Consider the following 72,089-nt stretch of genomic DNA (forward strand, 5'->3'; position numbering starts at 1 on the left):
TGACTCCAAAATACTGTCTTTCCCATAAACTTTGAACTTTTTAGAAACTAGAAGCAAATCATAGCCCTTCATGAATTTATTTCCCGAGTTTTCAAAGGGCGACCTTCACTTGTGAAGTATAAGCAAAACTATAAATAAATTTTAAAGGACTTCCCAAGACTTGCCAAAAGCATTTAATTTCAGCAAGAAAAGTATTGCTAAAATTATTTGACTTAAAATGTGTTTCCTGTTTACTAAATAGCAATGATTTAGATTCATAAATTGTCTGACCGTGCAGTTGTTTCTCAACCACTTTCTGATAACGGAGCAGCCGCTGGTGCCTGCTTATGTGATTTTTGTGTGCATCCAGTGGTTATAAATCAGCCAACTTAGACAACAGAACTGAAATAAATCAATCTCAAACCAACATATCCGTAATAAAATTAAAACACACAACACGTCTGAATTTTAGACAACTCACAGTCTGTTACTCTGGGGACTTTTAAAAGACGCGGCTACTGCTCAGGGTCTGGCTGGGGCCGACTGCAGAAAGGCCGGTCCAGTTTTCCTGTAACAAAGCACATCGTTAGTAACCTTGGATTTCTATAAGAAGCAACCATAGTACTACTGTCTTCAGTTTGGTTGGCTGAGAAGCAGATCCTGAGACAAACATTTGAGTAAAAATATTCATTTGGGAGCTCACCGTAGGAAGCACAGGTGGGAAGATGGCGACGTGAGAGAGAGACAGGAAGGGGTGTGCACACCTGGGACTCATCAGGCTGGGCCTAAGCCTAATGATCAAAGGAATCACTTTCTCAATGGAAGATCACCAGGGGTCTTCGTGTGGTGCAAAGGTCGTCCTGGCCAGCTTTATCAGAAGAATAAGTGAGCAGTGGTCCTTTATGGCATATGGGATTATATATAAAAATTATATAGAGATTATATATATGCTACTTAATTTATTTTTAATTTAACACAAGAAAAAAACTGGCCGAAACCGGTTTGGCTCAGTGGATAGAGCGTCGGCTTGCGGACTGAGGGGTCCCAGGTTCGATTCCGGACAAGGGCATGTACCTGGGTTGCGGGCACATCCCCAGTAGGAGATGTGCAGGAGGCAGCTGATCGATGTTTCTCTCTCATCGATGTTTCTAACTCTCTATCTCTCTCCCTTCCTCTCTGTAAAAAATCAATAAAATATATTAAAAAAAAAAAAGAAAGAAAAAAACTGAATCTAAGTAACAAAATAAAATGATGAACAGAGCAGATCCAGAGACATGGAAGCATGGAACAGAGTGTGGAATCTCGGAGGGAAGGCTAGGAAGGAGGTAATCAACCAAAGACCTTGTATGCATATATGCAGAACCCATGGACACAGACAATAGGGGTGAAGGCCTGGGGCGGGGGTGGGGGCAAGCTGGAGGGCGTCAATAGGGGGGAAAGAAGGTATATGTAATACTTTGAACAATAAAGAATTATTTTTTAAAAAGAAAGAAGATTTTTTAAAAGAAAGCTCCCGAAGATGGCAGCATAGGCAAATTTCTGTACTCGCTGCCTCCCACAACCACATCAAAATTACAACTAAAATACAGAAAAACCATCATCCAGAACCACCTGAAAGCTGGCTGAATGGAAGTCCTACAAATAGGGAAATAAAGAAGAAAGCACATTGAGACTGGTAGGAGGTGCAGAGGCTCACAACGGGCTGGGCTGGCACCCACGTGGGCCGCTTTTTTAATTGGGAGGGAGATTGTTTCTGCAGAGGCTGCCTGGAGGAGCAAGGGGCCCCAGCCCCACACTAGACTCCCAGCCCAGGGTCCCAGAGCTGGGAAAAGAAGTTGCTATGGGCAGTAGGAACTATGGGCTGTGAAAATCAGTGCAGATTGGGGCTCAGTGATACAGAGGCTGCTGGAGACCCAGCTGTTCCTCTTAAAAGGCCGGCACCATGAACTGATTTTACAAGCTGCCACTTCCTCTGAGCTCCAGTGCCAGGCAAAGCTCTGGGGGACATAGACACATACGAGGAGGAACTGGATTGTCTGGCATCAGGGTAGGAACTTGGGAGCAACTTTCTCCCAGGCAGAGATCATTGCTCCTATGCTGGGACCTCCCGGTTGCAGGGCTGACTGGCAGCCATTTCTGTTTGTTCCGCCATGGTGATTCCCTAAGACCCTGCCTCATCCAATTTACAACCCCACCCAAGCTGTGTGCAGCAGCTTTTGCATATGAATGGCCCATCCTTCCTTGCTCAGGCTAAAATCTCAACAAGCGCAGCTGGGTCAGGAAGCCCCAAACCTATCAATAAAAGGCTAAAGACCCAGCACCAGCACCAACCTGCCTTGCTTCATAGCAGGGCCTCATCTAGGGACTTCTAAACCCCATAAAAAGAGGAAGAATCTGCAGAGCTCTCTGGAGCTCCTGCTGGGTGGCCCCAGGCAATCGCTGACTTTGCACCTCCCTGGAGACCCAAGAGCCAGTGGACCCAGTGGCCAGTGTCAGACCATACCAGATTTCAACTCTACACATCCATAAGCAACACACTGAAGGGCAGACTCAGTGAGCATCAAAGCCCCACTGAAGCAAGTCCTGCTCCATAGGGGTGTCTCCTGCACAGCAGTTCTACTACTGTAGTCGCAGCTGGTCCTCACAGCCAATTGGCCTGGTGGTCAATTCCTCCCAGTGACACTAACAGCAATCAAGTCTCAACTACACCAAGACTGGGCTCACAGCCCACAAAGGGGTGCACCCAGAGTGCCCAGCTCAGGTGACTGGGGAGGCTGAGCCACTGGGCCCTACAGAACACCTACTACACAAGGCCATTCTACCAACTCAAGGAGACATAGCAGCTCTACCCAATACAAAGAAACAAACACAGGGAAGCAGCCAAAATGCAGAGACAAAGAAACATGTCACAAATGAAAGAACTGGAAGAAAGCAAACTACTGGATATAGAGTTCAAAACCACGGTTATAAGGTTACTCAAGAATCTTCTAGAAACCTCCAAAAAAATGGAAAAGGACCAGTCAGAAATTAAATATACACTGACTGAAATAAAGAATAATATATAGGGATTCAACAATAGAGGAGATGATTCTGAGAATCAAATCAACTATTTGAAATATGAGGAAGCAAAAAATACCCAATCAGAAGAGTAAGAAGAAAAAAGAATCCAAAAATATGAAGATAGTGTAAGGAGCCTCTGGGACAACTTCAAGTATACCAACATTCTCTTTTCTCTAACAGATGAAATCATTTGCATGTTATTTCCCTTACCCCACCTCCTGATTTTTGTTAGTTGTGTTTTTATATTGTCAAAATATAACAATTTACATTTTTTTACATTAGCCTAGTTTTCACACTTATGTAATATTCACTTTATATTTAAGTGAAGGCAGTGCTCCTCACCAGTCATTTTATTGGAGCTCCCACATTCATACGTTCTTTATTTATGTTTAAATGGTCAAGCAGTTTTTTTTTTAAGAAAGTCTGTTAAGTACTGCTAACCTTTGAGAAATTTTTTTTAATGCTTGCCTTTATTCTTGAGTGATATCTTGGCTGGAAATAATACATTTACTTCACACTTTCCTTCCTTCAGAGCTACTTTGCAGCCTTTTCTTTCCTACGTTACAGTGTTGAATGTTGCCATGAAGTAGTCTGATGTCAGCCTGAAGTTTCACCTTGTAAATGACTCACTCTCAGCCTAGAAATTTCAAAATTTTTTATTTTATTCTGGAAATATTGCTGTTGAACATTTTGTGTCCATTTTCCTAGAATACAACGAGGGGATTTTTTTAAAGATGTACTTCCTTTCCTTTCACTCTCTTGGTTTTCTTTTCTTATTTCTGTAAGATGAGCTTATTACTTCTGAGAGAAATTTCTTTCCTATTTCACTTATTTCTTCCCAAAAGCCATTTCCATTACACTGTAGCCAGAAGACAAATGATAAAGTCACCCCCTCGTTCGTCTCTCTTGATACCTTTGTCAGGATTCAGTGGACTTACCTCCATGGCTTCTGAGGAGAAGAAAGACAAGTGGCTACCTGCTCTGTGGTCTTCCATTTCATTCCCTTTGGAGTTTCCTGTTTTTCCTTTGCACTCACTTTTTTCAGGTAATGGATTAAGCCTTTTCTATTGATAATTATTTTTGAGGGGGCTCTTTAATGCTTTTTTTACCTCTCTTACACACAAAGATATTCTGTAAGGCAGTTTTATTCTTCCATCTAAACATAGATATTCCTATAATTTATAATCTCAAGCTCCCCTGATAATTCATATACTCACAAAGTTCAAGATCAGTGATTCATGGCTTCTTGTGCCCAACAGTACTCACTTCTCACTACCTAGGATCTACAGGGTGGGACAACAGTTGGTTTACAGTTGTGAGTATATGAAACAGTTTATTCTTGTATTATTATTCATTATATTATTTTTCATACGAACAACTGTAAACCTCCTTTTGTCACACCCTATACTTATTCTCTCTCTGACTCAATGTAACTTCATCTGCAACAAGAGAATAAGATCTTCCTGGCTGCACTATTGTAAGGTGGTAGCCATGAGACAAATGAGGTAATCTATATATATAAAAGCCTAAGTAACTGAACAACTGAACGACCGAAAGACCGGTCGGCTGGTTGCTATGATGCGCACTGACCACCAGGGGGCAGACGCTCAATGCAGGAGCTGCCCCTTGGTGGTCAGTGCACTCCCGCAGCCAACCTCCAAGGCAGGCCAACCGTCCACAGCCCCTCCCTCTGGCCGGCCAGTTCCCCCCCGCACCCCATCGGCCCCAATCGCTGGCCAGGCCGAGAGACCCTACCTGTGCATGAATTCGTGCACCAGGCCTCTAGTGTATCTATAATAATAAACGTGTAATATGCTAATTAGACTGGACAGCCAAATGACCTTCCAGACGTCCTTCTGGATGTCCTTCTGGACAACCTTCCAGATGAAGCTGGGGCTGCGAGGGCCAAGGCAAGCCACCATAGCTGCAAGGGCTGAGCCCCTTGCATGAATTTCATGCATCAGACCTCTAGTAGTAATATATTTCAGAAAACATTTTCACTCTTGAGAGAGAGGTTATCGTAGCTTCCACTTTCTCCTTAACATGAACTGAGTCATGTACTCAAGTATTTATTCTTTACTGTTTGGGTAACATAATGGCAAAACTAGTTACCAGATTTTTCAGATTTCATTCTCTAGGATTGTATATTACAAGAATACCTATTACAGTGGATAAATTAAAAATTCCTTCTTTTTTTTGGTGTTGTTTCTGCATAGAGACCTAAACTGTTCAAAATACCCTGAATGACATATATTCAATGATTTTTTTAAAATGGTTGATTGATTCACTTGTAACCTGAAATCCCACCATAAGGGAAGACTAAGTAGCTTAAAAACAAACAAACAAAATAAAACACTGAAGCCCAGAAAGCAATAAGTTCCTTTGTATATATTTATAATACTGTTCACATGTTTACAGAAAAGCAAAGTAACAGAAAAGATTTCTTTCTTCAGTTCTACCCCAGCTGCGCGGAAAGTGAAAAGTGAACAGCAACACACAGCAGAGGCCATATGTGCTTTACCATGTAATCAGGAAGATAAAGGACATGAATAAGTGTTACCTCTAATTCTTAAAACCAAAGGCTCTATGCTGGTTTATGATAATAATCAGAGAAGCCCACCTTAATCCTATGTCAAGTGACATTCTGCCAGCCCCTTCAGGGTCCAATAACTTTATACTTATATACAAGTAAACCTTTAACATATGTATTGATTTTTATGACTGAGCTCCTTAAGATTCTGCCAATATGGCACCTTCCTCTGGAGTCCAGGGGTTGCTTAACTTTCTTCTTCCAAGAACTTGCCCACATCTCTGTTTCTTGCTGTAGATTTTCCATCTCAGAAAGACCATGAAAGACATGCAAGTTTGCAGATACACTTACCTTCACTTTCTGAGATCAAAGGCCACTTCTTAGCAAATGTCCTTTTTCTGTTCACACCCCAGGAAGCATAGTCGCCCCACTCTCCTCAGACAGTCACAGTGAAGGCCCATTGAAAAAGCACTTTTCCAGGTCATGATATTTAGGAACTTGGAAACAGTGTTGTGACACCTCATGGTGCCATGTGAATGTAAGATCCATGTGCAGAATGAACCATAACAGTAGGACATAGGAAACTTTTGTTTAAAATGACAACATATTTGAAAGTTGGGTGTATTTTATTTACAAGTAACATTTAGATACAGAGGTTAATCAGATGTTTCCAAAGATCCCCACTATATTAGCAAAGACACATCAGAGAGGGAATATAGCGAGTTCATGTGTTTCCGCCATGTGACAGCAAGATCCAAGGCTGGTTATATCCAGAAGGCTTAGTAGACATAGTGCCAGATTACTTGCAAACTACAAGCATTGGGGTTTATACTTGATTTATGAATACTCCTAAATAATGTTCCTTAGTACCTTCATTCCTACCATCTACACTGTAGTGCTATCACATCAATGATATGCCTTCAGCTCAACTTAAACTCATTATTTGATTGTCATGAGTTCTGCTGAAAAAAGTTTATGCATAAACCTTATTTAAATTGTAACCCCTCTGCTTTCTCCCACAGCCATTCTCCTGTGAATTTATTCCAGGTGTGCATTGTGTGAGACAGTCTAGCAGAGCTTCTAAGAGATTGCTGTCATTCATGTACACTATCAATAGTATCCATTATGAAAAATGTTACACTGGAATTTTATAAATATATCTTAATATCAGTCATACTTTATATGTAAATACTTGGCTTTTTTAAAAAATCACTACCAAATATAGCCATTGATACTCTGAAACCAAAAGGTTTTTTACACAGGTAAAATTCTTCCTCTTTTCCCAGGAAATAGGATTCTAAAACTCCAGGAAGATCTGAATTATCCACTTGGGGATGAAGCAGCAGTCATACTGTTGCAATAGAGAGCTTTATTCATATACACACGTGTTACTCATTCCTGATGTGCATGGTTTTCATTATCTCAAGAAAATGATTCTAATTTATGGATGGGACAAGGGAAGTTCTTATTAGTAAGGAACTAGTGCAAATGCATAGCCTAATGGCAATGCCGCATTTATAGGCCCCAGAGATCCTTTCAAGAGCACTGCACCCAGAGTCAGACCCTAGGGTATGTCCAGGATGAAATCTACAATTCTAGTTGCTATTCATGGGGCTACTAAAGAACTGAGTCAACGACAACTTATGCATATAGATGTAATTGTCTTAATTTTGAAATGAAAAGAAGAGAAATCCATATTTCCAAAGGATTTCTGCACAGAGAATAAACACCAACTATCAAACAACTGAAACCAAAAGACTGAGATCTTAAAAAGTTTACCTGCTCCTTTTATTATATATATATATATATATATATATATATATATATATATATATATATATATATATCTTCATAAGATCCTGAGAGACTCAGTCTTAGAATTTGCCTTTGCTCAATTTGACCTTCAGTTCCATATTGAAGATTGAAACTCCAATCTTTCCCCTTTCCAGCAAGTCTTTTTAAACTATAATGAACACAGAAATTACTCAATATTACAGCAAAAAGGACTATTGGTTAAATTCACAGAAAGAATGCATAAAAGGCAGAAATCAATAGACATAATTATGTTTTTAAAAATAAATTGTGCTGCAAAACTACTTTTGCAATTACAATATCGGGTTTGGCCCCACAATGTTTAAGAGGCACTGCATTAATATAAACAGAATCATCTAACACACTTTTTCAAAACAGTGCTTCTCAGCCAGGGCTCGTATGAATTCATTCTGCCGCTGGGTGCCAATGGCACTTTTGGTTTGCTTTACTGGCAACATGTTGGCGACGCATCCTATACTAAGAGAAAGGCTAAAAGAGGAGCATATGAGAAGAGCCAAATCCACCGTGTTACTTCTTTTCATGCTTCTTGGTTAACTGCCCCACGCCCAGCTGGAAGCTGCCCCGGTTGTCACCGTCTCTCTCTTCCCTCTGCCGACTCTCCTGGGAGACTTGTCGCACAGCCTGCAGGATGGCATTCTGCACAATCTGTTTGCTGGCATTCTGCAGCCTCACCTCTTCAGGCTCGTTTCCAGTTTTCTCGCCTAGACAAAAATATGAAAGGGAGGTGAAAACAACAAAATCAATTTCAGGAACTGTGACAGGAAGGAGCAGGTAGAAAAGGTGAAAGCAGAGGGGAGACTATAAGAACATACTAGGGTGGCCCAGCTAATTGTGAGGAGCTCTCTGTAGCACATACCACTCTTGCCTCCCTTTCCAATAGAATCTGCATTTGTTTGCCCCAGCAATGCGCCCAATTTATATTCTCACCATCCCAGAATCCTCTGCTGCTAGCAGGGTAATGAGTCATAGTCTTGGCCAAGGAAACTCCTGGGAAAGTTTTTGGAAAGCGAGAGGTTCATAGGCCCTTTGGCCTTTGGCACCTCCCCTGGATGCAGACATACTGCTTGTAGGTGCTACAACCATCTAACAATAAGCATGGAGAGGAAAGCCAACATTCTGGGCATCGTTGGGAGACAAAAGGAGCCAGTTCTGAAGGCATCATTGAGCATCTGCACCAGCCCCGGATCATGTACTTTAGGATGTGTTTACGTGTGAGATCAATAAACCCCTTTTTGTTAAGTCCGCCACTATTCAGGTTTTATGTTGCTAGCACCCAAAAATATGCCTAATAGATGTGAGCTCACTGGGGCTGAAAAATAGCTTGTGATTGAATTCATATTGAATGCAACCCTGCTCCTGTAATAGCATCCCAAAGAATGAAGCTATTCATTCATCAGAATCTGTTCTCCAAGATCTAGAACAGGAGTGGGCAAACTTTTTCTATAGAGGACCAGATAGGGAATATTTGGGGCTGCTGGCCATACCACCTCTCTAAAAACCATTCAACTCTACTACTGTATCATGAGATCAGCTATAGACAATACAACAGTGAATGCATATGGCTTTGTTCCAGTAACTCTTTATTGACAAGAAAAGTAAAAAACTACGTTGCAGATTTGGCCCATGGACCAGGTTGCCAACTCATGACTTAGAATGGTGGGAATTTTCTAATTAGAAAGGCAAGGCAATATACCCAATATTGACTCTTCCCCTTCTTCCTTAGTTAAAAACACGTCAAAACCTTAATTTTATTTGACCAGCTATATAACTAGGTACAGGTAAGTTCCAATGAGTGGGAGTTTGTTTAGTGAAAATTCTGTAAAAGGTCTTTAAAAGGGAAGAGGCAGATAAAGGCCCTTTACCCTCTGCTGCCTGCAGCTCAGACACATGGTTGTCTTTCCAGGGGCTCTGGCTGACCATGAGGGAACCTTTAGAATGGAAGCCATTTTCATGGATTTGGAAGGAAAAAGTTAGAAAGTGCCTAAGATTCTAATGACCATATAAGACTATATTAGTCCTTAATTGCTAATCTCTAGGCCTCTTTTATATTAGAATAAATATATATAATTTAAGGCAGTGTTATTTTGGATTTTATTTTACAGTGCATCAAACTTATTACCAATTCATATATAGCAGAATGATCATGAATCTAACATTTGACTAAAATGCAATCGTGAAAATGTTAAAGCCCACCTGTTTATATTTATAGTGACAAATAAAATGGGCATCATTCCTTGTTCGAAATCATCTTTTCAGATGTTCCTTCTATTTAAATGCTCTGCTACCATGCAAATGTATTTTAAATTGGCAAAGGATGGTTTTCACCAGAATTGATTCATGAACAACAGAATTTATGCACCCATAAGAACATCACATAAGAGAATATTGAGTCATTCTAGAAGGCCAGACAGCTCTTATCCCTTTAGACGTATAACTGTCATTTATTCAGCATTTGCATCACTAGCACCCCCTCCTGAGGGATTTACAGACCAATAAACAAGGCAAGATGAATCTATCCAAAACTAGAAAACAATACTCATTCTCCACCCCCTTCCAAAAAAGAAAACAAAAACAGGATAAAATCAGCAATCTACACCAAACCAAACAAAGGAGTCCAGTGCTACGATATATGACAGATTAAAACTCTAAAAGCAGCAGAGAAGAATTATTTAAATATTCTCTGTAGAAAAAGAATGAATAGTAATATTAAGAGACATGAGGGCACAGCAACTAAGAATGTGCATTTTAAATACTTTAGAGTTAAGTTCAAGTTATTTTTTGTATATAGAGATTTTTATTGATTTTAGGAAGGGAGAGAGAGAGAGAGAGAGAGAGAGAGAGAGAGAGAGAGAAACATCAATGATGAGAGAGAATCATTGATCGGCTGCCTCCTACATGCCCCACACTGGGAATTGAGCCCACAACCCAGGCACGTACCCTGACCGGAAATTCAACCATGACCTCCTGGTTCATAGGTCGACACTCAACCACTGAGCAACACTGTCTGAGCAAGAGTTCAAGCCCTGACCAGTTTGGCTCAGTGGATAGAGCGTCAGTCTGCGGACTGAGGGGTCCCAGGTTCGATTCCGTCAAGGGCATGTACCTTGGTTGCGGGCACATCCCCAGTAGGGGGTGTGCAGGAGGCAGCTGATTGATGTTTCTCACTCATCGATGTTTCTAACTCTCTGTCCCTCTCCCTTCCTCTCTGTAAACAATCAATAAAATATATACATATTTAAAAAGAGTTCAAGTTCCTTCTGTCACTTATAGCCATGTGATCTCTCGCTCTCTAAGCCTGTTTGCACACCTGTAAAAAGGGCAAGCAGTACCTATTAGGATGGTTGCTAGAGAATTAAGTGACATAACAACTGTTCAGCACTTAGTGCAGTTCCTGAGCACTTAGTATCCACCATTGTGTATTGGTTGGGTTACAGATTAGGCTGTTGTAACAGAGAAACAGAACTAGAGCAGCTCACTCCAGGGAGAGATATTTATTGCTCTCTGCATAACAGCTCAGAGGTGCCCCAGTGTGTAGGGGGCTGTGCTCCACCAGGTTATCTAAGGGCTCGACTCCCTTCCATCTTCCTGCTCTGCCATTTCCTACTCCACTGGCCTTAACTGTGTGAGTAGAGCTGGTTAACTAATATGCCATTTGGGGCTGGAAGGGAGCCAAAGAGAAAATGGAGGGCAAGCAATTTCCCTCTAAAGAGTTGTCATAGAAGTTACAAGCATCACTCTGCTCATTTGCTACTGGGGGAAACTGAGTCATGTGGTGGTCACATCTAGCCACAGGGGAGGCTAGCCACAGACTGCAATGCCTGTGGCTCAGTGTGGGCCAGTCACCTGGGGCCTGAGAGGCTGGATCAAGGCGTAAGAGCTCAGCCATTTAGGAGGAGGAGACCGCCCCGGCCCCTGTCCTGGGAAGGCACTGCGGGCAGACCACGCATCGTCAGGATTGACGGTGTCCACCATAATAACCGACTGGTGCTCCTATGGCATTCATTTTAAAGGAAAAGGCATTTGCGAACGCCCTGGTGGAGACCCTTAATATAAGTACAGTGTGCAAAAGTGCATTACAGCCAACAGAAGGCAGAGCCAGCCACAGAAATCCTGCGTTTTGCCATTTACTTACATGCACTACATTTATTTGAAATTAATAAATCTAGGCCAATTGCCTGGTTTTAAATGATGCAAATGTCCTCCAGCCTAATTAGCATTTACAAGATCGTACTGGTATTTCACAAAAGATGATGAATTGATGTAATTAGCTTTAAACTCTAAATGCCCAATATAAATGCATTGAAGTCAAGATTGTGAAGTAACTAAATTTGCCTTCTGTGTCTTTCCACCTCAAATCATTACCCTCCTTCCCCCTCCCAACACCACACATGCAGGCCGCCCTGGGGTCATGCTTCCCTGTGACACCCAGCCCACCCATGGGGCCAGCCTGCCACAGACTCCCCTGAGCTCCGTGCCCTCTCCCTGCCCTTCCCAGCCTGCTCTTTCAGGTGCCATCCTCACCAGCCCAGTGGAAAGGGTCTGGGGAACTCAATTGCAATGTGGTTAATAATTGGTCTTAAGTCCTTATTTATATCATTAAAATTGTGCTGCTATCTACCATAGGAAGATCCTCCTGATAAAAATTTACATTGTTTTTCCCCTAAGAATCTAAGTGCCACTTGCCTCTATTACATTAACCCTATTACATTCCAGTGAGGTGGGTTTTAGAAAAAGTTAGCGTTCCCACTGTGAGGCAGAATCCAATTAGTGATTTTTTTCCTGGATCACACAGAGAATGCGGCAGAGGTTTTGTCATACGCACTGTCTCTCCCCATTGGGTCACTAACTATGCAAGTGCCTCTTAGGGCTCCGCCACCACTGACTGTCCACACTCTCCAACACATGGTGCTGCTGATGGGGACCACGGAGCATATTTTTATCTTCCCCGCTGATTGCTTGAAACTATAAAGACATATTATCATTCATCAATGACTAGCCTATGGAACGCAGAGAACAAGAACTAATTCTGGTCCCTTAATTAATGGAATGATAGTCTATTTTCCAGCTCTGTAACTACAGGAATTTTTCATGAAGGACCAGATGTTAGATCTCATTCATCTACGCCGATAGCTAATAAAACCATCCTGCTTGCCCTGCTGTGTCACTGAGCAAGCTCAAGTGATGTGACTTCCCAGCAACAGAGAGTCACAGCTCTGAGTCCCAATAAAACTTGAAAAGGAAAAGACAATTATAATCTAGAAATCAAGTTTTGAGTATTTTGGCCAAGAAGAGCAGAGGTAATTTTGAAAGAGAACAAATAGGGAGGACCTAACTTAGCAGCTTTCGATACCAGCCATAAAGCTGTAGTGCAGTCACGCACCACTTAACGATGGGAATGCGGTCTGAGAAAAGCACCCTCAGGGAATTTCGTCCTTGTGCAAACATTGTGGAGTGACTGACACAAACCTAGACGGCATGTCCTACTACACACATGACTATATGGCATAGCCGAGTGCTACAAGTCTGCACCTGCGGGACAGGCTCAATCAAGCACAGGAGAAAACGATGCAACAGCCATTGCGAAAAATTTGATAAATCAGGCTACATTAAACTAAGTGTGTATTGTCATGGAAACACACCACACACACACACACACACACACACACACACACACACACAGTTAAAAGGCTTATCATTTGAGGAAATTGAGGCAGGAGAAATGCTATCTTGGGAATGTTTTAAGAATTTCTTTTCTGAACACTCGGATTACAACTCCATCAAGACTGGGTTAAGAGTTCAGAGACACCCAAAAGAATGTTTTGATGACCTCGCAGGTTTCTGCAAAATTTAGCTGCAGGTTTTTCTCCTTTCATCCTGAAAGACTCGGGAAATCTAACTCCTCCCAGGTCCTAGTTTCTTGCTTCAGAATTTCCATGAAGAAGGATTTAGGAATGGCAATCAGAGAAAAGGGAAACCAAGAATTTGTTCTGAAACTGGGGTGTGCATGACACTTTACGCAGGGCTGATAAAATGCCTATTTTTCATATCCAACGGGGTGGGATGGGGATGAGGCCATTGCCCGCCTTCTGACCTTCTCTAACCGCTCACTTCTTCACAGTGGCCGTGTCACCCAGTGTCCACCCTCCCCTCCCAAAACCACCAAGCAAACCTAGCTGGCCCAAACTGTGGGCTCCTGCGTTCCTGCCCTAGGGATATGCCAGAAAGGAGTCCGGAAATCGGAAGTCAGGTATTTAAGCGACAGAAAATGTAGGCACCGTGTGAGCCTGTGTATTAAAGAGGCCATACTAGACCTGAAGAGAACACAGAACAAACCCTGGGACCCTGAGGGTGACGTACTCTTCCCACTCTCGGAGCCAGGTCTTTACCGGGACACCACCTCCCCCTCAGAGCTCTGCGGCCAGACCACCACCGCCCAGGCTGCGCCCCTGCCCGGTTCTGCAGCCCCTGCTGCCCCTTGGTGGCCACTCCTAGGGTTGCCACAGACTCAGGGACAGGACGTCCTTTGGCAGAAAGAGGGCAGCCCTGATTCCTGGAATGGGTAGTGTGTCTGTGTGTGTGTTTTTTCTGTGTGTGTGCGTGTGTGTGTGTGTGTGTGTGTGTGTGAATGTGTGAGTGTATGAGTGTGTGTGAATGTGTGGCTGTGTCAGTGTGTAAATATGTGTGTTACTATAGGGGAAATCCTTGAAATCTCCATGAGACAAAGGTGCGGTTTTATCAAACACACTTAGCACAACTAGCTCACCATGGTACTTGCTGTCTGACCACAAAACCTCACGCAGACCTTTATAGCTATGTCCTCCCAAGAGTTCAGGGGCAGCTGGGAATATAGTCCAGTGGCTTCCTGTCTCAATTCAGATGAAAATTGCTTGACCAAAATATTTAATATCTCTTAAATGTTTAACGAAATATTCTGAGTTCCTGGACAAAACTAGCCACGTGCTCTCCCTTCCTATCCACTATGGTGAGGGAGGGAGAGAGGGAGGAATTAATATTAGCTTTTTGAGTGATTTTAAATAAATGCTATAAAAAATCCTCTCACATGTCCTCCCTACAATGAAGAGCACAGCCTTCACCATCATCATCTTTCGGCTAAAGACGAATCAAATCCCAGCTGCGACAAGTCAGCAGAGAGTACACATCTATATCTGAACTACGTGATGCCTCAAAGCGCAGCCATCATCCATGGAGGATGTGAGTACAAAGCAAAACTCTCAGGAGGAGATTATGCTCTGACATAAAGTAAAACCTTTCCTACTCTCCTTGAAGAGCAGCTCCCCACCTTTTGAAAACGACTCCTCTGTAATGTCAAAATATTTCACCTATCCCCTCATGACACAATGACAAAAAGAGGCTATGAATTCAGTGATGCTTTTAGATAAATCTGAATGGTATTCATCACGACAGCCTCCACCTACATTTGAAAATTGCAGGAGTTAGAGAGATGGCATTTCCAACCACCACAGTGTGGTGCAACCCGGCGTCCCTGTCCCTTAAAACAACTCCATGGCTCCCAGGGTCTTTCTTGCTCCCACACCAGACTGCAGGTGTAGAAGCAATGAAAACCAGGTAGATGTTTTCAACTAATGCCTGACGATGGAACGCAGGCAGCAGCCAGGTGCGGTGTGGAGCAAGAACTTTTCCACCAGCTAGCCTCAAATTCTACCCCTACTCCTAGTCACCCACGAAGCATTTACTAAATGCCTCAGTGTGACGGGTTTGCACAAGATAGCCAAATCAAACTGTCACCTTCCGGAAGGATATAATGCCTAAGATTTCACACAGTTTTAAGTACGATAAACTATTTTAAGGCTTTAAAAGTTTAGCAGAGAAGATAAAGTATCAGCCCTCTCAATTTTTCAAAAGGCTCAAATATTGCAGGAAGTCACTCCCATGGGAGCCTCCTACTCAGTAAGTCCAGAGCTGGGGTAGAACTGCATGCTCAGGAGTCCTTCCCTGGACCCCCTCCTGCTGATGCCTGGTGTTCGGGCAGGCGAGGAGCTGGCAGCTAGTAACAGAGCCCAGAGATGATTTCCTTCTCTGCCCCAAATGGGAAATAAGTAAATGAATGCCATGCCCTCACTTGCTTCCTAACTGATTTTCATATTAAATCGCTGTCTTGTTATTACATCTTCTATTTGTCCTTCCACTTGCTGCCCTGACAGCAGCCCGAGTAACGTTTTTCCAATGGAAATCCAATATGTCATCCGATGGTTCAAAACCTTCCTTGGCGAGAATCATAGAAAGGCTGCTCCAATCTCTAGGCCACATAACTAGGCCAATTACCAGTTTTTAAATTTACACTATTTATATCTCTCATTTCCTATCTTCCTGGTTTTCTCCATTCTCTCCTTTTGCATCCCTGTCAGTCCCTCTGATGATCAGTTGTTAGCTCTCTCCCATAGGTTTCAAATACTTTTCAGAACAGGGTGATGTGAAAACAAGCCCCTTCACTTAGATCCAGTGACGTCCCCTGGTGGTTTGTTCCATTGGCCAACCGTTTGCCATGAACACACTCCCCAGGCATTTATAAACTCTCTGAACCCACAACTCTCAGGGGCTGAGAAGGCCCCTGTCCCAGAGGCTCTGCATGTGACCCTCTGGGCCTTTTGAGTTCACCTGCACAAGCCTCAGCTTTCCCTCCGAACACACAGGAAAACATATTCAACCATTTTGTTTAAAGCAGAGGAATGAGATGACAAGTCCATGTTGCTTCACCTACAAATTGGACAAAGAAATACAAAACTCCTTCTTCAACCATGAGTTTCCTTGGGCAAAATTCTAGTATAGAAGATAAAGATAAAGGCTTTTCTGTTATTATACCTTTTTTATATAACCATGAGGATCTTGGCTCCCTTTTCAGTGTTGGGGTTAATTAGAAAAAGAGCACAGGTGGCTGGAAATAGAAAAGGAAGTGAAGAACACGATCAGATGTTTTATGGGAGTTTCTTTTAGTGATATTTCAGATGGGAAAAGAAACTGAAGGAAAATAAACCCAGACTTTAGAAGCGTCTGTTACAGCTATGCAACAGGAGAGTAATTTCACCTGTCTCAACCTGTGTCTTAGAGCTTTGGCTGCCAGCATCAAAACTCCAAGTCAGAGCACAGCAAGTAGACTGTGCATTTGCTCTAAGAGTCAGATATGGAAAAAGAAATGAGGGAGGGAAGGAGAGATGGAGGCAGGGAGGAAAAGAAAAACAGTATCTCTGAGAATGCAAATTAAAATCAAATTGCATGCATCTAATTAACAGGTAATCATGCCTTTAAAAGTTTCTAGCAAGCAAGCTGTAATAAATATAAATTCATTATACAAGACACATTATAAGCAGTTTAAGATGCAAACGTTTACATTGATATACTCTTTAGAGTGACAGGTGGGTCTCATCTCCAGGGGATCAGGATTCACAGCAATCTAGGCAACCCCCTGCTCTGAGTGCTCTCTCTGCCCTTGTCCTGGAGGGCGGGGCCTGCCAGAGAAGACACATGATACATGGAGTCATTCAAATGTTTATTGAGCATCAACTATGTCCGGGCAATGTGCTAGGCATTAGGGGTACTGAGATAATTCACATCTCCTGGTCTTCACGACGTTCACAGAAGGCACAGGATATGATATGGTTCTATGAGCCTCTTAACCCCCTAGCCTACTTTAATCATCTTTCAAATCACAATACAGTGGGGCCTTGACTTACGAGTGTCCCGACTAATGAGTTTTTTGAGATACCAGATGTCTCTCTTTTGAGATACCAGCTGTTTCTCGGCTGATTTTTTTGCATTGAGTTGATAGAGTAATTTGAGTTAACAAGCTCCTTAATGAGCTCCTTAATGAGCTTGATCTCGGAACGAATTAAGAATTAAACTCGTAAGTCAAGGCCCCACTGTAGTAAATCCTTCCAAGGTATATCTTATAGGATAAATATAAAGATAAAAATTTATAAGAAATATTCAAATGCTATGAAGAGTTGAATCTGATATATACATATTTATATAGTTCCATGAGTTCAAAATTCTCATTTCACACACATTTCTCTTTAGAAAGACCTGACATCAGCACTATTAACTTCTAGGGTGTAAAGAGGGAAGGGCTCGTCTGTCACAGCACAGGTGGTAGAGAGCAGAGAAAGGGAAAAAGCAATAAAGAGGATGATCTGTTACAGGAAAGGTGGGATCTTCGTGACAGAGCTCAGGCAGGTCATTGAGCATCTGGTTGGTTTGTGGTTCTCAACATCTGGCATCATAAGAACCACCGAGGATCCAGAGTGACAATGAAGACTGCATAGGAAGCGGCTCTTGAATGTACATATTTAGCTGTGGCCGCAGATAATTCTGATGCATGTTTCAGATGGGCCGCCCTTTTATTTAAAACTCACCTTCAGTCTATACCCACAGAGCATGAGGAAATTCAGTGACTAAGTGACCATTTCACAGTTTATTTAATTAATGGGACAATCAAGCAAATGATTCAAGCCACAAAGTGCAAGGTGCACCTCCTCCATTTACTGAATTAGCTAATTGCTAAATCTGACTGTACTCTGGGAAACACTAATCAGCCATTAATCTTCAGCAAGGTTTTAACCATTCACTTTAAATTCTGGCTGTTACTTTATCTACCCACTCTCCCGGTCGCAAACCTGGGTTATGGAGACTAGTATCATTTCCAGGGTCTTCCTCTTTCATTATATAGTTAAATCTGTCGAAGGACTCAGGTTTGTGGACAATATAAGAAACAACCTTTTGTTGAGGGGAAATGGAAATGAGAAGTTCTTACCTGTGGAAAAATTTCCTCTCTTATAAATGCTTTTTAATTCTCTGTATGCTAAAGACGTGCTGTATTCTTGGCAGCCTTCAAGCTATTTTTTTCAATACTTGATTGCAGTTAATAGGTGTGAATTCCAGGAAGTAAGAAAATTAGAAGATACACTTCTAAATCTCACAAGGCATTAACAGGTAGAACATTTGCAATGATGAAAAAGAAATGTTGGCAGTTAATGTTATCAGTATGTGTGTTCAGAAGACTGAACAATATGATCCATCTGGTATACTTATGCGAGTCACATAATGTACTAGGCAGTTTATTTTAAAAATTCAGTAATACAACAATTATCCCTTTTTAGAAAACTGGGGGGGGGGGGGGCTGCAATTCGATCATCACACATTTGAAAATACATCATAGGCAAATATTGTGCCTGTATTTCGAAAATATTCTTTGTGTGCAGAAAATCTAGAGCAAGGTGAAAAAAAAAGGGACAGTGAAAATAAAACCCAGCTCATATTTGAATTTAAAATGCACATGAAAATAATTTGATATAAAATCATGTAACCCCAGGGGAAGCAATAAATTAATTCATAGCATGATAAAGGATAAAAAATATGGTCTATCGTGCCCACTATTATTACAAAGTTCATTTGCTTTAACAGACTGAAATTCAGTGAAGTAGAGGAATAAGAAATACACTGCTTGTGATTTGAGGTAGGGTTAACATAATTTAGAGCCACTAGTGGATTGCAGACATATGACAATTTTGTATTTATTTTTTCAAATGATTTTTTTATTAACGGAATAAAATACCTCAGGGAAAAGCGAATAAGAAGTGTGTATCTAACTTCAACTTTATTATCTCCAATCCAATAAACTCAACTGCTTCACACAGAGATAAGAAGGTCAAGGTCATATAATATGATGAGCCAGAAGGCCCCATTCCTGCCAGGAACACAGATACATCTCTCAGCCATGTAAGCTTTCTTCAATGTATCCCCAGTGGCCATAGGGAAAGGGGTGTTTGAAGGTGAGTAGTATAACAAAACTTCACCACATTTGAAAACATTTACAGCACCTGCCTTCCAAGTAATACATAGTACATTAGTCTCATCCTTTGTACAAAGGACAGCTCATAACATTTATATCACCCATGTATAACATACAACTTGGTACAATATGCATTCCCAGTGGTGATGGGTAAGATAAATTGCTACATCACTGGTCTTTTGGATAGATATTAAAGAGTTGGAGTAAAAATCATTAATTTTTATTCTATTATGTCTAAAGATAACAAAATTTTTGAGTCAATTTTCACCTTTCTAGCCCATTCATTGAATAATTTTCAATTCACCTTTTCATTTCTGGTTGTATACAACTGGTGTCTCGCTTGTTTACTCCAATTTGCCAGCAAGATAGGTTGTAGAGCGTGAAAACTAACGAGAAAATATGAGTCAGTACAAGTGCCCATTAGAAAAGAAAGATGAACCCAGAAAAACATCAAAACACTCTATTGAAATGTTTCACCCTGTGTGTTCTGCTTATCAAGGGAGATGTCATCCAAGGCTTTAACTGGTGCCTGTAAAGGCAGATAAAATGGGCCATCAGCTGCTGGTTTTATCTCACACTCAGCTCATAACAGGAGATACCAAGGCCTGCTTGGCAGACACCTGTCGACACTTCAAGGGTGGTAGGAAATGATGAGAAAGGAAGGTGCAAAAAATAACAGCAGCCAGGACAAAGCACTTCACTTCATGAGCTCTGTCTCCTCTCTGCAATTGTAATGAACTTAAACCCCTAAAGTCAGTATGAGAATAACAACACTCTGGGCTCACACCCAGCTTTCAAAGAAAGCAGAAATGAGACTTTTTGAAGACACTTGGAACGCTAAGTGTTCTGATCTGTGCACTTGTGCTACCTTCATGCTGTCCCTAAATTGGGTAAAAGGGAGCTCTACCTACACTGAGTGGAACCCTGCAAAGATAAGAATAGATGCAAACTGGCCTCTCTAAGTGAGCGAGGTGTAACACAAGAAGAACAGACATAGGCCTCATGTCTCACCATTCCTCTTTCTAAGACCAGCACTGCCAGCCCTTCCTGTGACTTGTGAGGTTGGCTATCAACCCTCAGGAACCTTCACCACACAGTGCTCCAAGCGGCCTTTGCCAGTCGTCCTCATAGAAAGCATTTTGCGGTTCCCAGATGGCAGACCCACACTGGGCTTGGGTAAAGGTCTGGACTTGCAGCCAGCTTCACCCTAACCTACTAAGTAACTTCGAAAAATCACTTGACCTGTCTGGCTTCAAGCTTCCTTTTCTAAAAAGAAAAATTCCTCTAATATTCAATGTTCTATAAAGTGCTTATCATTATTATGATAAGCTATTATTTTCATAGCTTTTAAACTATCTGATTTCAGCAAATTAACTAAAATATAGACAATACCCAGAAAGATGATAGGCATCTACCAGTAAGAAGGTTCCCTGAACTAAATATAAATTACCTAAGTGTCATGTGTTCGTCAATGTGTAAACCCCCCTCGAATTCATTATTGTAGTACTGATTATGGGTAGGACTTAAAATGCTCACATCTTATAGCAATACATTTGGATCCCCTGTTCGGTGCTGCTTCATGGAACAAGGCACCATTTTGTGTCCCAAAATCTGATTCTCAGGACCAGCACAATATTTCTACATATTTCATCAAATAAGAACCATATTCAAACCACATGCCAAGATAAACACACACAAAAAGACAAACACTGTTGATAAAAATTAATTCCAGATAAACTGTTTAACATGGATAGAAAGAGGGTAACAACCTGATTACATTCTTGGCTCCTATTTCATCAATTCTCAGAATGACATTTGAAATTGTTTTCTCACAAGTTGACAGAGCACAACTTAAGGTGGCAAGACTTAATCACAGTAGGCATCTTGAGTAATTCTAAACCAGAGTTCACAAAAACATGTGAGCATCTGTTTCCTTTGAATATGTTTCTGCTCCTAAAGACACATCTTCCATAATGTCTTTCACCATCTGCAAAACACTGCACACGATTGGCTTGGGGGACAGGGACTCGCAATTGGCTCCGCTAACATCCATAGATGTGCTAATTATTAAAAATGCCCCCCTTGGCTATCATATTTAAAAAGGAAATGAATTAAGTGATACAGAAAGAACATTACATATGATTTTCATTCCTGCAGAGTAAAATGTTTTTAAAATTATGTAACAACTAAGGCAGTGTGACCCTAGCACAGAAAAACAGACAGATGGACAAATGGAACAGGTTAGAAAGGGTGGTACCTCGCATTTGATGAAGATGATAGTTCAAAAGATAGTTCAAAAGGTACTGAGGAAATTAGATGTCTTTTAAAATTTTTTAATCTATAACTCCAGATGGAGAAAAAAATGGTGAATGTTTTTCAAAATAAAGAACATGCACTAGATACACTAAAATAAATGTATAAGGCTGGGGAGAAAAGTGGCACTGAGGCTGAAGGATGAAAGAACAAAATAACAAACAGGGACTCTGCATGGACCAGTGATGATAGCGTGCCATGAACTGAGAAATGTTATTAGTTAAATTCAGCACATTTGAGTCCAAAAAGAAAGAAAAAAAGAAGAAAGGGAGGAAAAGAGAATGAAAAATATATAGTGAATGTATATCTGGTCTTGGAGAGAAAAAGTCCATCAAATAGCACCAATTATCACAAAAGTCCACAAAGAAGGTGATAAAATTTACTACACTACAATAAAATCTTCAGTACATCAAATAAAACACAAATAATTTTTAAAAGGCAATCAACTAGGAAAAAATATTTGCTATATATTTGAAAAAGGGTTATCTTAATATGTAGATATGTCTTTCAAATTGATAATAGCCCCCAATATAAACATGAGTTCATTATAATGAACACTTTATAAAAGAAATAGTCATAATGATCAACTAAGCACAAGCATTAACCTGTGTACCTTCCACTGTATAAATATCCAAAAAGGAATAAACCCACAGCCATGACAAGAAAAAAAAAATGGGACAAAGGGAACCAATGAAGAGAGATATCTACAAATTTCTGGAAGAAAAAAATCACATAGGATTGAGTAGAAATAGGAAATAAAAAAAAAAGCCACAGCCTGGAATATACTAGAAAGTGGCATTCAGTCAGCCTAAGAGAACAGAGAGACTCTGGGATCAGAATCTGCTGTATTGTGGAGCAGATGTAAGAAGCAGGATTCAACTCAGGTAGGATGTTCAAAAGGCAAGAGTAATATGTGTTCATCCTCCTTTTTCAAGATAAAAACTATCCTCATCCAGAATACAAAAAAAAAAAAAAAAAATGATAGGATGCCTTCCGCCCCAGGCAAAAGTAAGCCAATAATAATAATAATAATAATAATAATAATAATAAATTGATGGCTATTCTCTCCCTCATGGCCACAAAATATCTGCAATAGATTCAGGCATCACATCCTCATAAAACAGAACATGGACTCCTTCTTCCTTGTGACTGTTTCTAAGAGCTAGAAACGTCTTTGCCAATTTTATGGAATTAGCTCACATGATTGTGGGAGCTGGGAAGTCAGAAATCTACAGGCAGGCAGCAGGCTAGAAACCTGGGGAAGAGTTGATGTTGCAGCATTGAGTCCAAAGGCAGACTAGAGAAAGAATTCCTTTTTCATCAGGGAACCTCCATCTTTTATTTTAAGGCCTTCTACTGATTAGATGAGGCCCACTCATATTATGGAGCATTATTTGCTATATTCAAAGTGTACTGATTTAAAAGTTACTCACACCTAAAAAAATACTTTCCCAGGAACATCTAGACTAGTGTTTAACCAAAATTGAGTCAGCATTGCCTGGCGAAGTTGACAGAGAATTAATCATCACAGGAGGGTTAGGTGAAATTCACAGAGGGATGGCAAAAATATAAAGTTTTATAATAAACTATATACATAATTCTATAGGAAAGAAGTGAATACACTCTGGTGAAAACCTGCTGAATTGACTATATACCATGACAGGCAATGCCCAGCAATTACAGTTACTCTTCACCTCAGCCTCTCAATCCTGTACTGGCCCAGAATTCTATTACCTGTAACCATTGGAAATTTTACATGAGCACAATTATAGTTGTATACAAGACTGTCACACATTCTGTATTACTAATTCGCACATTTGGGATATTAAAAAATATTCTAATTTTTAACAAAAATAGTGCTTATTTTGCATTATGTGGTAAATATGTAGTACTAGCAATTTGGGCAGAATTCAATCTGATCCGATTAATTACAAAGGCAAAAAACGCAACTGAACACAAACATGCTACAAGTTACTGAAAAGACCTGTTTCCTTTTATAATCAGGTCTATAGTCAAATAAGGTTCCAAGGATCTCTGGGGACAGAGCATTCATTACTCAACTTAATTAACTATTTAGAGGTCTATTTCCCTGCTTGCCCACTCTGTAAGTTTCCATACTTCGGAGTCTGACCTTAAGTGACATCACAATGTGGCTGCATCACCCCAGTTCTTTCGCTGGATGGCTGAGCAAGTTAACCTCTTGGTTTCTATTTCCTTATGTTTAAATTAGAGGTTGAATTGGCAACTCTTGAATTCTGAGTCTGCTCATCAAAGTATTCATACAGTCCCCTAGCATATTTTAAATGTTCAATCATAACAACAGCACACTCATATTTAAACATTTTATGTATGAAATGACTCATTGAATCATCATGAAAACCATATTAAGTAGAAACTTGTATCTGTTCTTATCCCATGTCCTCAGAACCTTGCCTCACTCATCAAGTTGTGTGAGCATTTGTGACTGCCTCATTAATAGAATATGGTAGAGGGGGCGTGACATGACTTCTAAGGTTAGGCATACAGATTCCACTGGCGTTTTCTCCCTTACGGCAGTCATCTCAGAACCCAGCCACTATACTGTACGGAGACTCAAGCCACAAGGAGAGGCTACATATAGTGTTCCAACTGACAGCACCCAGTGGAGATCTTATCTAACAGCTAGAATCAACCATCAGTTATGAAAGTGAATGGGTCTTCAGATGATTTCAGCCCCCAACATTCAAGTAATTCCCACTGATGCCAAGTGGAACAGAGACCAGCTAACCTTGCCACGCAGCCCCACCTCAAATTGAAGAATCATGACAAAATACAAGCCACTAAGTTTTGTGGTGGTTTGTTCTGTAGTAATAGATAATCAGGACAAGGCTAGTAGTGTTTTATCCTCAGTTTATCCATGGGGAAACTGAGGCAAAGCGAGACGATGTAAATTACCCAAGGTCACACAGCGTGGAAGCAGAATTGGAACCCAGCAGTCTAACTCCAGGGAGTGAGCCCTTGGACACTATGCTATACTCCATTTAATAAGCAACTGACAGAATTATTAGTCCTTGATTCACAGCCCTGCTTATTCCTTGTGATATTTCATAGTGCGTCTTACCTAACTAAATTATTTAATATGTTGTATATTTTATATAATTGGTATATCATTATACGTATTTTCCCCCCAAGAAGTCATGCTACCACCCAGCCAGCATGGCTCAGTGGTTGAGCATCTACCTATGAACCAGAAGGTTGTAGTTCGATTCCCCATCAGGGCATATACCCGGGTTGCGAGCTTGATCCCCAGTGTGGGGTGTGCAGAAGGCTGCCTATCGATGATTCTCTCTCATCATTGATGTTTCTGTCTCTCTCCCTCTCCCTTCCTCTCTGAAATCAATAAAAAATATTTTTTTTCAATTTCATAATATTATTTCTTTAATTTGAAGCTCATTATCATATTGTTTTTTTAATTAAATCTTTATTGATCAGATTATTACACTTGTTCCTCTTTGTTTCCCCCCCCATAACTCCCCTCCTCCCAGTTCCCGCCCCACCCTCCGCCCTCACTCCCCACCCACTGTCCTCATCCATAGGTGCACGATTTTTGTCCAGTCTCTTCCCACATCTCCCACACCCCTTTCCCCCCCCAAGAATAGTCAGTCCATTCCCTTTCTATGTCCCTGATTCTATTATAATCAACAGTTCATTCTGTTCATCAGATTATTTATTCACTTGATTCTTAGATTCACTTGTTGATAGATGCATATTTGTTGTTCATAATTTGTATCTTTACCTTTTTCTTCCTCTTCCTCTTCTTAAAGGATACCTTTCAGCATTTCATATAATCCTGGTTTGGTGGTGATGAACTCCTTTAGCTTTTCCTTATCTGTGAAGCTCTTTATCTGACCTTCACTTCTGAATGATAGCTTTGCTGGATAAAGTAATCTTGGTTGTAGGTTCTTGGTATTCATCACTTTGAATATTTCTTGCCACTCCCTTCTGGCCTGCAAAGTTTCTGTTGAGAAATCAGCTGACAGTCGTATGGGTATTCCCTTGTAGGTAACTGAGTTTCTTTCTCTTGCTGTTTTTAAGATTCTCTCTTTATCTTTTGCTCTTGGCATTTTAATTATGATGTGTCTTGGTGTGGTCCTCTTTGGATTCCTTTTGTTTGGGGTTCTCCGCGCTTCTTGGACCTGTAAGTCCATTTCTTTCACCAGGTGGGGGAAGTTTTCTGTCATTATTTCTTCAAATAGGTTTTCAATATCTTGCTCTCTCTCATCTTCTGGCACCCCTATAATTCTGATGTTGGTACGGTTGAAGCTGTCCCAGAGGCTCCTTACACTATCCTCGCATTTTTGGATTCTTTTTTCATTTTGCTTTTCCGGTTGGATGTTTTTTGCTTCCTCGCATTTCAAATCATTGACTTGATTCTTGCGCTCCTCTGGTCTGCTGTCGGGCGTCTGTATAATATTCGTTATTTCAGTCCGTGTATGCTTAATTTCTAGTTGGTTCCCCAATATAAGATCGAGGGTCTTATTAGTTTTCGTGTAGATCTCATTAAGTTTATCGGCAGCTTCTAAACAGTGCTTGAGAGACCTTAAAAGTGTGGTTCTGAACTCTATATCTCCCATTGACAATTTTGTCCTGTTTCTTTGTCTCCGCATTTTGTTATGCTTCCTTGGTGCACCCCCTAGTGGTCTTTGTTCGCAGTCTTATAGTTAAATCTTGATTGTTGTAGCTAATTCCAGGGAGGGTTTGACCTCCAGGCCAAGTGGCTATGAGAATCAGCTGTGTCAGCAGTGAGAGAACTTCTGTCCTCTAGGGAGGTGGTAATCTAGCCTTTGCCTGCGGCTATCCGGCAAATGCCTCTGTGCAGGGCTTGGGCGGGGCGGGTCGCACAGGATCAACAGGGTGGGCCGGAGAGAGCAGTTATGGCGGCTCTCAGTCCTGTCCCCAGGGGCTCTGCCTCTCTGAGTCCCAGCACCCGCTGCAAAGATCGGAGAGAAAGCTGCACTCGCTCTGACCGAAGCCAGACAGTCCCGCTTCTCCCGTTTGAGTCTGGGTCCCTAAAGACTCGCCTGTATCTGGAGCTCAGAGTCTGCGACTCCCTCCCAATTGAAAACGCCAACCGCGCCCTCCGCCGCCAGCCCGCTCCGCACACTCCGCACCTCAGAATTTGACTTCAGCACTGCGCCTCCTCTGAGTGTCCGTATGCGTTTCTCTTTCCTCCTGGTTGTAGGACTTCCACTCAGCCAGCGTTCCTGTGGTTCTGGGTGATGTCCCTTCCGTTTTTTGGTTTCACTTTTGAAGTAGTTGTTCAAAGCAGGAAACTCCGGCGTTAACCTATGCCGCCATCTTGGTTCGAAATCAATAAAAAATATTTTTTAAAGAAATCATGTGCCCTAACCGGTTTGGCTCAGTGGATAGAGCATCGACCTGCGGACTCAAAGGTCCCAGGTTCGATTCCGGTCAAGGGCATGTACCTTGGTTGCGGGCACATCCCCAGTAGGGATTGATGTTTCTCTCTCATCGATGTTTCTAACTCTCTATCCCTCTCCCTTCCTCTCTATAAAAAATCAATAAAATATATTTTAAAAAAAGAAGAAATCATGCTACCAAAGGCTAAAATGATTGATAACATTTTAAGGAAAACAAAACCTTACATCAGAAAAGAGTTTCTCTTAGCCTCTTCTATTTATACTTCCCAAGAAGATAAGAAATTGAAATTTTACTGCTGGGAGAAGCAATTTCTAGGGAGGCTGACTCAATTCATTTATACCATATCTATAAAACTCCCTCTGAGGAACATATTAAGGCTACAAAGATCAATGTGCTGCCAATGGAAAAAGAGTTATGATGGGAGGAAATGAGGGTGGCATCTAAATTACACACTTTCTGTTTTACAGTTTACAGCATAATTAGCTATTTTAAAGCAAGATAAGTGATTTGGCAAAAAGTCTTATTTAAACATTGAGTTATAATGCAAGAGAAATGTTTCCATTCACAACTGGTTAAAAATGATTTGATCATTACAATCCTGCAAATTGACGTTATTATGTGCAAAATAAAGAGCTTAAAAAACCATTCTAATTATTACTAATCATGATAATACTCAGATCTTTTCTAAGGAGAGAACTTGCTTTTACTGACCATAACACTGTACATAATATATGTAAATTTTCTCAGGACTAAATGGACACAATTGCTGAAAGCCTTTTGTAGAATTAAACAAAAAAAATTAAATATCAAATTTGTGACATTGTAGGTTTTTTTGTGTGTTTATTGTATTATATTTTATAGCTTTCCCAATGTCTTTATATATTTTGTTTTCCAAATCATTGATTCAAAAGAACAACATATTCCCCATGTCCAAAAAGAAGAACAGCCATCAGCGATATGAAAGCCCAACAGAGCAGCTGGCAACTCTACTGTGAGCCAAATCAGAAAGGAGGGGTTGACTTCTGTTATATTCTAGTTGGAATAAAATTACGTTGTTTTTTTTTTTGTTTTTTTGTTTTTGAGGAGAAAACATAGTCAAGACAACTGGCAGGTGTTGTTTTCCTGGCCTTTGTACCTAATCGTGCTACACCCACTAAGGACTGGTGTCACACTGGTCTAGCACTAGTCCAGGTATGGTGCATAATGTTTGCCTAATGAATATTTAATTAACATGAACCAAGCTCTGCTATAGATACTGGGAATTCAGAGGTAAGTTTCAAAGACTCTTCTTGAACTCTAGGAGTAAAGAACCATAGTGGGGTTGGTGATCACTGAACACTTGACCACACTGACGGTAGTAAGCAGCGACAGCAAGTGTTATGAGAGCACCTGTCCCACCTGGTTCTTTTCTGGTAGGATCCCCACCCCCACCACCATCTGCTGTGCGTGGTTAAAAACCCAGAAACAGAATTCCAGCCAGGAAAGGGGGCTGGGGGATTAATTCTGCACTGAGATCTTTGCTCACCCACCCTCAGCACTCCTCCTGGCACGCGAAGACCAAAATCCAAGGAAGATGCTCTGCACGTGCCCAGAGCTCTCCCCGTGCACTCATTCCACACCTGCTCTTCACTCTCTGCCCGAGGTTTCCTGGCTGCCCAGCCAGATTTTCTCCCACAAACATCTTTTTTAACTTTCAGACCCATACAAAGGTTGCAATCGTGCTGGGGACTCTGGTGTTGGAGATAATCCAGCCTGGCTAGTGCAACCCTGGGAACCATCGCATCAGGAGGTCCAAGCTCTTGAGGGCCACCTGTCCTAATGCCCTGCCCTGTGGGAGAGGCAGTGCCCCTGAGGATTCCCCTTCAAGGGGACAGTGACTACAGAGACCCTAATGTCTACATAACACTTGCAGGTGAGGTCAAGATCCATCTTGGAAACCTTGTCTGGCCTCATCAGCAAACTGACAGCAAAGAGCAGTAAGCAAAACTGCCCACTCAAATGAAGCACTGAGAGGCCAGACCACTGCAGCATAAAAGTGCCTCAAAGAGCAGAAAGCGGTTGTCTCAGGCGGAGTGACCATGACCATGACCAGAACAGAGCAGGCCCCACCACGAGAACAATTCTTCAGAAAGGGAGAGAACCAGCCTTGTGTACAGGCCTCAGATGCTCTTCAGAGACAGAATACCACCATTTGCAGCAGTGCCTTTGATGGGGGGATGGGGAGGGAGTTTTTCTGTTTTGTTTGGTTTTGGTTTTGGTTTTTGCTCTGCTGTTGCCATCTTGAAATTCTTAATAATTGTATCTTCCAACTTGAGTTTTGTAAGTGAAGTTCAGTGGGACAATGGAACATACACTGAAGATGCGTGCAGCATGCCATTTCTTGCCGCCCCAAGTACAAGGAAACAAGGATGCAACCTGCCTGTTGTGCTTGCCCTTTGAAGTTAGATCAGTGGTTCTCAGCCCAAATGCACAATCAACCACCTGGAGAGCTTTTAACAAACACTCATGCTTAGGGCACACCACTAGAGATTTTTATTTTACCAGCCTGGGTTGGACCCGGAACAATGATATACTTTAGAAGCTTCCCAGGTGATTTTAATATGTAGCCAGCACTGAGAACCCCTGAGCTATGACACAGATACAAATGGCTTGAGGGGAGAAAGGGATCAAGAAGTTAAAAAAAAAATCTATGATCACATCAAAATCTTGACCTTTTGAATTATTTTATGCTAATTTCTGTTGAGTTCTCCCTTAGTATTTAATAAATGTCCACCTTCCCTATACTTAGAGAAACAGGAAAAGACACATCTACCTATGCTCCAGGCAATTCCTTAAAGGGAGCACAGCATTCCCTGTCCTGTCCTGGTGGCGGCCATGGTCACTAAAGGGAAATAATCAAGCAGAAGATAAACTTCAGGGGCCAGATTCAGGCCTACATCAAATACATCTGCTCCCCTCAGAGAGTCTCCTTTCAGGTCTTTAATATGTTTCTGAGGGCATTTTATTGTCATTTAAAGGTAATAGAGATAATTTTTATTAAGTTGATTGGGGTGACATTGGTTAATAAAATTATGTAGGTTTCAAGTGTACAATTCTATAATTGTACATGTACATCATGTACATTGTATGTTCATTATCCAAAGTCAGATCTCCTTCCATCACCATGTATTTGACCTCCTTTACCTTTTATTACTTCCCCCCACTCCCTGTCCCTAAGGTAATCACCATACCTCGCACGCAGTAGGTCTACAAATGTAGCTCCTTTGCCTTTTCTTATATTTGTCTCCTCTGTCCAATAAATCTCTGTAACTGAGAACTACAATAATAAACATCTAGGATGCTGAGGATGACTAGAAAATGACTGAGAGAGAGGCACGGAAGCCAATGAACTAATTCAAAATCACACAGCAAGTGAGGAAAACTTTTGACGAAAAACTCAGCCCCTCTCCTAATCTCTAGTTAGTAACTATGTGGCTGTTTCTTTATCAAAAGAGAAAAGCTTTCTTCCTGAGAAGGTTCAAGTAGGACCAAAGATAATGTTCCAAGAATAGTATCTGAGGATGTGTGTGTGGCTATGACATAAGTCACAAAATTCGGGCTTATGTCTCCAAGAAAAAAAAAAAAGGTATAGAGATTGTGAAACAATATCTCAAATCCCAAAATACAAATTTGCCTTAACTAAAAACTAAATATTAAAAACATAATGAATTATACCCTCACCAGAAAATCATTCAGCTTTCAAATTTAGACAAGATCAGAATTATTCAGATCAGCGAGATGCCCATCTGCTTTCAAGCATGCAGCTGCTAGCCTTTAAACAGCAACTTTCCATGATTCATAACTTATTCATCGCAGGATGGACTCAGACATCTGCTCTATCATAAATTCAGCTTGCCACAGCATTTTGCTTTAAAGTTTCATAACCTCTACCTAGGTAACATACAAGGGTGGGCAAAAGTAGATTTATAGTTGTGAGGTAACAAAGCAGAGTTTATTCTTATATTATTATTTATTAATTTTTGTATTATTTTTCATATGAACAACTATAAACTTACTTTTGCCCACCCCTGGAGTGAACCAGTAAGTCAGTCTTCTTCCACAGAAAGAAGCAACTGTATAACTCCCAAAATGGATGGTCCAATCTTGAAATCATACATGTGCATATGTGCATTAAAAACACATTATTCTGGGGGGTAGAGGAGGTGGGGGGAATGTCAAGGGGGGGGAGGAGACATATGTAATACTCTTTGCAATACTTTAAGCATTAAAACAAAATAGAAAAAAAAACCACATTATTGGTTGTTCCCTTTTAAAATAGTAACATCGGTAATAGCTACCATTTAGCCTACTGTGGACCAGATACTTCATCTTTATCTTCGTTACCACTCTAGAAAATAGATATTATGACCTTCCTTTTTTACATGAGCAAATCAGCTAGACTAGATGATTACCCAACTCCAATAATTGTAGATACAGCAAAGGCGAGCAGTTTGATCCCAGACCTATCTGTCCCCAAACCCATGCTCCTACAGCAACCAAGTTTGCCTAATATTTGCATTGCTATGGAATAACTGAAATATTACTATCAGTTGTATAGAGGAGAGATTATACTTAGTCCAATGCCATTTATTCTCAACTCAAAAAATATCTTATATATGACACCTAGTTCATATAAATGCCTTAAGAATTGCCGAAACCGGTTTGGCTCAGTGGATAGAGCGTCGGCTTGCGGACTGAAAGGTCCCAGGTTCGATTCCGGTCAAGGGCATGTACCTGGGTTGCGGGCACATCCCCAGTAGGAGATGTGCAGGAGGCAGCTGATCAATGTTTCTCTCTCATCGATGTTTCTAACTCTCTATCTCTCTCCCTTCCTCTCTGTAAAAAATCAATAAAATATATTTTTTAAAAAAAAAGAATTATAAAGGACTGTGTAAATTTGCTGGATCTTTTTATTCTCCTGATAAACTTTTGGCAATCCTAACTGTCCATTCTTTCCCTCTCCATTACTAAGAGCAACAGCCTGGAGAAGATGAAGGATCCAGAAACTGTGAAAGGACAGAGCCCATTTCTGTATGGTTGAAAGAACCCCTTATATAGTCTAACTTGGAAGAAGAGGTATTAATACACAGATTTCTTCCAAATGGGATAAATTTTATCTTTTCTTTGTCCATAATTCTAGCTTGCAAATTGTTTGATTCTTGCTTTTATTTAAAAACTATGTTGTGTGTAGAAAATAAGTGGATCTAATGTCAAATCTTGGTTATAAAATTGTCAGGCATTCTGAGCTTTACTTTTATCATCTATAAAAATGAAAATTCGCATTTAACTTCCTGCAAACCTCTGGTCACAACATTTTTGTCAACTGAAAAATACATAACCTTGTTTTTAACACTGGTCGGGGCTTGTGTAGAAGGCAACCAGTCAACATCAGTGTTTCTCTCTGTCTTTCCCTCTATCTTCTACTCTACCTAAAATTCAATGAAAAAATATCCTCAGGTGAGAATCAATAAGAAAATAAATAAGTAAATAAATAAAGAAATAAATAAATAATAAACCAAAAGGAAAATCTACAATTTTTGCTAGAGGCTTCAGTACCCAACTTTTAGCAATCAGTAGACCAAGGAGGCTGAATATGAGTTAGGATATAGAAGAAATGAACAACACTATCAGACAACTGTATCAAAATGACATTTAAATAGCACCAACTTTTTTTAAAAAGAACAGAATACGTACTCTTTTTAGTGTACATGGAAGATTCACCAAGATAGACCATATTCTAAAAACAGTATTGAGGTTTCTCAAAAGATTAAAAATGGGCCTGCCTTATGACCCAGCAATTCCACTTCTGGGATTTATCTGAAGGAACTCAAAATACTAATTCAAAAGATTATGTGTATCCCTATGTTTATTGCAGCATTATTTACAATAGCCAAAATATGGAAGCAACTATGTGCTCATCGAAAGATGAGCAGATAAAAAAGACAAACCTATGGTACATGTATATGTAATGGAATATTACTCAGCCATAAAAAAGAATGAAATCTTTCCATTTGCAACAGCATGGATGAACCTAGAGGGCATTATACTAAGTGAAATAAGTCAGACAGAGAAAGACAAATATTATATGGTCTCACTTATATGTGTAATCTAAAGAAGAAAATAAACAAAGCTAAAATAGACTCTTAGACACAGCCAGCAGACTCAGTGATTGCCAGAGGGGATTAAAGACTTACTAGTATAAATGTAAGTCATGAAGCCATAAAAATCCTAAAAGAAATTATAGGCAGTAAAATCTCAGACATTTCTTATAGCAATTTTTTTCAGACATATCTCCTCAGGCAAGGGGAGAAAAACAAAAAATAAACAAATGGGACTACACCAAACTAAAAAGCTTTTTGCATAGCAAAGGAAATCATCAACAAAATGAAAAGACAACCCACTGAATGGAAGAAGATATTTTCCAATGATACATCTGATCAGGGGTCAATTTCCAAAATTTATAAAGAACTTACACAACTCAAAACTAAATAAATAAATAAATAAATAAATAAATAAATAAATAAATAAATCACAATTAAATAATGGCCAAAGGACCTGAATAGACACTTCTCTGAAGAGGACATACAGATGGCCAACAGTCATGTAAAAATAAGAGCAGCATCACTAATCATCGGAGAAATGCAAATTAAAACCTCATGCCTGTCAGGATAACTCATCCATAAATCAACAAACAAGCGTTGGGAGGATGTGGAGAAAAGGGACCCCTCCTGCACTGTTGGTAGGAATGCAGACTGGTGCAGCCATTATGGAAAACAGTATGGGGTTTCTTCAATTAATTTTTTATTTTTAATGGAACTGCCTTTTGACCCTGTAATCCCACTTCTAGGAATATATCAGAAGAAACCTGAAACACTAATTCTAAAGAATATATGCACCCCTATGTTCATTGTCACGTTATTTACAATGGCCAAGATTTGGAAGCAGCCCAAGTGCCCAGCAGTAGATGAGTAGCTAAAAAGGCTGTGGTACATTTACACAGTGGAATACCACTCAGCTGTAAAAAAGAAGGAAATCTAACCTTTTGTAACAGCATGGATGGTCCTGGAGAGTATTTTGCTAAATGAAGTAAGTGTTCAGATAAAGACAAATATCATATGACTTCATTTATATGTGGAATCTAATTAACAAAATAAGTTAACAAACAAAATAGAAACAGACTCATAGATACATAGAACAGACTGACAGCTATCAGAGGGGAGAGAGGTTGGGGCACTGGGTGAAAAGGTGAAGGGATTAAGACATAGGTAACAGTATGGTGATTGCCAGAAGGAAAGGGGGTTGGAGGAGGTAGAAGAGGGCAAAGGGAAAATAAATAGTGGTATCCATATGTTAAAATTCATAGAACTGTACACCAAAAGAGTCAACTTAACTGGATATAATTTTTAAATAATAAATTAATAAAAGTAAAAAAATACCTTAGAAGTAAGACAATCTGCTATACAATTTACAGATTGATTTTTCAAGAATTGGTTTACATAAATAAATACCAGTAAAAGCTGCCCTAGCTAGTTTGGCTCAGTAGATAGAGCGTCAGTCTGCAGACCAAAGGGCTTCGGGTTGGATTCTGGTCAAGGGCACATACCTCAGTTGGGTTGTAGGCTCCTCCCCGGCCCCGGCCCTGGCCCTTGTCAGGGCATATGCAGGAGGCAACCAATAGATATGTTTCTCTCACATTGATATTTCTCTCTGTCTTTCCCTCTCTCTTCCACTGTCTCTAAAAATCAATGCAAAAATATCCTCGGGTGAGGATGCAAAAATAAATAAATACTATAATTAACTTATAATAAATAAGATTTTCTTAAATATTTTGATAGCACTCTCTAGAACTATTGTTTTAATCTTAGAAGTCAAGATATTGGCTGTCTAATTCCTTACAATTACACCATTTTTATTCCCCATGAATTCCCTACAAAACCAATAGCACGGAATGAGAAGTCCAGACATCTTCCAGAACTTTTTGTTTCTCCCAAATGGAATTTTTTGTACAGCCACAGACTAACATGGGTCAATTTAGTGTTATGCACAGAGCTAAAATATTTTTCCATATTGGTTGTGTCATCTACTTCCTTTAGCTATGTTGGTATGTTTAAATCTTCTCATATTGCTCTAGAAAGAAAGATTTCACTTTCAGATTGGGGCTGAGGGAAGGAAGGATGAATAGAAAAGAGACTTAGAAAAAGAGACTTAGGAAAGGAAGTAGAAAAGAGACTTAGGACAAGGGGTCTTTTTGCCTCAGACATGTGCCCCAGCTTAGTTTATTTAATCAGTATTTAGGAATATATCATACTTATAGAGAAATTAATGTATTTATACTTTATTCCTCACTTAACTCATTAATTTTGTATAATTCCTTTACAGGAAAGAAGAAATGAGTGATAAGCTCCCAGTAACTGAATCCTTAAATGATTAGTCTTCATGACCCTTCACCATTAAGGTTTTTAAAAATTGGTGTGCACAAAATTAAAACCCTCTAAAATTACAAAGTCTATGAATGATATAAGAAGGGGGGAAAGTGTAGAACTGAATTGTCTGCCCTGTGCAAACTGAGAAACCACCCAAAGACTGCCCAGCTTAAGCCCTGTAGTTTACAATGTGTAAACTAACCTAAACACGAGAATGTAAGAATATGTCATACCATATGATAAGAGTGAACTCTAGCTAGAGTTATATAAAGTCCTCTTCCATTCCGTCCTCATTCCATTGTGCTTCTGAACTGAAACTTGCTCCATGAATCTCTGTACTTTTTATTTTTGCTTTAATGTAAGCAAAAAGGCAGCAGAACCATTCAAAGGATGAACAATCAGTGAGGCAAGACCAGAACCAGACCTCAAGGTTCTTATTCCCCTTTGCTAAAATTCATAAAGCTACACTGGGTTTTGAAGTGCACAGTATCCATTGACTCAATTTTATAAACAGTTCATTGTTAATTTATCGTTTTATTCAGCTTGGATTATCAAACACATTTTATGACTTTTGGAGTGATCACTACATATTCCCTTCCTGGGCATTAGGCTGGCTTGGACAACGAGGTGGGGGTATTTCCCTTGTCTAGTACAAAACAACTGGATCCCCAGATATAGAGGTTGTAATGCTGAAAAGCTGGTAGAGTTCAAACACAATTCATTGTTCTGATTTTCTCTCAGAACAGTATCACTAAATGAGTTAGAAGACATATGATCAGTAGATGAGAAAATAAGTTGACATTTATATCACCCCTTTCCTATTGCCCCCAACTGCTTGTGATTTTTCAAGAGAAACTCAATAACGAAGTAATTACTCAAAAAAGTGTTTCACATATCTTATCCAGGTCAATTTATGCCATCTCTGACAGTTATAAATAACTTATACTTTCTCCATAGGGGGGAAAAAAACTAATACAAAACTTAGAAGAAAAATGGAAAAGTAAAGCCCAATCCAAATAGTGGGCTACTTTTAAGCCAAATCAATCAACTCCAGAAATTTCCCACTGCTCATTACACAATCCTTCACCCACAATGCTTTTAGAAAATGCCAAGTTAGCATCATGCAATATCCCTAACTCTGGACACCAGCCCATCCCCCACCTTGGAAATGGAAGGATACTTCCCCTTGGCTACATCTGACCTTGAACCAAAAAGCAGCTATCCCTGGGTCTGGTGAGACATTTTTTTCAGGGAGATAGGCTTTGAGGTATAGGAATCTGAGGTGAGTAAACGCCAGCTGAGGCTGGCAAAACTATCTGGAATCAGCCTCCCTGAGGGTAGTAAAATAGGGGTGATATTGTTTACTCCAGAGGGTAATATAAAGATCAAATGAGTTAAGGGCATGAAAGTGCTTTATGAAGTGCTAAGTAATTTACATATGTATCAAAGAGCTGTTGTTTTCCAGCTTCACAGAACCTGGCTTGATTGAATGTCCTTCACTAAGCAGAACACTTTCTTCTCTTTATTTATTTATTTTTGGGGGGGGGGGGGCAGGGCGGAGAGATGCTCATGGGCTTTTCTCTAAGTCATTTGTTCTTCTGAGTCACAGATGTGGTGAGTATCCAAACTGACAGAAACTCATCCCTGCCTTCCCAGCTAACATCCTAATTTGTGTGGGAGGGATTGCAACTTCCTCTGCTCAGTTTTCCTAAGGAATTTTTTGAAGCCCAGACTCAATTCTTCCCTTTTAAAAATACCTTCCCTCCCCAGATCTCTGAGGTCCATGGCCACAGCAAATGCAAAGCAACCTTTCAGATTAAACTATGACACAGTTAAAGAGTTCCAGGTCCCTCTAATCTTTCCCCTACTCCCCCCTTTTCCCCAGCAATCTTTAATGAAGTGGAGGCTGGAATTTAAGAAGCAGGGGCGGGGGAGACTTTGTATCTACCCCTAGAGAGGGCTTCGTATGTTAACAAGGGCCAAGCTTTCCCTAACTCCTCCTGACCTCATCTGAAACACACATCCACGACTTCATACACACACGCACATGCTGGTAAACCAGCCCAACGCAGACAAATCTGACTTCCCCAACTTGTAGCCACAAACAGCAGCAAAGAGACCAAAGTCTTTCACCGCCAGCTTCCAAAAGACACTGCAACGGCCCGCAACGCCGCAATAGCAGCCTCTGTGCTGCAGCCTTCCGCTGGCCAGAGTTTCAGGGCTAATTCCTTACGGAGCATCGCTCTTCTGCCCTGCGCCCCACTCCCCTGTGCTTCACCCACTTCTCTCCTCGGGAGGTCAGGAGGAACCGGGTCACTTTGCACTTCTATGGAGAGGGAAGTTCAGTGAAGGAGATTCCCACCGAAGTAGCCGGAAGCCCGCTACTCTTTGCCCCGGGTCTCCACCCTCCTGCCCACGCAGGCGCCTGTGCGGCGGACGAAGGTGCCAGTTCTCAAGGTGCCTGAGCTCGCATGGGATGTGCAGGAGCTAAGCAGGAAGAACAGCGACGGGACGATGGCTGGAGATAGAGGATAAATGGGGCAGGACTGGGGAGAGGGACGAAGACTCCGCACAGGGGCACTCTCTCGCCCCGCTCTCACAGACTGTAACTCCGAAACGCGCAGATGGGCATTAAGGTAAAGGCCTTCCCTCCCTACTCTCTCCCTTCGCTTCCCCACTCCCAGCCTGGACGCCTAGTGGAAAAGCAAGGTGCGGGTGTACCTGGAGCGAACACCATGATTTCCTCCAGCCGTTACGCCCCTAGGTAAAGAGAGAGACACGAAGGCCAGGACTTGGATGGGGTCCGGTGCAGGTGCGCGTGCAGGGCGCAGACCGGCTGCGGGCCGGGGCGATCAGCACCTCGGACAGCTCCCCGCCGCGCGATCCCGGGCTGCAGGTCCAGCCGCTGCGGCGCGCTCAGCCTCCACAATGCACTGCTCCGCCAGCGGCCACAGCCGCGGCGGGAGGAGGAGACGGGATCCCTGCTCAGTTCATCCCTCATTCCTGTGCCAGCTCAGCATACGTAGCAGTTTAGAGAGCAAAGCACTCCTACAGCTTCTACGGGAGAAGGACCGAAGAGGAAGAGAGAAAAAGGTAATTGCCCGGCGTCCCGGCAGGGGGGCAGCTAATTGCTTCTAATTACCTGCTGTCACTAGTCCCGGTGGATATAGGACTGACATTTAGAATGGGTTTGTCCTTTCTTTTTCTTTTTTCTTTCTTTCTTTTTTTTTTTAATGCAAAAGCTTTACTGACTAAGTTCTTCGAGTTGGGCTGGCTCTGAACAGATGGGTGGGACCGCCAAGTTAATCAGTCTTGGGCCCAGAGTCCCAGTCTTGTGCTACTATAAAAAGACAGCAGGAGGGAAGGACAGGGTGACCATGAAGGCATGAGAAGGGTGTCGCTATCAGGCCCTGCTCCCAGGCAGCCGATCTGGCTCTAAAAGCTCCTAGGCTTGGAGACCCTCAAGGTCATCACTTTAGAGAAAGCAGGGCCCCACAAGGAATTGGAAAGAGACCTCCTAAGGCTGGTCTCCTCCATGGACAAACTCACACATCCTACGAAAGGATGAGTCAAGAGTCCCTTTCAAGTGTGAAAACAGCCCTGAAACCCATCAAGAAGCATTACTGCTTCCCCTGCCTTTACCCAACTGAAAACTATGCCCCCCATGTATACACCCAGTTCTACTCTAAGATACTGAGACATAACGCCGCACTCCATGCTTCTAATCCTTGCTCATTTTAAAGCACTATCCAGTTCCCCCAAGAAATGCTTGTAACATCGGCCAAACTAGATGTTACCCAGCTTGAAACAAGTCCATCTGGGTTATAACCTCAGTGCTAAAAGTGATACAGGATCCTCCAGCCTCAAAGCAGATGTCAGTTGCTTTGGGTTTAATCCTCTATCTTCGCAGTTGAATGGAGTTTTACAAGAACAAAGGGTTATCAGAGTCATCTCCAGTGTTTTATAGGTTTTCTTCACTTGTACTTCTCCCTGGAAAATAGAGCTATTCTGAAAATACAGTATTTCTTAATAATTTGATTGGTGGCCATCAGCTCAACACTCTTTTGGAAAATATAAAGCATTCAAATAGCCTTATTGGGACTGGTTTTGTTCCAAGCCATCTGATAGATTGAAATGGCAAATAGTTTTACAGCTCTTGAACCACAGTTTGCCTGGAGGCATATGAACAGCCTCAACATAACATAATCAGTACTGCTCTTAGCACCTGGCTCAACACAGGCTTGAACAGATGGGACCTGCCTCAGCAGTAACAAGATGCAAGTCAATTGATGGACAGATGAAGTGTGGGCATAACAAGATTCAGTCTGCTCATTTTCCCAAGTTATACCAAAAGCCAGGGACAAATGATGCTTATCACCATAAGTGTGAAACACTATTTGAAATAATCTTTGAATGAATGAAAGATCTCCTTCTTTTAACACATTCAATAGGGCTCTCCTCTACAATGTATTTTGTAATGAGCTTTATTTTCCTAATGTATAAACAATCACTCATGATTAAGCTCAAGAAAAAAGCAACAGAGTGTAGGGAAAGGAAAAATACATGGAAACCAGTCACACTCAGGTATAACTTCTTCACCATGTACTAGTAGTATGTTCTTAGATAAATTACTTCCCTGTCTCACCTGCAATATAAGAATGAATGTATCTCCAAGGTTTGTTGTTGGGATTAAATGTAATAATAGATTAAGTAAGAGATAGCACAACCTCAATTAAACTCATTCCAGGAAATTACTGAAACTCTGGGAATAGATGACACCCTATAAGAATATGGTAGAGCAATACTTCTCAAACATTAATGTGCATGTGACTCCCACTGAAGATCTTGTTAAAATGCAGGTTATGGTTCAGTAGAGCAGGGTGGGGCCTGAGATTCTGCATTTCTAACCAGTTCCCAGGTGATGTCCATGCTGCAGTTGCTGCTTGTTCACAGACTATATTTTGAGGAGCAAGGTATTAGATGTATCAGCATTTAAAAAGAAATAAATTACTTACATCTCCTTCAAACTCAGAGTGCATCTTTCTGTGATGTAAGAAAAGAATCCAGATGGATCCCCATAGAATTCCAAGCTAGACAGAGGCCTAGATAATAGTAGAAGGGAGGGAAAAAATGCCAAAAAATGGTCCCAGAGCTCCTTTGATTAGTCTACTATGGCAACAGGAGGTAATATGAACTAGTAAAACCAGTTCAACAGGTCAAGGACAGAAGAGAAAACTGTCTGTAAGGCCCATCCTCACTTCTTCTCTGACCTTCCATCATCACTTCCTCCCATCATCTCGTCATTTGCTCTACCCAACACACCGCTGCTACTCAGCGAAAGGACAGTATCCTCTTAACTCAGCTTTTGCTTATTTATATTTTAGTAAGAACAATTAATTTTACTCCCAATAAAATCAAGGCACATTAATGATTTTTTAATTTACAGATATTATATCAGTAAATATTACATTCAACAATATTATCTCTTAATTTTTACTACTACTCGAGTCATTATTCTGTTGGTCTAGTAATGCTATTAAACTGTTATATCTTAATGTAAATGATCAATTTAGTAATAGAATGCTTCATAGGAAAATAAAAATTCCCTTTTATTCTACCATATAATCCAGATTCTTTGATATATCATTTATTCAGTCTTAGCCCACAATGGAGGCTTAAGTTCCCAATGTAGACTCACTGTCTCTGTTTAAACACCTTCACTCAAGGCAACTCACTCTCTACTCAAGCCATTGCATTTTGAGATAGCTATCTATCAGAGAGGCAGCCACAGTCGCTGCTGCTACCGCCACCACCACCACCAATACCACCACCACCACCAACAACAACCTCATTCTAGCACCATCATTCCCAGGCAATGATGGAAATAGTGATAGAAAGCAAGATGGTAAACAAGTTGAAGGGTGCCCCAACCTTCCTACTCTTGTGCTGAACTTATCAAACTAGGCATTCCTATCCCTACTGACACTTAAACAAGATGAAACTGGAAAACACCGAGGGAGAGGGGAGGCCCGGGGGGGTGAGTCACCTAATAGGCCCAGCTATTTTACTTGGAGACCTAGGAGAATATCTACACTAATAAAAAACAAACATGCAAATTGACTGTACCTTTGCTATGCCTTAAGCCACGCCCACCAGCCAATCAGAGTGACTATATGCAAATTAACCCAACCAAGATGGTGGCCAGCAGCCACGGAGCTGGAGCAAGCAGGAGGCTTGGTTGCCCCAATGATGGAGGAAGCCAAGCTTCCTGCTTGCTGCTGCGGGCTCTGAGCTCCACTCAAAGCAACAAAGTTTCAATTATAGATGATAAATAAACCCCAGATACCTGCTTTCAGCTGGCCGTGGCCACAGAGCTGGAGCAAGCAGGAGGCTTCCCTCCCGCCTGCCCTGGCCGGCTCTGAGCTCCTCTCAAGGCTACAAAGTTTCAATTATAGAAGGTAAATAAATCCCAGAATAAAGAAAAAAAAGAAAAAAAGGAGAGGCTGGGAGCTTCTGTCGCCGGGGAGGCTTGGCCAGCCTGAAAACAGCCCTCAGCCCCTAACCCAGGCTGGCCAAACCTCCATGGGGTGAGGGTCCCCACTGGGAGGGGCTTGACCAGCCTGCAAACAGCCATCAGCCCCTCACCCAGGCTGGCCAGGCACCCAAGTGGTGACCCTCACCCTGAAGGGGGTGTGACCAGCTGCAAACAGCCATCAGCCCCTCACTCAGGCTGGCTAGGCACCCCAGTGGGGACCCCCACCCTGAAGGGGGTGTGACCAGCCTGCAAACACCCATCAGCCCCTCACCCAGGCTGGCCAGGCACCCCAGCAGGACCCCCACTGGGACACCCTTCAGGGCAAATCAGCCGGCCCCCACCCATGCACCAGGCCTGTATCCTATATAATAAAAGGGTAATATGCAAACTGACCCTAACAGCAGAAAGACTGGGAATGACTAGTCATTATGACACACACTGACCACCAGGGGGCAGATGCTCAATGCAGGAGCTGCCCCCTGGTGGTCAGTGCACTCCCACAGGGGGAGCTCTGCTCAGCCACAAGCCAGGCTGATGGCTGCCAGTACAGCGGTGGTGGTGGGAGCCTCTCCCACCTCCTCAGCAGCACTAAGGATGTCCGACTACAGCTTAATATTAATTTCAGGTGTACAACATAGAGATTAGACATTTATATACCTTATAAAGTGACCATCCCAATAAGTCTTATGCTTATCTGACACCACACATACTTATTACAATACTAGAGACCCGGTGCATGAATTTGTGCACATTGAAAGGAAATTAATTAGAAGAAATATTTTAGAGGCCAGGTAGGGACTGCGGGAGGGCTCCAGGGAGTGTCCGGCCCATTTCATCCAGTCCTGATCGGTGAGACCCCAGCAGCAACCTAACCTACCGGTCCCTGGTGATCAGTGCGCATCACAGCAACTGGTTGAGCAGTCGACTAAACAGCTGACCGATCAGTAGGACACTTAGCATATTAGGCTTTTATACATATAGATTACTGACTATATTCCCTATGCTGTACTTTACATCCCCATGACTATTCTTATAACTGACAATTTGTACTTTCACCTTTTCAGCCATCTCCCCAAACTCCTACTATCTAGTGACCATCAATTTGTTCTCTGTATCTATGAGTTTGTTTCTGTTTTGTTTGTTCACTTATTTTGCTTTCATATTCCATATATAAATGAAATCATATGGTTTTTATCTATTCTGTCTAATGTATTTTTCTAGGTCAATCCACATTGTAATAATTGGCAACATTTCATTCCTTTTTATAGCTGAGTAATAATCCATTACATATATTTACCACTTCTTTTTTTAAGTGTTTTTTAAAATATATTTTTATTGATTTCAGCAAGGAAGGGAGAGAGAGAAAAAGAGAGATAGAAACATCAAAGATGAGAGAGAATAATTGATCAGCTGCCTCTTGCACACCCCACACTGGGTATTGAGCCATTTAGTATGGGTTCCATGTCAAAATAAAGCCCATTCTAGGAGGCAAGAGAACGGTCTCCCAAGGACATCTGCAAGAAAAATATACCCATTTTAAAGTGCTATTTCAATCCCATAGATTATATGTTCATCAAGCCTCTGTAGCTTATGAGTCTCACAAGTCTTTTTAGTGTGACACCAGGGAGACTCTTACTTCCTGACTCACAGTTTGAGTCACTGTAAATGATCCCCCAATGAGAGCCAGCAAGTGATAAAGGGTAGATCCTGGACAACAAAAACAACCATTTACTTGAGAGGCACAATGTCCTTTGTCATAATTGCATTTAGCAATTGCAAATATATTCTAACTAACTCCTCACTGATAGAGGCATGGTTATTCATTTGCTTGCCTAAAGAAGTAGCTGTCTTGAAATATTCCTGATTTAATTTGTTTTCTAAAAGAATTTTAAATCAAATAAAAAATAACATTCAATGAGTTCTCATAAATGCCAGCTTCTGTTTAGACCATCTCTGTTAATATCTTCAACTACTATTCTAAAATTATCAAATGTCTGATGAGAATGGAAAAGGTGGTGTTTTAGAAGGTGTGTTGGAAAAGCAAACCTACTTCTGCCTTCCAATTTCTGCATGTCTATTCACTCATTCAAGAGAACTTACAATGTGAAAAAAAGAAATAGCCTTAATTTTGAAAGATTAGAAGCTCAATTTAAGGCATGCCACTGCAGGATCATTTTTTTTTTTTTTAAGCTAAGCCTTCTCTGTTGGCATTGTCTATCATTGCATTGGTGATCCAAGCTCAGAGGTGTGTAGAGTTAACAGAAGGTGTGGAATGTCCTCAGAAACATTCCAAGATAAGTGGTAGATGTTTGACCTGGCAAGAGTTCATACCCAAGTGTTTAACTGAATATTCATCCAACAAGTGTTCTAAACCAACTGTTCAGACGTTGAAATGGATTGTTTCTGGGCTAACTGCATGGCAACTGAAACATGGTTACTACAGAATAACCCACCTTCCAACAATTTCTGAAACTGTTCCTTAATTGAATTATTACAGGAACAAAAACACTTCTCTGAAGCTATTCTCCACAATCCTGAAGTATGTATTGCATCACAACTAGATTAGCATTGATGTTCTCAAATTTGGGAAAACTGCCTAATTAACATTATGCTTCAGTGGAATTATGTTTAAATTTGAATTCATCTGAGGCATACAAACAAAACCAAGACCATAATGTGAAATGTTAATGACAAGTCTGAGGAGATAAACTGTGAATCTTTATTTCTAGCATTGATCCAACTTTTTATATTGGGTCACCATATTTAGTTGGTATTAAAAATGGTAACCTACTTTATTTAAATTTTATGGGACAGGAACTGGTTGTAGGGGGCCCAGGCAGTGGAAATGGAGGACATCTATAATACTCTCAACAGTAAAAATAAATTTTTAAAAATGTAAATTTTAAATTATGAGGTTTGTATCAAAGCCAACATTTCACAAATGCATGGGCTTTTTGTTTTTTTATTTTCACCTGAGGATATGTTTTTATTGATGTCAGAGAGAAAGAAAGAAAGAGAGAAAGAAACCTCAATGGGAGAGAGCAACATCCATCAGTTGCCTCCTGTATGTGCCCTGACCGCGCCCTGACTGGGATCAAAGCTGCAACCTAGGCATGTGCCCTGACTGGGAATCTAACTTGAAACCTTTTGGTGCACAGGGGAACACTCCAAATACCTGAACCAACCAGCCAGGGCCACATATACACTTTTAAGACATAATATGGCTCACTATTTTAAGCAGTGAAAATGGCTTCTTGGCACTCATAATACAAGTAGTAGATTATCCAAAGATGTGGACTTTATTGCTACATGGGAATTACATTTAAATTTTATATAAAGCAAAAGAACACCTGTTGTTTGTTGATTTATTAATGGTAGCCGTTCTGGGAGGTGTGTGATGATATTTCATTGTGGTTTTAATTTGCATCTCTCTAATGATTAGTGCCACTGAGCATTTTTTTTTCCCATGTACATTGGCCATCAATATGTCCTCTTTGGAGAAGTGTTTATTCAGGTCCTTTGCCCATTTTTTAATTTGATTATTTGGTGTGTGTGTGTGGGGGGGGGGGGGGTTGGTGTTGATTTTAATAAATCCTTTAAAATTTCTGAATATTAACCCCTTATCAGATATATCATTGATGAATATGTTCTCCCATACAGTGGGATCTCTTTTCATTTTGTTGATGGTTTATTTGTTTGTTTGTTTTTCTGTGCAGAAGCCTTTTAGTTTGATGTAGTCCCATTTGTTTATTTTTCCTTTGTTTTCCTTGCCCTAGGAAATGTACCAGCAAAAATATTACAATAGATGTCTGAGATTTTACTGCCTGTTTTCTTCTAGGGTTTTTATAGTTTCACAACTTAAATTTAAGTCCTTTATCCATTTTGAGTGTATTCTTGTGTGTGGTGCAATTGGTGGTCTAGTTTCATTTTTTTGCATGGACCTGTCCAATTTTCCCACCATTTACTAGACTGTCTTTATTCCATTCTATGCTCTTGCCTCCTTTGTCAAATATTAACCCTATGCCGAAACCGGTTTGGCTCAGTGGATAGAGTGTTGGCCTGCGGACTGAAGGGTCCCAGGTTCGATTCCGGTCAAGGGCATGTACCTTGGTTGCGGGCACATCCCCAGTGGGGAGTGTGCAGGAGGCAGCTGGTCGATGTTTCTCTCTCGTCGCTCTCTCCTTTCCTCTCTGTAAAAACTCAATAAAATATATTTTTTAAAAAATGTATTAACCCTAAAGATGTGGTTTGGTATTATGATTCCCTCCAACTTTGTTCTTCTTTCTCAAGATCGCGGAGGCTATTCAGGGTCTTTGGGGGTTTTATATAAATTTTTGGAATACTTGTTCCAGATCTGTGAAATAAACCATTGATATTTTAATAAGAATTGTTTCAAATCTATAGATTGCTTTGGGTAGTATGGTCATTTTAACTATGTTAATTCTTCCAATCCATGAACACAGTATATGCTTCCACTTATTTGTATCTTACTCAGTTTCTTTCTTCAGTGTCCTATAGTTTTTCAAGTACAGGTCTTTTACCTCTTTGGTTAAATTTATTCCAAGGTACCTTACTTTTTTGTTATTGTTGCAATAGTAAATGGGATTGTTTCCTTAGTTACCTTTTCTGATCATTATTGGTGTATAAAAATGCTACTAGTTTTTGGATATTGATTGTGTATCCTGCTATATTGCAGAATTCATTAGATCTAGTAGTTCCTTGGTGGAAGTCTTTAGGGTTTTCTATGGACAATATCATGTCATCTGCAAATAATGAGTTTTACTTCCTCCTTTCCAATTAGCTTGCCTTTTATTTCTTCTTATTGTCTGATCACTATGGCTAGAACTTCCAGTACTATGTTGAATAAGAGTGGTGAAGGAGGACATCCCTGTCACATTCCTGATCTTAAGGGAAACACTTTTAGTTTTTGCTCATTGAATCTGATGTTGGCGTAGGTTTTTCATATACAGCCTTTTTTTATGTTGAGGTATGATCCCTCTATTCCCACTTTGCTAAGAGATTTTATCATAAATGGGGGTGCTGGCTTTTTATCGAGTGCTTTTTCTGCATCTATTGATATATCGTGTGATTTTTATCATTGATTTTGTTTATGTGATATATCACATTTACTGATTTGCAAATATTGTACCAACTTTGCAACCCAGAATAAATCCCACTTGATCATGGTATATGCTCTTTTAAATGTTTTGCTGGACTGATTTTGCTAATATTTTGTTGAGGGTTTTAGCATCTATGTACATTAGGGATATTGGCTTGTAATATTCTTTCTTTGTAGTGTCTTTACCTGGTTTTAGAAATAGGAAAATGTTGACCTCATAAAAAGAGCTTGAAATCTTCCCTCGTCTTGAATTTTTTGGAATAGGTGTTAGTTCTTCTTTGAATGTTTCATTAAACTCACCTGTGAAGACATCCAATCCAGGACTTTTGCTTGCTGGGAGTTTTTTTTATTAGTGCTTCCATGTCATTAATTGTTATCAATCTATTCAGATTTTGATTCAGTCTTGGAAGGTTGTATGTTTCTAGGAATTTGTCAATTTCACCGATGTTTTCCAATTTGTTGGCACATAGTTGTTTTAATATTTTCATACAATCCTTTATATTTCTGTGATGTCAATCATACTTCTCTTTCATTTCTGATTTTATTTGGGTCCTCTCTCTTTGCTTCTTAATGAGTCTAGTTAAAGGTTCATCAACCTTGTTTATTTTTTCAAAGAACTAGCTCTTGGTTTCATTGATTTTTGTATTTTTTTTTAATTTCTATGCCATTTATTTCTGTTCTGAGCTTTATTATTTCCTTCCTTCTACTTACTCTGGGCTTTTCCTATTGTTCTTTTTCTAGTTCTTTTAGGTATAGGGTCAGATTGTTTACTTGAGATTTTTCTTGCTACTTGAACTTCCCTCTCAGGACTGCTTTCATTGGGTCCTAGAGATTTTGGCTTGTTGTGTGTTTATTTTCATTTGTTTCCAGGAAGTTTTTTTTTATTACTTCCTTGATCTCATTGGTAACCCATTTATTGTTTACTAACATGCTATTTAGCCTCCAAGTGTTTGAATGTCTTTGAGATTTTTATTGTGGTTGATTTCTAGTTTCATTCTTTTGTAGGAACTGCCTTTTTATCCAGCAATCCCACTTCTTGGACTATATCGTAAAAATCCTGAAACACCAATCAGAAAGAATATATGCACCCCTATGCTCATAGCAGCATCATTTACAATAGCCAAGATCTGGAAGCAGTCCAAGTGCCCATCAGTAGATGAGTGGATATAAAAGCTGTGGTCATTTACACAGTGGAATACTACTCGGCTGTAAAAAAAGAAGTAACTCTTACCCTTTGTGACAGCATGATGGACCCAGAGATTATTATGCTAAGCAAAAAAAAAGCCAGTTAGAGGAAGACAAATACCATATGATCTCATTTACATGCAGAATCTAATAAACAAAATAAACTGATGAACAAAATATAATCAGAGGCATGGACACATGGAACAGACTGACAGATCCCAGAGGGGAGGTTGGTGGGGGCGACTGGATAAAGGAAGTTGAAGAGATTAGCCAAAGAACATACATGCATAGCCTGTGGACACAGACACAGTGTAATGAAGGCCACGGTAATGGGGTGGGGGGTGGGGGACTAAGTGGAGGTGGACAAAGTGGGGGGAAACGTTGGGTATCTGTAATAGTGAACAACAACAACAAAAAAAGTAAAGCTATGTGTAGTTGCAGATGACATGATCTTATATATAGAAAACTCCAAAGAATACACACACCATATATATATATATATATATATATATATATATATATATATATATATATATATATATATATATATAAATAGCTAATCAATTTAGCAAAGTTAGAGGGTACAGGAATCAATTGTATTTCTATATACCAGAAATCAACAAGCCAAAACAAAAAAATTAAAAGAAAATGCATTCTAAACCACAAAATACTTAAGAATAAGTTTAAGCAAGCACACAGCACACTGAAAACTACAAAACATTGCTGAAAGACATTAAAGACCCACATGAATGGAATGCTGCCCCTCGTTCTGGATCTGAAGACAAACTATTGTTAAGGTGACTAGCCAAAGTGATCTACAGACTCCATGCCATCTCTGTAAACGGTGCTGAACTGAACCAGATGTTATCTGTTCCCTTCGTCAGTACAAACATCAGTGGCATTAATGTAGACCTGGTCCTCTCCTATCTACAAACTGCCCCCCACCTGAAATGTTAAGTTCCTCTTCAAAGACCTGGCACTCAAGGAGCATTCTCCCACTGTCCCACCGACTCTGTAGCCCCCGTAAGTGTATATACTGTCTGAGCTGACTTGTCGTCAGGAAAAAAACACACATGGGCTTTGGAGGAGGGCGGGGTGGGGGGCGCGGAGAGGAGGCCTCGCTAAGGTTCTATACCAGTGGTTCTCAACCTTCTGGCCCTTTAAATACAGTTCCTCATGTTGTGACCTAACCATAAAATTATTTTCGTTGCTACTTCATAACTGTAATGTTGCTACTGTTATGACTCATAATGTAAATATCTGATATGCAGGATGGTCTTAGGCGACCCCTGTGAAAGGGTCGTTGGACCGCCAAAGGGGTCGCGACCCACAGGTTGAGAACCGCTGTTCTATTCGGCACCAGCGTGCTGTCGGGCGGGAAGCCCATGGGATAGTCAACTCTGGAGGCGCCGAGCACTTCATTAGAACTGCCTCCTCGCAGCCGTGAGGACCTGGGCATAATGTGTGAAGGGTCAGAAGATGGAACACAAACAGTTGGCCTACCCGGACCTCGGAGGGGAGCGGAGGGGAGCGCAGCGTTCACTTTAAGCACCTGCGGGCCCGCCCCGCGCCGGCGGCAGCAAGAGGCCCCGCCCCGCCCCGCGCCGGCGCCGGAAGTCCGTGAGCGCTGCCACGCAGTCTGATTCCTCCGCCCAGTCGCTGCTGGGTGCCGCGGGGTCTGCCTCTGACTCCTGCCTCTTCCTCCGCCGCTTCCGGCCTGTTGGCTGACGCTTCTCCGGCCCATAGTCCCGGCGACTCTGCCCGCCGTGCGCGGACCTCGGCCCGGCCTGGTCTGCGGAGACCGCGCCGCCGCCGCGGGAGGGACGGAGCCCGAGGGGAGCGGGGCGCGCGGCGGCGGGATGGACGCGCTGGCAGGATGGACGCGCTGGCGGCCCTGGCGCAGGACCTCCCGACCCAGAAGCCTGCCCTGCGCAGGGAGAGCCACGAGCTCGCGGAGCAGGTGCGGCGGTGCTTTGCGAAGGCCCACCTGCTGCCGGGTGCGTCCGCCGGCTTGCACCGCGGCTTTCCCCGAAACGTTTGGAGGCGTCTCCGCCCGCCTTCCCTAGTTTTTGCGGCAAGCGGTTTCGTACAGGAGGTTCTTGGAGGCCAGGGCCTCCAGCGACAGCCTAAGGGTGGCATTTTTAACCCGCCGCCTGTCGGGGGCGGCCGGGGAGCGGGTGGTCCCCTGCATCCGGAGGGCGAGCCCCATCCTAGCTCATTCGGGGGGCTTCGTGGACGCACTGAAGCGGGCCTGCGGCAGGGATGGGCGGAAAGCCACCGGCCCTGCGTGACTTTGGTTCGGAAAGAGCCCCCCCCCCCCCAGTCCCTCTACGGGCCCCCAGCCCTGCTAGAGAGGCGGCTGCTGCCTGTGCTTGCCCCCCGCTCTGCTTCGCACTCCGCCCAGCAGCACAGCCGCTGGCTGAGAACCTGTCAGAAGTTAATGGGCCATCCAGGACCACGGCCCTGCCAACTCTGAAGACTGTTGCTGACCGCCATTCAATCGGGGCCACCCTAGAAAGTGCCCCAGGTTGCCACAACCCCCGTGGACACTGATGTGGGTCGCTCAGGGCCAGAGATAGCTTTCATGATTACTTTTCCTGGCAGCCAATTTTTTAAAATAATATTTTTATTGCTTTCAGAGAGGAAGGGAGAGAGAAGCATCAATGATGAGAAGGACTCATCCATCGGCTGCCTCCTGTAAGTCCCACGCTGGGGATCGAGCCCTGCAAAGGGCATGTGTCCTTGACCGGAATCGAACCCGGGACCCTTCAGTCCACAGGCCAACGCTCTATCCACTGAGCCAAACCAGCTAGGGCCTGGCAGCCAAATTTTGACATTTCTACCCGAAGAACCAATTTTTCACATCCATTTCTGTTCTGAAAACACAAGAGTCTCAAAGATAGTGCCTTTTAGAGAAATACAAGCACTGGACACTACACGGAAAAAGTACTTTTAAAATTAAAATACAGCTTACATTACTATATGCCTAGTACTGTACTTAGAAACACCAAGACAAAATACATGTCCTCAGAAACAATTATGTTCTGAGAAAAAATTTAAAGTGCATGTTCTGATGTCTGGTAAAATAATGCTTTTGTGTATAAAGAATGGCATATTTGATTTTTCGGTGGCCTTTTTTTTCTTTGCCCCATAGTCTAAACACATGCAGCTTACAGAGGAGACAGAAAACCCACCTGAACAGTTTTTATGTTTCCTGCCAAATCAGGCGAAGATGTTATTTTTAAAAATGCATGTAACAGTAAAAAAAAAAAAGGGGGGGGGGGAATGGTGCATTCTTTGAACTGTATGCACTTGGCTTCATTCTTTTTTATTAAATGATTTAGCTCCCTCGTTTCTTGTAAATTACTTTGCTTTTTGGCCTCAGTTTTTCTTCTGTAATTAAAGGCATTATTTGATCATTTGTTTCAAAATTCTGTGATTCTCTTATGAGGCCAAAGAAAGAAAAGAGGATCTGAGCCTTCCTATTAAACAAAGGGGTTCTTTAAACCCTGAAGGAGGAAAATCCGTAACTTCCTTTCCTTGAAAGTCCATAGATTTTGTTATTCTGGTAATGAATATAGTTTCACTGAAGTGTCTTCTTGAGTTTTTGGTTAGACATCTTCATATTAGGAAAAACTCATCACTGCCACCTTCGTGGACAATTTACCCGAGGACCATAGGAAAAACCTCTAATCATATTTTTGCAAGATGTGATTAATGACAGATTATAGCAATTATTTTATCATTGCTGGTTAGCATTACAAGAATTCATAAGGAGTCTTCATATATATATGAGGTACTAACAAAATAAACTGAATCTTGGGTGTATTGGCTGTTAATTTCAAAGCAATGTTTTCCCATAGTAACAAATTTACAGTCCTGGCGTGTTTGCTCAGTGGTTAGAGAGTTGGCCTGCTTACAGGAGGGTTGCTGGTTCTATTCTCATTCTCAGTAAAGGCAAATGCCTGGGTTGCAGGTCTGATCGCTGCTCCAGTCAGGGCTCCTGTGGGGGGCAACCAATTACTGTGTCTCTCTCCCCTCTCCCCCCTTCTCTCTCTAAAAATCAGTAGAAAAAATATCCTCACTCCTTGGATGAGTTTTTAAAAAAAAGTTACTGCCCTGACCGGTTTGGCTCAGTGGATAGAGCGTCAGCCTGCGGACTGAAGGGTCCCAGGTTCGATTCCAGTCAAGGGCATGTACATTGGTTGCAGGCACATCCCCAGTGGGAGGTGTGCAGGAGGCAGCTGATCGATGTTTCTCTCATCAATGTTTCTAACTCTCTGTCCCTCTCTGTAAAAAATCAATAAAATATATTTTTAAAAAAAGTTACAGGATATAGCACCCAAAAAAAATATTTTTTTCAGTAACCCTCACAAGAGCACCTATTTGATAGCATACAAAAATTTTCTAATGAAAGATAAGTATCATCATTTAATAAGTCAAAAAGAGCATCAAAAATGTAACTGTAGCCTAACCAGTTTGGCTCAGTGGATAGAGCATCGGCCTATGGACTGAAGGGTCCCAGGTTCCATTCTGGTCAAGAGCATGTACCTTGGTTTCAGGCACATCCCCAGTAGGAGGTGTGCAGGAGGCAACTGATTGATGTTTCTCTCATGATGTTTCTCTCTCATCGATGATTCTAACTTTCTATCCCTCTCTGTAAAAAATCAATGAAATATATTTTTAAAAAATGTAACTATAAAGTCAAAATATCACTTAATTTTTTATAGCTATCTCTTATTGTTGGGGATCACTTAGATCTCCACCAAAAGGGGGCGGAAATAAGAAAGTACAGGCGGCTTGCTTACAGACAGTTACACAGAAAGTAGCCAGGAGAGAAGGGTCACTGGTCAATGACTTCCACGTCAGATTTTTCCACCTCTGAAATCAGGTCATAACAGGTTATGATCAGTTTGTTGTAGTCTTTGGTCTTCTGCAGAATGATCTCCAGGGAATGGTTCCTCATCTGGCCCTTTGTTAGGATCACCTAGATGGCCACAGGCCACTTGAACTTTCCTATGGACTTGAGCAATTTCTCATCTGCTACATTGAGTTTCTCTTCTGTGCGGGCCTATAATTCTCGCATCTTTGGCCTTCCGTTTGCATTCATAATTCAGTGATTCTATATTCTTGGAATAGCCTTTAATCACCTCTTTCTGCTTCTCATATCCCTTGAAAAGACCAGAGAAAGATGTGTTCATGGAGTTCATATCTGTAATAAGTTGACCTTTTCCTTTCAGACCTGTATTTCAGCTTTGGCAATCTCCTTTTGTTTCTGAGCCTCCTCCATCTCCTGGGGTACAGTCCCTAAAAATCCACCCATAATTTTTCTCATCTCCATATATTTCAGGTGGAGCTCCTCATACTTGCTTTTCAATTCCAGGTTTTCCATTTACATGGCTTTAATCATCATGTCCAGGTTCTTCTGGATGACCTGCAGTACATCCATGATGGGACCAATGGACAGAGGCAGGCCCACAGCCCAAGGGTGCATGGAGGAAAGTCAGTCACAGGAATATCCAGAGCTTATAAGAAATCAAATGCCACCGGCCTTGCTTTAGGTAGACTTCCTCAAGAAGACTTGGCATCATGAATGCTGTTTGTCTCAATGGCCACAGAAACCAGTTTATTCGAGAGCTGTCTTTCCGTTGTGGGTCAAATCTGAGGTACAAAAAACTGTTTCCTCAAAGCAGATTCCTTAAATGAGGATGTTCCAGACTGCTCCAGATGACCCATCGCAGTGTTGGTGCCTAGAATTTCAACTGGGGCTCTGATGCTCTTCTATTTGAGGTCTGCCACATGCTGTGACCTGTGCCCAGAAAGATCAGGGCTCAGTGCCTGGACTGCTTGTGTGAATGATGTACCCAAAGAATCCACTGTTCCTTCCTCACTCGCTGCTATCAGAGTCTCCCCTGAGAGTATCTTTTTATCCTCAAGTGATTCCAATTTAAGTGCAAAATTGAGGGGCACTGGTAAAGGATAGATTAGTCCCAGAAGAGAGGCAGGTGAACTTAAGAAGGGGTACATGTGAAAAAAAAAAGTACACTTTTCTCATTCCTCTTAACTTTGGCTTATATGGCTTTACCTGATTTGGGCATTTTGTGATTTGCTAGAAAGACAACTCTTTATATATTTAAAATTAGGGAATGCACTCACTGTAGAACCAGATAAGCATAATTTGTTACAATGCTTTTTTCATTTCCCTCTGTGATGCAATGTGTTAAAATTTGACTGCCTTCGCTAAACTAAGATTTATCAAGTATCTTTATTTTGGACATCTTAATTTTGGACATCTTAACTTCTTGCCAATTAATTGAAGGCAATGTCCTAACAAAGCAGGTAGCTTCCTATACAATGCAAACTGCAGATAACTATTAATTCAAGTAAAATAAAATCCTTCATCTTCCCCAGATCCTTTTAAGTGGACTGCTCTAAACAGTTCTCTACAATGATTCTCTAGCTTTAGGGAGCATCAGCATCACCTGAGGGGCTTATTAAAAAACAGATTGCCCTGGTCAGGTTGCTCAGTTGGTTGGAGCATTGTTCCATATACCAACAAGGTTGCAGGTTCAATTCCCTGTCAGAGCACATACCTCCATTGCAGGTTTGATCCCCAGCTGGGGTGCATACCAGAGGCAACCGATTGATATTTCTCTCTTACATTAATGTTTCTCTCCCTCTAAAATCAAGAAACATATCCTAGAGTGAGGATTAAAAAAAGAAAACAAAAAACCGTAACAGTTTGCCACGCCTTACCTCCAGAGTTTTTGATCTACCACATTTGGGCTGGGATCTGAGAATTTGCATTTATGACTAAAGTTCCTAGGTGATGCTGATGCTCTTGGTGTAAGAGTAAAAAGATTAGAAATTGGAAAAATATTTAATTCTCCCTAGTGCAAACAGAAAGAGAGCACTTACTTTAAAAAACGTGTCATTATAGGCCCTTTCTCTACCTTTTGAAATGTATGCAAACCTCTTAAAAGGCAAAATAAGCCTCTTGCCTCTTTTACAGTCCAGGAATTTCTCTTTGAAATGGGATTTGGAGCCATCACTTTGAAATGTAATCATCAAGGAAAATAGCACCCCTATCTCCAGTTTCCTGGGAGTATAGAAGCCTAACTTCAGCAGGTCCCCCGGCTCCAAATTGAAAACATGCCTTTTGTTATACAGATATGAGAAACTTATTTTTCCTTTATATGAAGGCAATGAGTCCTTCTTGAGGATTATTTATCTTGAGAATATAGATATAATGGATTTCATGGCTTGGCTAAATAGGTGAAATTTCTTTCTGAATTTGCTATCTCTTGTGCCTTTCCTGTGTTCTACATCACATTCTGGCTTAGTGTTTATTCCATAATAAAACTGTTTTTCTTTCATCTTTCTTTATGGAGAAGTTTTTTCAGGTTGATAAGGAATTTTATTTTTTAATTATATTTCCCCAATATTGATCAGGACCACACTTTGAGAACTATTACACACATGAACCTAAAAGCAGAACTTTAAATTTCTCTCTAGAGCTTTTTTTTTTTTTTAATATATCTTTTTTATTGATTTCAGAGAGGAAGGGAGAAAGAGAAACATCAATGATGAGAGAGAATCATTGATTGGCTGCCTCCTGCACACCCCACACTGGGGATTGAGCCCACAACCCGGGCATGTGCCCTAACTGGGAATTGAACCGGTGACCTACTGGTTCCTGGATTGACGCTCAACCGCTGAGCCATATCTGGCTGGGCTATCTAGAGCTTTACCTTGTTGGTTTCACCCTGTTCTGATAGCCTGTTGAAATCTTTTTTTGAACCTTTAAATTCTTGAATTTTGATTTTATCCTATTTTATAGCATCTACAAAATTGATCAACTTGTTTTATGTTTTCCAAACTATTAGTAAATTCTGAAAAGAGGCAGCAAGGGTCCCTGTAACATAGAGTGATTATTATATCATTAGCCATCCGACAACTATATATCATGTAATATGCTGTATACTAGGGACATAGCTATAAACAAGACAACACTGACTCTCAAGTAGCTTACAACTGGAAAGACAAAACAACAACAAAACAGGCTATTATAATGCAGAACTGCTGTATGGCAACAGGAATTGTGTCTTTGGTAGCACAGAGGAATTCTAGTCTCGGCCTTCAAGGGTGTTACGGATTAAATGCTTGTGTCGCGCAGAAATTCATACTGACATCCTAAACCCCAATGTGCTGGGCTTTGGGAAGGTCATTAAGGCATGAGGGTGGAGCCCTCATAAACAGTATTAGAGCCCTTAAGAGACATGTGAGGATATGAGAAGACAGCCATCTGCAAACCAAGAAGCAAGCCAGAGCTTGATCGTGGACTTCCCAACCTGTAGAACTGTGAGAAATGAACATTTATTCTTTAAGCCACCCAGGCTATGGGAATTGTATAGCAGCCCAAGTTCACTAAGAAAGTCAGAGATGGCTTCCTAAGAGAGTTGCCAAAACACATTCCTATATACACTGTCCTACCATAAGAAGCAACATATCGCCTAAACTGCATGTGATGTCGAGACCCTGAATTTGGAGGCTCCGATAGACTTGGGGACTGTACAGGACTTTGTACATTGTTTCCTCTGGATTTGAGGCAGCTGAGGCAACAATCCAAATGGAAAAAGAAAGGGATTTGATCTAAGGTAAAAAACAACAGAAGTGGAGACGGGAGAGATTTAAGATATGTTTTGGAGATAGAAATGACAGACCTTACAGATAAATAAGATGTGGGAAGTGTTTCTTCCTCTCTCCCATTCAGGAATATTGGAGGTTCCATTTTTCTACATCCCCTTTCTTGTTCCATCTCAAGGGAGGCGGGGACCAAATGATTGGTTAGGGATCGCTAGTCTTTGGACATCCTTTTCCCGGTGGATAGGATCTGGAGACACTTCCAGTGCTCCGGCAGAGCTGGTGCTCTGGTGCTTCCTGTCACTCTGTGGTACGGTGTTATGCCAATGGATTCCTGTCTGTACTTACTCCCCTACAGTCCATTGTCCACACTAGTTATGGTTATTTTTGTTTGTTTAATTTTCTCAAGTATTTCATTTGCTTTACCTAAAGAGACTGTTTTTGCCTAAAACAATGGGGACACTAGTAAGAAGCATTTCCAATTGTTTGCTTTTTGCTTTGATGCAAGGATAGCATTGCCATTAGTATGATATAATATTGTGTACATCTCATATTTATTTCTCACTGGATTTCATTGTTTGAAGCCATTGTCAGGTAACCATAAATATCTGCATCAGCCCTAACTGTTTTGGCTCAGTGGATAGAGTGTTGGCTCACAGACTGAAGGGTCCCAGGTTCGATTCCAGTCAAGGGCATGTACCTTGGTTGCAGGCTTGATCCTCAGTGTGGGACGTGCAGGAGGCAGCTGATCAATGTTTCTCTCTCATTGATGTTTCTAACTCTCTATTCCTCTCCCTTCCTCTCTGTAAAAATCAATGAAATATATATATTTTTAAATCTGCAACAAAAAAATAAAGCCACACAATCTCACAATCTCCAGTTGTAAAAGTAGAAAAGAATAAGTTGATATAGATATTTTCATTTTTGAAGGGCTTATTAAAAATGAAACAACAAAGTTATGAAAAATGCATTGACTGACCTTTGAAGTTCAAGCAAGCTCAAAAAGAACAGGATAATTAAAGAAGACAAGCAAAAAGTCCAAGAAAATATATGCAGCTCGACTAATGATCATGTTTAAAATAAATAATGTATCTTCATGAGTTATTCATCCTCTTCTAAGTCATGAATGCTGAGAAAAACATACCAAGGAATGATTTGTAAAAGGTCATCAAAAGCAAGTAAAACACAACCAGCTCATTGTTTATCCTGTAACTGACTCAAGTTCTGGAAGATAGGAGAAAGGCAAAAGGGTGGGGGGAAGGGTGTAATAACAGAAATGGGGCCGTACTCAGTTGAATAATGTCTCCCCAAAATTCATGTCCGCCCTGAAACTCAGAATGTGAGCTTATATAGAATCAGGATCTTTGCAGATTTAAATAGTTAAATTAATATGAGGCCATTCTGGGTTATGGTGTGTCTTAAATACAATATGACTGGTGTCTTTATAAGAGAGGATGCAGAGAAACAGAGACGCACAGGGAAGAAAGGCATGTGACAACACAAGCAGAGATTGAGTGATGCAGCTGCAAGCCAAAATATGCTAAGAACTACTGGCAACCACCACAAGTTAGAAGAGGGCATGGAACATTTTCTTCCCTAGAACCTCAGAGGTGCATGGCCTTACTGACACCTTAATTTCAGACCTTAGGCTACCAGAACTGCAGGAAGATATATATTTCTGTTCTTTTTAAATTATTATTGAGGGGTTTCTTGATTTTTTTTTTTTTTTTAGAGCGAGAGGAAGGAAGAGGGAGAAACAAACATTGATGTGAGAGCAAGACTTTGATAGGCTGCCTCCCACATGCTCTCCCCAGGCATTTGCCCCTACCGGGAATCGAACCACAACCTTCTTGGTGCAAGGGAGGATGCCCAACCAACTGAGCCACACTGGCCAGAGCAATATTGTGTTCTTTTAAGTCAGCCAGTTGGTGGTACTTTGTTATGGCAGCCCTTGTAAACTAAAACAAGGTGAAAAAAAATTTTTTTTAACCCCTAGAGTGCCGGAGAGTGCTATCGAGCTCCTCCTGTCTTTCACCAAAAGTGCTGGGAGCGCGCTATCGTGCTCCTCCTGCAGTGTCACTATTAGATGCTAGTAGTTCACTCTTTATTGACAGATGGCACCTAAGTGCAGATTACTTATGATGATGAATGTTTGTAGTTCTAAAATTGACCACTGGCATTTATCTGCCTAATTTTTTGCAGGTACTACGATTTTATGAAGTTTACTCAGATTTTGTAGCCCTAAAGCTTCAAAATGGCGTCCAGTTCTAAGTCTGCTTTTATTAGTGATGATGATATTGTTAAATATGTCAATTCTTGCTGTGAAGATGACGATTTTGTGGACGACATTGGAGAAGGGTGTCCCTCTATTTTAACATTATATGTTTTGTTCAAATTTTTTTTTCTACTAGCATTTTATAATACAATCAGCAAACAATATATGTCAAAGATGAAAACAAATGTAGTAAAGGTTTTCTTAAGATTTTGAATATGTAACTTCATTTACTTGCAATTCATAATTTTTTTTCTAAACTGCTGTAAAATCAGCAAAAATGCCTTGGCGATTTTAGCATAGTTCCTAGGATATTGGTTGGCACTCAAAGGGTTAATTAATATTTAATTTTAGAAAGTAAATGCTGTAGGGAAAAGAACATGGGATTATGGCTTGGTTGAAGTGCCATCCCACGCACCAGAAAGGTTTTGGGTTCAATTCCTGGTCGAGGCATATTCCTAGGTTTAGGGTTTGATCCCTGTTCCGGGCGCTTATGAGAGGTAACCGTTCTCCTGATTGATGTTTCTCTCATGGTCTCTCTCTCTCTCTCTCTCCCTCTCTCTCTCTCTCTCTCTCCCTCTCTCCCTCCCTTTCTTCTTTCTCTTTCTCCAGATAAAATAAAATCGATTAATAAAAGAATATAGAAAGATTGGAACCATCATTCCTAACTCAAATATTGAATTCAATGTTTTATTTGCCAAAAACTGTGAGCTACATATCTTTTAAGCTGTAAGTAGCCCTATATTTGAATACTATTCAACATATATTCAATTATCTATAAGAAGCCTATGAGCTAATTAGGCTTCTTATAGATAATTTTATAAAAAGGACAATTTTATAAATTATAGACCTTAACTAACTTCACTTGTTAGGAAAACAAATAATAACCAAGGAACTAAGTGTAATAATAATTTAAAAAAGATATAAAGTACTACATTAGGCTAAAGTTAAGATTCAGAGGGAAAATACTATTTATAATGACTATGAAGTATCAAAAAGATGATGTGATGAAATATCATTGGGTATGCTTCTTTGAAATGAAGGAACTTAATAGGACCATAAACATTATTTGAGATTTGGGGAGGCTGAGTTAAAAGAAGTTGGGTGGGGGTAAACATATTTAAACACAGATCCATTGAAACAGGCTCTGGACAACATGAGCAAATGATCCATCACTTTCTGCTTGGTTTCCCTGATATGCTCTCTATATCAGGAACTATGGCACTCAGGGCAGTCAACTACTGTGAGGTTAGAATTCATCTTGACAGTGGAGTCAATTATTATTAACTAACAATAGTACAACAGGGCTTGAGATCATTAATAGCATCAAAGAATATAGATCAGTAACAAGATTATGAGAAGTGAAAAATGTGGAACAATTTTGAAACACATGATTTAGGAGTATAGGAGTCAATCTTTTTGCTTCAAATGAATCATTCTTTGCTTTATAATTTCTGTAATTACTCTCATTTAATGTAACTAAAATTTAGAAATTTTATTACTTTAAATTACATACAATCTGTTAATGTTCAATTATCAATTAATTTAAAAGTCTATTTTGTAATGTAAATTCTACACTGTTCATATTCTAATACATGACTGGTTAAAATTGGTAACCAGTGTTTGGGAAGCCTCCTTATTGTTGAATTAAATTATAATTAAGTGTACCCATCTGCAATTGCACAATCTTCTCATTTTAAAATATTAACATTTTCATAATGTTATTTAAAATATTCTAATGCATATTACCATTGCATCTTAAAGTATGTAGAGCACCAGGAAATTATTGTGAGTTTTTATCTAGGCTCCAGTAACTCCATAAATTGGCTTTTATAGATCAGTGCCCAGATCTTGGTGTCTTATACTATTCTTCAATAAAAGGAACAAGGGATCCTTGGAGAAGTGGCTAATTCTAGGGACAGAACAGAGAATATAAAGATGACCCTGGAGCATCTTGTAGTACCAGAAAGTAAGAAATGCTCAAAAAACTAAAAGATGGGGTCTGTCAAAGGGATATTGGATCTGTCCTGAAAAAGCCTGCAATGTTTAAAGCTGTAACAACTTGAGGGGGGCGGGGAGCTCAAATAGTTCAATATCTACATATATAAAAGCCTAAGTGTCCGTCCAACCATCCAACTTGGTAGCTATGACATGCACTGACCACCAGGGGAAGATGTTCAATGCAGGAGCTGCCATGACGCGCACTGGCCGTTTAAAAATAAACAGCACTGTGGACCTGGTGTCGACAAACCAACATTCGGCTTCTCCCAAGTGGGACACAGGCCCCACCACCACCCTGGAGCAACACCCCACCAAATCACAGCCAACGCTGCCAAGACCCCATGGCTCAAAATGCAGCCCATAGCCCAACCCAGCCTGGAAATGGTGGCTGTGGGTGCCGGGTAATGACATCACATAGCAACAACCGGCTTCCTCTCCCTAGCTACTAGCCTCCTTGGAGTTTCTTCAGCCCGGAATACAACTTGCTTTATAGACAGGTGCAAACATTTCACAGTTTAACCAAATGTTTGTGAAGCATTTTCCCATGCCTCATCTCATTTGATCCTCACAGAAGTCCTGGAGTAGGTAGATAGGAGACTCGGTAGAATCCTATTTTCTTTTCATTAGCAAAACATGAATAGTGATATTAAAATATTTCTTCTAATTAATGTGCACAAATCTGTGCACCAGGACACTAGTTGGATTATAACCCACAGTATGAAATATCCAGAAGCCCCATGATTGCCCTAGTTTACCACCTGGAGAGAGTTTCCCATGGCAGAGCAGATGTAGAACCTAAACAGAGCATGGCTATCCCTCTGAAGTCAAAATTGATGGAAGCCAAGACATTTGGAATTCACAGGGTAGAGTAACAAAGTAGAGAGCTGCACAGGGAGCAAGTTCTGGACATCTGCAGAAGGATCCCCTTGGGTGCTTAGCTGAGTAATGATCCACACGGGTGAGTGAGGAAACTATGGAAGGTAGGGGAAAACCACCCAAAAGAAGCAAGCAGAACAGCTCTCAGATCTCACAGAGTGCTAAGGGTATTTGTATTCAGAGCAGCCAGGGTGGAAAGACCTCTTAGTGCTTGGGGCATCTAGGAGAATCCATGGGAGTTGCCTCCTAAAGGGGCCACATTAGCCTTAGAATAAGGATGCTCTGGACCCACTTAACAAAGCTTTAAATCAAGCCTAGAGCATCAAACTGTTTTCACCTGCATCCCAGAACAAAGCCCAAAACCGATTAAGAAATACAAAAGTCAAGCATCCAACAAGGTAAAATTTACAATCTGATTTTAAAAAGAAAAAAGCTACCAGGCATACCAAGTAACAGGAAATATGACTTTTACAAACAGAAATATAAAGGGAAACCTAGAAATGACACAGATGATAGAATTAGCAAACAAGGGTGTTTAAAACAACTATTTTAAATATTCTCCATATGTTCCAGAATGTAGAGGAAAGCATGAGCATATAAGAAAACAAAAGAGAGCCCTGACCGGTTTGGCTCAGTGGATAGAGTGTCAGTCTGCGGACTGAAGGGTCCCAGGTTCTATTCCAGTCAAGGGCACGTACCTTGGTTGCAGGCTTGATCCTCAGTGTGGGACGTGCAGGAGGCAGCTGATCAATGTTTCTCTCTCATCGATGTTTCTAACTCTATCCCTCTCCCTTCCTCTCTGTCAAAAATCAATAAAATATATTATTTTAAAAAGAAAACAAGAGAGGTAACAACAAAAATCAAATTTCTAGAGCTGAAAATTAAAATATCTGAGATGAAAATTGCACTGAATGAAGTTACTGACAAATTTGGCACTACAGAAAAAAAGATTAGTGAACTTGAGGAGGACAGGGTAATAGAAACTACACAAAGGAAACCAAAGGGGGAAAAGACTGAAAATAAGAGGATCTGTGAAACATCAAGAAAATTAATATATGTGTGTTGGAGTCCTAGAATGAGAGAAGAGAAATGGAGGGACAAAAAAACTTGTGTCTGGCATACATAAAGACAGACAACTTAATTAAAAATCTGAGCAACAGATCTGTACACACTCTTCACCAAGGAAGGAAAATACACAGCTAAAAGCACATAAAAGACGCTCAAAACCATTAGTCATTAGGGAACTAAAAATTAAAACCAGAATGGGACACCATTACACACCTACCAGAACAGCTAAAATTGAAAAGAGAACCATGCCAAGTGTTGACAAGAATGTGAAACAATTAGAATCCTCATACAATGCTGGTGGGAATTTAAAGTGGCACAACCATTATAGGAAACAAGTTGGCAGTTTCTAAAATGCATTTACACCATGAAGGAAACCATCAACAAAAGGAAAAGGCAACCTATTGAATGGAAAAAGGTATTTATAACTGACATATCTGATAAGAGGTTAATATACAAAATATATAAAGAACTCGTACAATTCACTATCAAAAACAAATAATTCAATTATAAATGGACAGAGGCCCTAAATAGTATTTCTCCAAAGAAGACAAAAAGATGGCCAAAAGACATGAAAAGATGCTCGACATCAGTAATCATCAGGGAAATGAAAATCAAAACCACAGTGAGATTTCAATGCACACCTGTCAGAATGGCTATTATAAAAAAGACAAGGAATGAGTGTTGGTGAGGATGTGGAGAAAAGGGAACCCTGTAAACTGTTGAAATTGTAAACTGATGCAGCCACTATGGAGACAGTATGGGGTTTCTTCAAAAAATTAAAAATGGAACTGCCATTTGACCCAGTTATCCCACTTCTAGGAATATATCCTAAGAATTCAGAAACAATCAGAAATAATACATACAACCCCATGTTCACAGCAGCATTATTTAAAATAGCTAAGATCTAGAAATAGCCCAAGTGCCCATGAATAAATGAGTAGATAAAAAAGCTGTGTGGCATTTACACAATGGAATACTATGCAGCTATAAAACAAAGGAGCTCTTAACCTTTCAAAACTATGGATGGAACTGGAGATTATTATGCTTAGTGAAATAAGCCAAACAAAGAAAGACAAATATCACATGATCTCACTTATATGTGGAATCTAATAAACAAAATAAACTGATGAACAAAACAGGTCCAGAGGCATGGATGCATAGAACACACTTACAGATCTATGATGAGCCTGGGGGTGTTGGGGACAGGAAGAGATTAACCAAAGAACATATATGCATAACCCATGGACATAGACAATAGTGTTGAAGGTCTGGGTGAGGTAGGGGTTGTGGGGAGGGTGGCAAAGCGGGGAAAATGGGGGACATCTGTAATACTGTCAATAATAAATATTTTTTGAAGTAATAAAATTTAAAAAATCAGGTGTTAAGAATGGCACGTAGATGAAGGCAGAGGTTTAGGAAACAAGGAAACTAAAGGGAGTACATACATATTAAATGCTGATATTCAACCTTCTTCTCCTTTCAATTCCCAGAATACTATCAGCTATACCTTCTCCCCTAAACCGGAGATTTGAAATTATTCTTTGCTATGTCTGACCATATCAAAAGGAATGATCTAAAGATGTGACTTTAGGTAATAACTAACAAACATCTCAGTCAGATCACCAGAGACTGAAGCCTCTCCGATGGGCTCAGGGATTCCCATCAGCTTTTATAATCCGCTTTTGGAAATGAGAAGAAAAGAGATATAGCCTGTGATCTGAGGAAAGTCTAACACAGAGAGAGACGATGGTGCCCTGGCCTGCTAGGAGTGTCATCCCACTATGTCAAGGTTGTGGGTTCAATCCCCGGTCAGAGCACATTCAAGAATCAACCAATGAATGCATATATAAGTGAAAGGACATATTGATATTTCTCTCTCTCTCTCTGAAATCATTTTTTTTTTTTTAAAAAAAGAGAGAGACCATGGCAAATAAACAAATAGAAAAAAGCAACTTTAACAAAACAGATTATTGATGCAGGGAGAACATTAAAAAATAAACTATCATTACCATCTTCAGATTTGCCACCATAAAACAAAAACAGGATGCTATGAAAAACAAAACAAAACAAAATCAGGTGGAAGGCATTCAAAAAATAAACGAAAAAAGCTCTTAAAAATTACAATTAGGGTATCACGATGGCCAAAGCTGAAACAATTTGAGTAACTAAATAATGATAGCATTGGCTTATATCTCATAGAATAAAATAAATACTCATGGGTTCTGATACAAATAATTAAACAAATAATTTGGAGAGAAGGGCCATCTCTTCCTTATAAAAGAATTTCAATGAACACATCTAGAAAGAATGAGGATAACAGAAAAATCTCTATTAGAACACCGTAGTAATAACTGTTGTAGGCAATTTTAACTAAAGTTGGATGCTAAAATCAATGACTGAAAGTTTGAGGGTCTATAGAATGTTTATATATCCGCAAAGTACTACCTCCAAGATGTTAATTAAAAAGAAAAAATAGTAACTTTATAATTAAGAAACCTTGCAAAAATTAGATTGCTCAAACGATCAAAGTAAACATCACCAGTAATAAGACATAGCAACAGCCCAGCCAATGTGGCTCAGAGGTTGAGTGTCAACCCAGAAACCAAGAGGTCACTGGTTCAATTTCCGGTCAGGGCACATGCCTGAGTTTCTGGCTCAATCCCCAGGAGGGGGCATGCAGGAGGCAGCAGATCAATTATGTTTCTCATCAGTGTTTCTATCCCTCACCCTTCCTCTCTCTCTAAAATGATCAATAAAAACATTAAAAAAAAAAAAAAGACATAGCAACATCAGGAACCCCCTGAGATTATTCACAGAGAAAGGTATATCTCTTCGGTGGTATTTCTGCCAAAAATCACAACCTCAATGTAATCATAAGAAATTACTAGATAGCCCTAGCTGGGTTGGCTCAGTGGATATAGCATTGGCCTGTGGACTGAAGGGCCCTGGGTTTGATTCCAATCAAGGGCACATGCCCGGGTTGTGGGCTTGATCCCTAGGAGGGGGCGTGCAGGAGGCAGCCAATCAATGACTCTCTCTCATCATTGATGTTTCTAACTCTTTTCCTCTCTGAAATCAATAGAACTATATTTAAAAAAAGAAAAAAAAGAAAAAGAAATTGCCAGACAAACTTAAATTGAGACCCATTGAACAAAAATAACACACTGGTGCTGTCCATATAAAAGCTATGAAAAGAATAAGCATTAAATCACAAGTTGGAGGAAATTAAGGAGATATAACAAATAATTGTAATGTGATATCCTGGATTGAATTTAACAGAAAAAGGACATTAGTGGGGGGTGGGGAGTGGGGGGGAGGGACTGGTGAAATTCAAAACTAAGCCTGTAGTTCAGTTAATAGAATTGTTCCAATGTTAATTTCTTAGCTTTGATAATTGTATTATGGTTATGTAAGATGTTAACGTTAGGGTAAGTTTACTCAGGGTATATGGAAACTCTGTACTCATTTTGCAACATTTCCATAAAACTAAAATTATTTCAAATTAAGAAGCTTTCTTTTAAATCTCAATGTAAATGTTGGAAATATAAAGTTAAGGGAATCTCTCAGAAGACAAAGAGATGGGGGAAAAAGGAGTAACAATAAATTTAGAGCATTTGTCTAGGAAAACAGGAGAATGAAAAAACAAACATGAACAAATCATAAATGAAATAATTCAAGAAAACTTCCCCAAACTGAAGAACAGAGTTTCTAGATTGAAAGGCCCCACCCACCAGTTTCCAGTACAATGATCCACATTGGGAAATATCCATATGGGCATGAAGAAAAGATTCTTCAAACTTTAAAGAGAGAAAAATATATAGGCCACACATAAAGGATCAGAAGTCAGAATAGCTTCAGGCTTCTCAAGATATTTTCAAAATTTTGAAGATAGGTTATGTTTTTAATATCTATGTTTATTCACATTTTCACCCTGAAGGCAGAGCTGAGAGTTCTGTAGCAGAAATCAAAGTTGTTTATTACTTAGAGCAATAGCGGCACCAGTTTCCCCATCCCAGTGCCCTACAGGTGGCATGACAGCCATATGTCACCCTGCACATTGGAAGTCTGCCCCTTCCCCCTCCTGAGAAGCCCTGGAACGTTTGCTCCTTAGTCATTAACAAGCCTTTAGAATGTAAATGACTGGCTCTGGGCTCTGTAGCTCCTCTCCCTTTGAAGTGTAAACACATTGGGAGATAAGGCTCTAAATCTCTTTGGAGATCTCTGGCTATTCAACTACCTTTTAGTTTCCTAGGTGCCATAGCAAGTTTGCTAGGAAGTTCTAGCTCTGCAGAAACACCCAATCATTCACTTCCGCAGTTTATTTTCTGATCTAGAAAGCAATCCCCACCGTCAATAAGTAAGAAGATAAAATGGATCTCAAAAAGTTCACCTTCTGTTCATTCCTCCGATGGAGAATGTGCTCCTCCACCACAGCAAGAGAGTGAATCAAGAAAAGACAGCAGGGGAGCCGGGAATACTGTTTGGGGTATGGTTTTCATAGATGTGTCTCCAATGTTGGAGAACGTCCTTAAAATAAGCAGGAAAGCCTTAGTTGCATTACTTCAAGTGTGGTTTAAGTTATTTTGCTAAGAGCTGTGACAGCTTGGATGAACTTACGCACATTCCATTCATTTTTAAAAGCAAAACAAATGTGAGAGGTGGTCACCAGCTTCCACCCCCCCCCCCCCCCGCCCCCACTACCTCTCATAAATATTAAAGAACTTGGATCTTGTGATCACCTTTGGTGCCCAAATGGAGTTAGAAGGCAAGCAAATTTAAAGTAATTACATTAAAAAATATCTGCAGCATATTAGCTGAACTAATTAAATAATTATAAAACAATAGACTTGAATCTTGAAATAAACTTAAAGCCCCTCCTTTAAAGCAAATAACTTGCCAATTAAAAAATAGGCAAAGGACTTAAATAGACATTTTCCCAAAGATATACAAATAGTCAACAGATACATGAAAAGATGCTAATCACTGGTCATTAGTGAGACAGGCCAGTAAGCCAGGACAAGGGGAATAGGGAAACTGAGACCAGATAGTTAAACAGCAGTTTGCAGCCATCTTGAAAGTCAAGATGCCAAGCAATCTCAGCTACCTAGTAAATCCTATCTTCCTAAACCAGGGACACTTAAAAGTAAATGGTTTGCAACTCTCCCCAACCAGAGGGTAAATAGCTTAATTCACGCTACTCAGGGAGAGAGAGAGCAGAGATTCAATCAGTGCTATTTGCCAACCACACCCAAGAAAAGATGAAGAGAATGATTCTCATTTTGGTACATCAGCATAGAGCTGATGAATATTCTATTGAGATCCTCCCCTAAAATGCCCAGCCTTTAAAACCCCTCAAATTCAAGGTCCCAGAGAGTGCTCTCTCCCAGGCGCACACCCATACCTCTCCACTTCTTCATCCCCATAGGCATTTCCTAAACTCTAAGGGACCCCAAGAGGCTTGCAACCAGGGCAGCAATGGGCAGCAGCAGTTCGTCCTAGACAACCCCCATGAGCCCCAAGGCCCTTTTTCTCTGACTTCTTAGGGAGCCAAAGCAGAGCAGCCTAAGCCCATTCCCCAAGCTCTTTCTTGTTTCTCTAGCTTTAATAAACGTTCTAGAATTCACCAGGACTCATGTTGTGAAATCTTTCCTGCATGAAGCCAGGAACCCACACACTGTGGGCTGGCCCTAGGCAGACCCCATCCAGGGCAGGTCCCCTTTCTGGTAATAGCTTTATTGCAGTAATTGGGACCCAAATCCATTATATCTCTGAGGTGTCCCTGTATATGCAATGGAATATCATTCAGCCATAAAAAATGAGGAAATCCTACCATTTGTGACAATATGGAAGCATTATAATTAGTGAAATAAGTCAGACTGAGAAAGACAAATACTGTATAATCTCACTAATATGTGGAATCTAATTTTTAAAGGCCACATTAGTGGCAGCTGCGGCCCCATTGCCCCTAAGGGCTTCTCCACCTCCCCCTGCTCCTGAGGGGTGATTGGAGTGGCAGCTGCTGCTTGTACCCGCTGCTGGCACTGGCCCCAATTGTTCCATGCCATCAGTGGGTACAAGCGGGTCTGGTGCCGTCAGCACATGGGAGTGGTGGGAGTGGGGCTGCTGGCAGACAGGGGACCAGGGGCCATGGCGGGAGGGGCCGGGTGGGGGTGCAAAGGATGGGCTGAGACCCACCCCTGTGCCCACCGCAGCCTTGTGGCCCACAGTTCCTTTCAAGGTGCACAAATTTGTGCACTGGGCCCCTAGTTTAAAAATAATGCTTAAGACAAGACTGGGAAAGGGAACAAACTGTGCTAGTCGGGTCCAAAGCAAGTGTTGTCAAGTAGTTGCAGGATTAACTTTATTTTGAATAATTCCAAGGGGAAGAAAGTTCAGTTACAAGGGGACATGCAAAAATGGAGACAAAATTCAAGGAATAAGGAGCAGTTAAAGCTGGGAGTGTAGGACATCAGCGAAGTAGGGAGCTCCCCATCACTGAAAGTGATCATTGATTTCAGTTAAGTATTAGAAGGAAGCATCAGAATAAATTTAGGTCCTCATCTCTCACTGTGGTGGTTGTTAATGGTTATCTTGCCTCCAATCTGATGTTTTGCTAGTCTCTCATACATTGTGGAGTGTGGGAAGGTGGTGGGCTTGGGTAATGGAGAAAGGGAGGTAGATATTACAGGTAAATAAATGGCAGAGGAAAGGGACAGTTTCTTCCATTCTCATTCCTGGAAGCCTCAGCTCATTAACTCCTACGACTCAGAACTCAAGACTATAACCCTTACATTAATTCTGTTACAGGTACACAGGCTTTTACAGCTGTTCTAGGAACTAATCACCACTAACAGCATTACTCTGGAAAATGTATTCCAGATTTCCAATGACTGAGTTACAGATAACCTTACATAATTAGATCAAAACTACATAAATTTGCAACATTCCCTGTCATCTCCATCTTTTTTTCCCCCTCAACAAAATAGGAAGAATTTATTAGTATCAGGCTCAGTTGATGGCAACCTCTATAATGTCTAACAATTTTAAATTTTCTAACAATTTTTTTAAAAAAGTTAATTAGTAGATAAATGACCTAGTTTGGACTTCCTAAAATTATCTTCCTCAACCATTGCCAATACAATGCAAGTTGGCATAAAAGGTAAAATTAAGTTTGTAGATATTCTTTGTTCAAACAGAAAAAAGTGACTTTTAAATAGTGGAAAAGATAGCTTAGAATTTCCTTCCCCTCACATGATAGATTCAGTGTAAGGACATTTCAAAATTACCCCCCTGTGATTAGAGTTATCCTTGAACTGTCTAACATTATGGTTTCACCATCCAGGAGGCTATTAAAGCCAGCTGAGTGAGGAGAGAGGCAGTCTCAATGGCCAGGAGACAGGAAAGCTGCCATGTCATGACTTTGCTGCCATCAAGCAGACAAGCACCCTAACACACATATAAACTGAGTACCAGCGGTAGAAATTGCAACACAAATATATTTCTCATGCAAAATAGGACAAATGATAAATATTTACGTAATACAAATAAAGGGCTGAAATTTAAGCTTTCTTTTTTGGGGTACCATTATGATTATGTGATTTCGATGAGGGTTAACCACATAACTTGCAACTCTGAAAAACCATGATGAAGATAGTAGAAAAATGTACTTTGGTAGAAACCCAGATGTGTGAAAGATTACTATGAAAACAGAAATGATAGAAGTATATTTTCTTATATATACTAAAGTGAAGACCCAAAAATGGTTTGTTGAAGTAGCTATCAACCAGATGTGAAATTATTTTTCTTTTGCTTTGGTTAAAACAGCCTAGGAATGTCAATCAATTTCCCTTCCACTAATAGCATATAAACAGTGACAGGACTACTTTAGGATGGAAAAAACAGCTGTTAAGAAATTAAATTAATTTTAAACTAAATTAAGCATTTTACCAATAAATGTGTTTCTTAAAAGGTAGCATCTTCATCCTACAATCTTGGGTGCAACATATACACCATTTAAAAAATAAAATTTCTCCCACAGTAGTAATTATAGGTGTTAATGCAGCAAAATATGAAATGCAATTATTTTAATGTCTCTTAAAAAAAACCCTAGTAACCAAAAATAAATTTTAAATGTCAACATTTTTCTAAAATTGTACATTCTAAAATAATTGACTAATGCTTTATTATAGAACATAATTCAAACTATTATTGGTATTTCAATATATTCCTAAATAAATGGTTTAACAAATTTTCATACACCAAAATTGGAACAGCATTTATAATTCTTACAGCTATGAAAAGGCAATCAACTCTACTTAAAATTGTAGCCAGTGATGAAATATACTTCAAAAACATAAACATTTGGTCTGACACTCTTTAATATTGGTTAACAACAGACTGATGTTTCTTGCTGATGGAAGTTATTTTATTCAATGTGCAAAAAAAAAAAAGTGCAGCTGTCTACTTTCCTTGAAATACGTAAGACCAATACTTCTATACTATTTACACACTTTAAAGATTTTAAATGTATTAATTTAAGTCACGATATTGCATCTCCTTTATGGATAAATCATGTGCTACAGAGAACCCAAAAGTTTGATAACAGTCTGTTACACAAATGTATCTGAGGACACATACCTGTTTTTGTCCTAATTTCAAAATCAATTAAAATTTATTGTGATCTAGGAAACCTTGGAATTATTGCCTATGTGAAAACCTTGTCTCTGAGAGCCAGATTCCTATTCACCGTTTTCTAATCCTCTCAGCACTGGTCCACTCCACTAACCCCACTTAATTTCAGAGTGGTGATGCCCCAAATAAGGGGAATGAAGGAACTCAGCCACTAGATCACCAATATCCCTACGGATTTGTTCAGCCTTGGGGACTTGTTACCACATCTCTTGGGTTAGGTATGGTCAATCAAAATGGATGAAGAAACACTTTAGCAAAGCAACCATTCATTATTTGT

The 72,089-nt window shown here is 40.6% G+C and overlaps 2 protein-coding genes and 2 pseudogenes across 6 annotated transcripts in view; 2 read left to right on the top strand and 2 right to left on the bottom strand.

Moving 5' to 3' along the window:
- Positions 1–7,410: 7,410 nt before the first annotated feature.
- Positions 7,411–38,538, bottom strand: AKAIN1 (A-kinase anchor inhibitor 1). The gene is made up of 2 exons (XM_059706545.1): positions 38,144–38,538; positions 7,411–8,103 (listed from the first exon to the last, which is right to left on the bottom strand). The coding sequence occupies exons 1-2, from the start codon at positions 38,157–38,159 to the stop codon at positions 7,910–7,912; spliced, it is 210 nt and encodes a 69-aa protein (XP_059562528.1). The 5' UTR covers positions 38,160–38,538; the 3' UTR covers positions 7,411–7,909.
- Positions 38,539–43,954: 5,416 nt separating this feature from the next.
- Positions 43,955–44,491, top strand: LOC132239032 (cyclin-G1-like; annotated as a pseudogene).
- A 5,432-nt stretch (positions 44,492–49,923) lies between these two features.
- On the top strand, positions 49,924–51,682 carry LOC132239761 (protein LDOC1-like; annotated as a pseudogene).
- A 17,773-nt stretch (positions 51,683–69,455) lies between these two features.
- Positions 69,456–72,089, bottom strand: part of ZBTB14 (zinc finger and BTB domain containing 14) — an 8,429-nt gene continuing 5,795 nt past the window's right edge. For all 5 annotated transcript variants that reach the window (XM_059706541.1, XM_059706542.1, XM_059706543.1 and 2 more), the window contains one exon: positions 69,456–72,089. This exon is cut by the window's right edge and continues 1,956 nt beyond it. The gene's annotated coding sequence lies outside the window, so the exon portion shown is untranslated.

This window comes from Myotis daubentonii, chromosome 8 (genome assembly GCF_963259705.1).
Source record: "Myotis daubentonii chromosome 8, mMyoDau2.1, whole genome shotgun sequence".
In the NCBI taxonomy this organism is placed as follows: Eukaryota; Metazoa; Chordata; class Mammalia; order Chiroptera; family Vespertilionidae; genus Myotis; species Myotis daubentonii.